The sequence below is a fragment of the Pinus tabuliformis genome, chromosome J, assembly GCF_031772625.1.
Source record: "Pinus tabuliformis cultivar Carrire ecotype Pingquan chromosome J, CPIR1, whole genome shotgun sequence".
In the NCBI taxonomy this organism is placed as follows: Eukaryota; Viridiplantae; Streptophyta; class Pinopsida; order Pinales; family Pinaceae; genus Pinus; species Pinus tabuliformis.
In genome coordinates, this window is record NC_142295.1 from 862,354,050 (window position 1) to 862,426,138 (window position 72,089).

Below are 72,089 nucleotides of genomic sequence, written 5' to 3' on the forward strand. Positions count from 1 at the left end.
TTGAGCAAAGTGCAGGATTTGTGGTTGGGTAGGTGGTGGAAGAAATAGGGTTGGAACATTGTTGAATCGGGGCCTCCACCCCTAGAGTGGGGTATTCCACTGATATTGTGGTTGAACATAAGGTTGAAATGATTGGCTGGCTAGCTGGGAATGATAATGAGATGCATAAGACCAAGGAGGGGGTGTAGAATAGGAAGGATGAGCAGGGGGTCCCCAAGAAGGTATAGTTGTGGTTTGGTTGGGGTTGTAATATGCATGGGATGACCCTTGCATACCCTGCTAGTATGGTCTAGGCCGAGGAGGTCTCCTTTGGTTGATGTAGTAAAGTTGCTCAGTGACTCCTTCAGCTCCTTGATATACAGCTTTGAGTCCAGGAAAAGAAGGGCACTTGTCTGTGGAGTGGTTTTCTTCACAGACTAAGCAAATCTTAATATAGTTCAATGGACATTCGTTCCTAGGATGCCTCCTGGTGCATCTAGGACAAAAGATGGCCAGGGCTCTTTCTACTTCCTTTTGCTTCCTTTTGATGTTCATGATGTCTAATTGCAAGGCAAGGGTTTGTAGCATATCACTTTTGAAATATTCCAACATATTTCCAATTTCACCCTTGATGGATGAGTTTGAGGATGATGTACTAGCCATAAGTTGACTACCCCTACCATTTTTCCTGGTTGCCCTAGAATCGTTGCTAAAGACAGTGTTAATATCCTTATAGGGTAATTGGTAGATATCTCATCCTGCTATCATATGTAAGGTATCCAGAAGATTCTCCCTTACTCCTCTAAGCAGGACCGCTTCAGTGACCTAGGGTCAAGTGTGCACCTGGCCCTTTTGTAACTGAGCTGGAATCTTTCTTCAGCGTTCTAAGAATTCATCCTGGCCTATGGTCATCCTGAAAATCTCTTCTTTAGTGTCCTTTGACCTACAGTAGTCCCCATATTTGTTGTTAAAAGTCTGTTGCATCTGAGCCCAATTTGTGATGTTATCTCCAAATAAACCCATGAACCAGCGCAATGTTGCATCCTTGAGGGTAGATGGAAACAATTTTAACTTTTGCTCATCATCTGTATAGTCATAGGTTCGGCATATAACAACAAACTCAAATAGGAAAGTTTCAAGGTCCTCTGTGGTCAGGCCATGATAATTAGCTAGAGCAGAGGAGCTTATATTCTTCATCTTAGTGTCCCCATTGGTCTCCCTGATGGGGAAGGCACCCTCAAATCTCTCTCTCTTTCTGTCATTTCGGTTTTCAGCCATTGGTTCAGTAGGAATGGGTTCTTCATCTTCTTCTTCCCCTGTAGGTTACTCAAATATGTAAGGTTTCTCACCTAAAGGGTCTTCCAATTCACCATCACTAGAGAAAAGAGAAGGTTGATTGTTGGATGCAATGGGGGTATTTGACAAGAATTTCCCTAAATTGTCCCTATTCCTACGAGGCATGAAAGGAAATGTCTTTGGATTGGTTTTTGTAAGATTTTTATTTATTTATTTATTTTTATTTATTTTTTTTAAAGCTGGAAAGTACTCTGCAAAAAGGAAATTGTTGATTGAATGACAAACCACTAACAAGAAAAACTACTTATTGAATTGAAATTCTACTTGCAGAATGAAATTGTTGATTTGAAAGAAGACTATTAACAGAAAAAGACTACTTGCTGAATTGAAATTCTACTTGCAGAATGGAAAGGAAAGCAGATAATGACAACTGAAAGAAAGGAAGAAACTAGATTACTTTTGCAGAAATAAACTAATGGAAGAAAATTGGAGACTAGAAATAGAAGAAAGCAGTAATCACATTCTACTTAGACACCTCCCCGACAACGGTGCCAAAAAGTGATGAGCCTAGGTATTGCAACAAGAATGTTGCAACTCCCAGGGCTACTAGCTTTACTTATCAACCCGGGGTTCATACAAACTTGGAGGTGACAGTGTTATATGCACAAGTAAAAGTGAAGGTCCTGCCTGTTGTCACTGCTCATCTGGCAAGAGACCCCAGGGGTTCCAAGCCAGACTTATATAGGGTCAGAAGAAGCTTAATTCTTTGATGGAAGAAGAGAAAATATCTTCTAAGAGAGAGCTACTCTATTGAAATAATGAAGAAAACAACATGTAATGATAACTCACACCATAACCTAATTAACCAATTAAACAGCTATGCTAAACAGAATTGCTAAATCAATCACTAACCTAATTTTGTTATCTAAGTTGCAAAAGTAAAGAGCATCAAACTATACTAAGGTGTAAGCAAAGAAACTTAAGATCAATCGGTTTTCAAGCGGAAGAGCAATCGGAGGTTGAAATCAGTGAAAGGAGGACGTAAGCAAGCATTAGTGCATAAGAACCGTTGGATCAGCCAACGAACAGAAGATGAACGGCGGAGATCTTATCGCGAAGGCTTAAGTGACTATATGGATGAACAAGGTGAACGCATAGGATGAACAACTGAGGTCTTATCGCAAAGGTTAAGTGGATAGATGGACGAAGCGGACGAATGAACAGGATGAACGGCGGAGATCTTATCGCAGAGATTAAGTCAAGAGATGGATGGACAGGATTAATCGAAGGATGGATGGTAGAGATCTTATCGCGGGAAAAAGAAACGTGTGGACATGATGGAGCGAGTTTTGAATGCGGTAAGTAGTTTCTCGCACACCCTCAAGGTTGTAAGCTGTATTTTGAAATTTCACGTGATTAGCCTAACTACGCAACATGTAGCATGAGAAAACCACTTTTCTCGCGTGCTCTCGGGCGGATAACAGTCGTGAAAGAATCCGCCCGAGATTGCGCGATAACCGTTAGATCAAGCTAGACAGATCAACGATGGAGATCGGCCAACTAGTTGGCCATCGGGTGACGCGATAGCCATCGGATCAAGCGAAGCAGATCGATGGTGGGGACTTAAAGCGCATAAAGTAAGTGGAAGACTTCACGCGAGGTGGCAGTTGGATAAAAAAATGAGTCGGACGGTGATTGAGAAGGATTGTTGTGGATCGGACAGTAATGAAACGATGCATGAAAAACATGCTAAAGGCGGTTTCAAATGAAAAATGACAGAAAAACCAGTGAGGTTCGAAAAGTAACTGCATCAAACTACAAACTCCATAGCTCATGTGAGAACCAGAAACCTGTGTTTTTGGGGTTGTTGAAAGGTCTCTTCCTCAAGTCATGGCCCCAGAGGGAGGAGATGAGGCCGAGACACCTGCGCACAACCTTATGGTGATATTTTTCCTTTAGCTACCCTGTGAACTGAAAGAAGGCACAAATGGAAGTAAACTTAAGCACAATAGATCTACTCTATGCTATTGTAATGAAAATGCATCTATTTAAGCATATGAATAGAACAGAAACCTATGCTACTTAAGCAAATGAACAATGAAAACCAGGAATCTATGTTAGCATACATGTATAGTAAAGAGAAGCTTTGGCTACTCAGGTTGGGCCCTAACCCAAGAGCTTCAGCCCTCTGAGTTAACTCAGAGCTGGCTCAAAAAAAAACTCATTCTCATTATCAAAACCATGGATTACATAACACATTGTCACCAGTCTTATAGCTCAGAAATAAAGTAGAGTTTTACAATAAGAATCTGAATCCCACTAAGGTCCTAAGCCTCTCTATTTATCCATCTCAAGTCTCCAACAACTTCCTTCCAATTAGGGAGGCCAGGCTCCCCACTCAAGATAAACTGGTTTCCGTCACTTTCACTTGCTCAGTTGTCTTCTAGTCTTCAAAGTGATGGCTGTTTGCACTCTGAGCTGATGGAGGAATATTCGAATGGAGGGGTAGTAAATGAGGAGGATTTACCTCCTATAATTACTCTCCCTTGTCCCGTTCGAGTTTTTACCAAGTTCTTTACCACAGTTCCTTGCTTTTACCCTTTATTCCTTTATTCCTGCATTTTTCCTTGCTTTTATCTTTATTCCTGCATTACATGCACATTAGACCACAAAGCAAAATATTCAACTCTAACTCATCTCATAAACAAAATATAATCAAAAGTACGCAATAAGTTGTGATAATAGTTGGTTTGACTAAGCTAGGAGATGAATTAAGGCCAATTAAGACCCATATAATTACCTAATGATGAGGCTCATCACACTGCCTTTACTAGTTTTCATCATTTTACATAGAAATTATTCCAAGCACATTGAGCGAATCCAACCATATTTTATCTTTGTTGTTGACTTTTGAGTGATACTAGACCCTTTCTCAATCCATTCCACCCATCAACCACCTTCCCTAAGCCTTCCATCACCTCCCATGTTTCTCTTGACTGTATCCTATAGGTTTACAAGGAATCTTGGAGGTTTCTAGTACATCCTGTAGGTTTTCTTGTAATGGCCTGTTTTGAGGTCGAATTGAGGGAAAACCTCTAGGAAGCCACCAAAGGTCACCCAAGGGTCTCCCACACCATCCAACCATCTCCTAACCCTTCCAACCATCTTCCAACATCATTAATTCACCTACCACATCACGAAAAGAAATTAGTTTGCATACTTGATTTTACATGAAAAGACAAAAATACAAAACCAAATTTATTTCAGTCTCTTTACTTACACATTAGTGATGTTTGATGTTGTTTACTTCCATGCTTAGATAGTAGCATTTGGTTCATGTTAATTTAGAATTATTGTAAAGCATAGTTTCTTGGCAGTTAATTAGGAAATGGTGTGATTTAGCATTGAATTTCGGTCTTTTTCATTATTGCAGTAGAGTAGCTCTCCCTTAGAGTAGACTTCCATTTCTTCCATCAAAAAACCAAACTTTTTCTGACTCCATAGAAGTTTGACTTGAAAACCCCAGTGGTCTCTCGCCCGCTGAACAGTGACAAAAGGCAGAACCATCACTTTTACTTGTGTATACAGCACTGTCACCTCCAAGTTTGTACGAACCCCAGGTTGATAAAGTAAAGCTGGTAGCCCAAGAGTTGCAGCATTCTTTCTGCAATATTGGCGCTCATCACTTTGATAGAGTATGAAGTTTTCCACTTTCTCCTCTCATATGTCTTGATGCTCCACTGTCAATGATCCATGCATTATCAACATCAAGGGTACCTATAAGTGTAGCCAAGAATCCTTCACTCTTGACTCTCCTAAATAGGTTGTAGATGATTCTTCCAATCCAGCTTCCTACAATTCTTATGATATTGAATCCCATCTTCATGTAAATTTCCATAGAGGGAGTAACCTTTACTTGCAAGCCAACAAAGTGATCTCCAACCTTCTTTGACCTTAGCTCTAATACCATGTTGAGAAATCAATGCTTATGCGAATTAGGGTTTGATTCCTCTTTCTCGATAATTACTTGTGAATTATGTTGCCTTCTTATTAATTTGTTTATCTTTCATCAAGAAATTACCAATTATATGTATATGAATATCACAATAACAAGAGGCAGAAGACGTAGGCGCTCAACCAGGGCAAAACCCCTATAAAGGGAAAACCCAGTCAAGAACTCTTCTTTAGTAGATTCAAATCAAGATTAGACACTTCCAGACTTCTTAGACTTAGACAAATACCTCCTCCAACCACCAAATCAGTACTCATGTACAGTGTCCTTCTCAAAGTCTCCAAGTACTAGCTTCATTACAGCAACTTCAACCCAGAATTTCATTTCGGCTCCTAACTTCAGGATTTTGAACCTGCAGTAGATACAGAATTTCGGTCCCGCAATTTGCCCAGAAACTACGCACGTGTGAGAGATAGGGCTAAAACTAGATTTAGGTCTTCCCAGCAAACTTCGTCCTCTTCCAGCTACTTCACACTCTTTTTTGCCTCTCTTTCTTGTAGATCGAACTTGTTGAGTGAATGTGAAAAATAGATCGAATTTCCTCTCCTTATATAGCCTTTCTGTTGGGTTGAATTTCCCTAATGTAGGACAACTTCACGGGGATAAGGTCGACTTGGTGTGGAGGTGAAAAATTACCTTTTTGACTCAAAAATAATTCTTTTTACATGATACAAAAGCCCAAGAAGGGTGACAATGACTCAACACAAAACCTAGGAGCCTACAATGGAGGCTTTGACCTAGAAAACTTTGACCCAAGCATGAAACCCATGCTTTAATAAGTCATTTTCTTCAATAATAAGTTTTATTTTGACAAGTACAATTATGAAGACTAGAGCTAGTTACATTCTTCAACACATTCACTATGGCCTCACCAAAGACCCTAGTTTGGTGATTTACAATATAGTTACATCATTTACAAGTGAAATCACTAGGACCTCACCAAAGACCTCTATTTGTTGTTTTACAATAGATTTAGTGTTTACAAGTACAATCACTAGGTTCAATTCCCTTCAAGGCCCTCTAGTGCATCTACACCTTATATGCTTACTTTCCTTTCGAAATATATGGCTTATGTCATAGAAATTAAGTGAGATGTTGAAGCATAAAATCTTAATTACAATCGACTTTCTAATATTGGATAAAAAATATATGTAAATGTATAAATTATTATCAAATTGATGATTACAATGACAAGAGGTTTGTATGGGCTTCAAGGTAACATTTCACATAAAATTGTCTCTATGTGATCCACCCTTTATAATTAGTACCTAACTTATGTAGTTTAATATATTATTAATTATGTATAACATTGTCGCTTTCTTTAATATGTTTCATCCTCAAAGCAATGATAAAATTACTATGATTATTGTTGTGGATAGAATACATAGAGTTTTCATATAATATTAATGTTATTAATCCCTCCTGCTCATTCGTGAATGTAAATATTCCGTAGGTGTTTCCATTGTATCTACTAATATATAATACCGATAGTGTTATGTGTTAGTGTCTCTTGAGTAGTCATTGTGTATCACTAAAATTTGGATCATTGTAACAAACGTCTTCCAACCCTTCTACACTCACAGTCTTGTAGACCTTTATGTAATTATTTATAGGATCCAAATCTATCCCAACAATGTGCCTCCTTTTATTCATAAAGCAAGAAAAATTTATAAAGTCTTATTATAAGCATGGAATCCACTTTCATTGTTTCACAAAGCTTCAATATAACCCTGCCCTCATATTCCAATATCCACTATAAGGTGTCAACTCTTGTACACAACTACTGGGTCACTTAATATTCTAACATCTATTTGTCGGGATTAGAGTAGCTAATGTGTACAATTTTCATATTAAATAAATACTTCCATAGAATAATTAGTGTCACCACAAAATTTAAGAATATATTTATAGCTTTGAGGATATATGCAAGGATCAAATAATTTGATTTCTTTAACTAGGCAATCATTATCTTTAGAAACTAACTTCAAGTGGACTAAACTCACATTCTCATTGTTGCGCACTTTCAACAAGGAGTTCAAGATCAACAACACGTGCAAGTCTTAAAATTGATCTAACTCAATTTGCATAAAATAGAGAAAGGTGTAATTTATCAGTTAAAATATCTTATTCTTCCTTTGGAACAGAAAATACCTATTGTTGGGGATGTATATGTCCCAAAAATATATCCCATATTCCGCTTCAAATTCTTACACCTGGTCTATAAAATGCTTCAAATGGGGAAGTTCGCAAAACATCTTGTTGTTGTCTTCATTGGTAATAATTATCAAAGAATCATCATGCTCACTATAAGACATTATGTACTAAATATTGGAATGATTATATAAATCTCCCCCTCTATCAGTAAAGCATTTTTAGTTGTGACTTATCATATCGTGTTGATCAATGAACCATGAGAAACACCATGCTATCAATGATACAAATTGTTGTGATGTCTTCTTGGTTTGCAATATGTTGGGTAACATATTCTTGCATGAAAGGAACAAGAAATCAATCTATTTGCATTGATCACAAATTACAGGTTTTAAATTGTGGCAATTATTGGATGTTTGAATCGTAAATGGCCTCTCATGAACTCTTGCATCTTGTGGTGCCTCCTTACCCAATTACATAGTTATAAGTTATGGAAATTATTGGATGTTTGAATCATAAATGACCTCTGACGAACTTTTGTATCTTGTGGTGCCTCCTTACCCATTTACATAGTTATATAACTAAATTGTCCAACCCCATCCAACCCCAAAAAATTTAAATCATATCGAAAATAGAAATTATTTATTAAAAACAAAAAACAAAAACAAAACCAAAAAATACATAAAATATTCAAATTTTGTAAAAAAAAAACATATATATTCATGTGCATATATAAATCCAAACATTTACACAAATATACAAAAAAAATCATTTATATAACAAGTGTGCATGTAAGCAAAATAACACCAAGTACAATACACCTCTAAACCAAAATACATTGACAAAGAAGCCCAAAAAATTTAAAAATATTTTGTTGAAACATCTCCAAATCCACCCAAGAAAATCAACCCAAAATCTCTTCAACTCATCCCTTCAACCAGCTCTCCAAAGTTTGCCAATAACTTTCTCAAAATGGCTCTACAAACAACTCTCCAAAACCATCCAAGAAATTCAACATAAGAATTCCTAGTAGCTCAAATGAATTGTGTCAAAGAAGAGGAGGGAAGGAAAGAGCTCTTTGAATAGCTTTAATAGGGCCCTAGGATTAGGTAATTTGCTTGCCCTTTAAGTAATTTATTTTAGTTTTATTTTTTTTAAGATTTGGTTCTCCCTAGCCTCATCATACAATATCGTGCAGAGCTAGTCAATTTAGTGCTTTAAGATTGATCCCAATATGGAACCAACCTTAACTAACTTGCAACGCCAAGCTAAATTGGTATGACATCGAAACCGATCAAATTAGTACAACATCGAAACCGGTCAATTCCTCCATCACCATTCCATTAGTTCAGGATTGGTTCCAATAACACTCTTTGAAAATTCATAGGAGGTTTAGTGATGGAGTCATGTGACTCAACAAGGATACTTTTGGTTTGATGGTTGAAAGGAGAGAGTTGATTGTGTGTGAATGCGTTGAAGGACCTTTAAAATGTACTACACACCCATGGTTTTTTACACAATCTAAGGGATTGAATCAATATTCTTTATGCCCTAGATTGAGTGATTATCAAAATCTTCACTAGCAAATTATAAAACATGTCATTTTCATCAATATCTATTTTATAATCTTCCTCGTTGACATGGAGATGGTCAATGTCATTGTCATTTTCATCAATTTCTAGAGTAGATTCCAATTGAATGTGTTCCTCATATTTGTACTTTACAAACATTTTATATATCACATTTATGTGCTTTTCAATTACTTTATCTATCGATTCCTAGACATTATCAATGAGTTTATTCTTTAACTCATCAAAAGTGGCCTTCATAGCTTCACAAGATATATTTATGATATATCCCAAAAATTGGTGATTGGTGTTGGAAAAGTAACTAGGTTCAGTGTTCATAATTATCATTTTACTTATATCATTATGTATTTCATGAAATAGCAAAAAGAAGAAAAAAGAATGTTTATTATTATTATTTTCTAGTCAAAGTATGTTATTCATGTTTCTAGGGTTTATTGAGTCAAAAGAAATTTGTCACGAGTCAAAGTCCCATTTGGACTTGTTCTATGAAAAAAAAAATTAATTATTTTTTAGTCAAAAGTGTCACCACGAGATCAAGTCGGCCCTCCTTGGGAACAAGGCGGCCTAGGCTCGAAAATCCACCTATTCGACCTCCTAGATATGTATATATAGAGGGAAACACAACCACTTTGGAGACTATTCATTCACTCATCATGTACATCGATCTTTGTAGCAAGACAAGAAGGAAAAAACCAACAAAGACAAAGGAAAGAGGAGGGTGACAAAGAGGAGAGAAGATGAAAAGCAAGAGCCAAAATTTTAGGAGATGATCAAATTTCAAATATTTGATCAAAGTTGACTTTGATGACTTTGACTTGGTGGAGAAGCTTTGAAGGAGGGTTGACTTGGGTCTGTGTGGTAGTCTTTGTTTTAATCTTGGGTTTTGGATATCTCACTTTGATTTGATTCTATAAGAAGAGGAATTTTATGTGTTTTCCCCCTTGTGGGATTTTGGCCCTAGCTTGGAGAGCCTAATTTCTTGTGTTATTTTGTTTCTTTGTGATCTTCATGTATATTTTGATAATTGTTTGATGAAGAAGAACATAACATAATAATAAAAGCCCAAGAAACTCTCACAAGTAGTTATCATGGAAGAGAAATCAACCCTAATATGTCTACATCTTGGTTTTTCAACATGGTTTTAGAGCTAAGGTTAAGAGGAGGCAGCGTGAAGATCACTTTTGTTGGCTCATTTGAAGACAGTTCTATAGCAATTTACAACTACTACTTTTGAGGATACTTTTTGCATCAGTTATCTCTATCAAAGGAAGAAGATCTAAAGTTCACCATCTTCGCAGCAGTGATCACTTCATAACATCCTTGAAAGCCAAATCAATATTCTTGAGAATCTCTCTCTCTCTTTACAAGTAAGTTATCTGTGCTCTCTATCCTAATTTAAATCTATAATCCAAAGTATCTATCCTAGTAGTTTGAAAGGCCGAATAATAAAGGAGCATGAAATGAAGCTAAGGAACAAGCATTCTGATATACATGACATTCGAGTCCTCTATAGATCAGAATATTCTCTGTGATTTATGAAAGAAGATGAAGAATTCCCAATGGGGTTTGAATCCTCCCAACCTGATGACATTCATTTGTATAAAATAAGTTTATGAAGTTTATCTTTGTGGCAAGTACCATGCAAAATTTTCTCTCTGATTTATGAAGGAAGATGAAGAATTCCCAATGGGGTTTGAATCCTACCAACCTGATGACATTCATTTGTATAAAAGTTATGAAGTTTATCTTTGTGACAAGTACCATGCAAAATTATATGAAAATTGCACAGTACCTCTATAATGAAAATTGCAAGAATACCTTTGTGATGCGAATTAAAGGAAGACACTTAATATCCCTGTGATTTGAGCTCATCTGTACAAAGAGGATCGAAATCCTCAAGGATTTGGAAGGAGACCTGAACTCTCCATTCTGAGATGACATTGGAATTTTATATGGCACTCTAATACACGAAATTATGAGCAGTCCAAGTTCTAAAGAGACAAGTCCAAATTTGAGGCACATATAAGATATTATGAGTTAATCACTATGAGATTCAAAAACACATTTATTGATAGGTTGATCCATGTTTTAGTGACATCAAGAAGAGTTTACAAGCAGCATATATAAAAGACAAAGAGTTGAGATTCTAAACCATCTCTTAGGCAATTAATAACTTCAAAAGTATAGTAGTCATATGAAGAAGTCTACAATGATACAAATATCTTATGATGAGAGCCTTAAGGAAGCTACAGAACCATGAGAGTTTACCCAAGGCTTCTACAACGCCATAATCTTTTGCTAGGGATTTGAAATGATGAAGAATGCAAATTTTGAGGCGTTAAGAAATGTTTATAAAGTGCATACATGTGACAGTGTTTGTAAGAATTTGAAGATATGCAAAGCATATTGTGGCATATATCTATGACAAGGTTCTACATCTTAGGAACAAAGGACAGAAGGCATTGTAAAGTGAAAGAAATCAAAACAATATGGAGTAAAATACCAAACTCTGTGGAATCTCAGAAGATTGAAACACTGAGGTATAAATAAATGGACCAAACTCATCAATAGAAGTCGAGAACTATGTAAAAGAGTTGTGACAAGTCATGGAAAGTGTTCCGATGAGAAGCAACTAACAATGATTAGTGATGTTATGATAATGATCTCATGAAAATTAGTAATGCATCATAAAAAGGGTTTGTGTAGAAATCATTAGCATTTGAAGTCTTTGCATATGAGAACTAGGAATGAAATGAATTCTATATAGAAAGCTTGCTAATGATAATTCTAGGGTTTGCAATTTGTAAGTTGAAAGGTCTTGAAGACTTTTGGCATTTAGGGTTTGTGAACCCTAGCATAGTTTAATCAAGAAGAATACTAAGAGAAAAACCCTATCTAATCATATCCTTTATTAGAGGTAGATCTAACCCTTGATGTTTAATGTGAGAACAAGGTTGGTGAACAGGTCCTAGATTAAGAGGGAGCTAATCCTTCTCAAAAGATAAGTAATTTATATCTCCTTGTTTATTATCTTTGTGCCTTGTCCTTTTTGTTCTTTCATGGTCTTCTAATAAAGGTTGCAAGTCAAGGCAAGTTCTATCTAAAGCTTGACTAGCAAATAAAAGATTTGAAAGAATGTGGCATAGCATGAAGAATATGAAGGAAGGAGTAGTTTGATGTATGCATCACAGAAACAAGAAAATGGCAAGAAGTTCACTTACCTCAAATGGATAGAGGGAGTTGTAAAGATCTTGATGGACACAATAGTAATTTAAGCTTGGCAGAAAACCCAGACAAGCATGTGACCAAAAGAAATGATGATTGATCTAGGGCAATGTCCTTAAGTAAGAAGTTAGAGTATTGATGTTTTTGTACCAGCAACTGATGACAATTGAGATAGCTTGTTTGATGATATTGTACTGGCAGTTGTTTGATTCGATTTGGGAGCGCATGGGTTGAGTGGACAACATTGATGATGGCTTGGAAGAGCATGAGGGCAGAACTTTGTTATGTAAGGAAGAAGGCATGTGCCAGATGAACTATGCTATGATAGATGAATCGTTTAATGACAAAGTTGCATGAATATTGTCAAGATCTAGGAAGGTCGAAGTTCGATATGGTATGATGTTGTTGGGAGCCGAGAAGCCCTACAAGCTACTACTAAGATATCCACAGAAGAACAAGTAGTTGATGAATGAGACAAGCTAAAGCTTTTGATTATGTCTCCCTGGTTGAGGAGTGTTAATTTTTGGTATGTTCTATGTTGAGAGAAAATTCACTTCAATTTTCCATATTAGCTCGATATCAATTCCAGATTAGCAATCACATTTAGCATGATAGTAAAATGCAGATAGAACATAAACATAAACATCATAAAACAAGCCAAGACAAGAGGACACAAGATGTGGCGTCAACTAGGGACAAACCCCAATGTGGGGAAACCCTTTATCAATTCTTCTTATATTTTTCAATAGTTCAGCATAGAGAGAGATAGTACATATACATCAGAAGTCAACACTTTGACTTGACAAGATACGAGCAGAGATCTTCACCATGAAGATGACACAATAGTTCTGATGACAAGGATTGCAGATCTGAACTCAAGTGAAGGCACACTTATCAGATCTCATTCTTCAACTGATTCTCCAAGGTGATTCCATCACCATGCTACATCCATCATCACTATGTTGCACTCATCATCACTATGTTGCACTTCACTGTGTTGCACTCATCATCACTATGTTTCACTTATCATTGTGCTGCACTCATCATCACTATGTTGCACTTCATTGTGTTGCACTCATCATCAATATGCTACACTTCATTGTGCTTCACTCATCATCACTATGTTGCACCATTCATGATGTCACCTACATGCTGCATACTGCAACATTATTTCTTCTCATTGCACTAAGATTGATGGACAATGAGATAAGGACAGTGACTTTACAAACCATGAAGGAGCAACACACACACGCATATATATACCGAGCCCTGTTGTGATATCACTGATATACATATTAATATTGCAAGGAGGCAAATCCATATACTGTGAGATAAGGCTTTATACACAGAAATGTTGAGATTGATATCACAGAAATTGTGACTATGTCAAGAATGAATCTAACCTAGAATTCATATTAATACAGTGCCTCTTTTCTGCTCCATTCATCCGAGGACTATCTTGACTATGACTTTAATTTACAGCTATGTCGAGAATGATACAAGCACAGAACTCCTTGCGTCCTTTTGTCATGTGTTCCTTAGATCTGAGATCACCATGAGACTAACCTGGGTACCCATCGAAGGTAGCAGTCAAACCCTGAATAGAAACCTCTCTATGGTGCGGATCTAGGTCTTCCTTTTACTGTGTTTGAGGGTCTCTTGAGATAGCGAGTAGACCTCTCCTTGGGACAGCGAATTGAGGACCCTTTGAACATCGTATAAGGGCCAACTATATGACTGCGATTACGACTTCTTGTTAAAATTGGCAACCAGGGCAAAACTTCATGTGGGTCATCTTATTCATGGCTGATAATATTTTTATAAGATTCCTCTCGTCGATAGGTGTAGGATTGATATAAAGATCATTTGATTCCGATAAGTATTCATGGAGATATGAATTTATTTTGATTATGGAATTATTATCAAGCCGACCTACAACTCATGTAGGCTCAGAAGCCCAACAGTCGCATCTATTCACCCATCAACGTTGTGTATAAATATAAGAGGACTTTTCCTCATTTGGACTCACTCATCTCATCACATCTCTCTCTCTATGCGCAGATATGAGTCTCTTCTCTACTGCGCTGAAATGGGTCTCTCTCTCTCACACATGTGAAGCCGGAAGCTGTTGAATTTGACGCTGCAACTGCAAAAGTAAAGATTGACTTGCGTGGCCTAGAAGATCTCCTCTTTGGAACTGCGCTATAGGTTCATCTGAACCTCCTTTGAAATCCACAACTTTTGGTGGTGGAATGAAGTCAATCCGACGAACGGTTTGCAAGATATCGACTGCCCTAGTTTGAAGCCGGAAATTGCTAAAACTGAAGCTGCAACTGCAGAAGTAAATATTGACTTGCGTGGCCTAGAATATCTCCTCTTTGGAACTTTGCTATAGGTTCATCTGAACCTCCTTTGAAAGCCGCAACTTTTGGTGGTGGAATGAAGTCAATCCGACGAACGGTTTGCAAGATATCGACTGCCCTAGTTTGAAGCCGGAAACTGCTGAAACTGAAGCTACAACTGCAGAAGTAAAGATTGACTTGCATGGCCTAGAAGATCTCCTCATCTGAACTGCGCTGTAGGTTCATCTGAACCTCCTCTGGAAGCCGAAACTTTTGGTGGTGGAATGAAGTCAATCCGACTGTCGGTTTGTGAGATATGGTCTGCCCTAGTTTGATAATGAAGCCGCTAATGTTGATGCCACTGATCTAGGGTTTGCTACTGCTGATATGAATCAGATTTATTGTACTATTTCTCTCTGCTGAATTATTGAAGATAAAAGAAGATTTGATCAAAGGGTTTCCCCACACATTGTGGGGTTTGTCCCTGGCTAGCCGCCACATCTTGTGCTCTTGCCTTGGCTTGTTTTCTGTCGATCGTTTAATGTTCTATCTGCACTTTACTTTACGTACATGTGATTGCTAATCGGTGGAATATAATAAGAAAAAGAAGTAAACTGTTATAAGCATAGAACATACCATAACTTAACACTTGTACTGACAGCAGTTAGGGCACATAAAAACCCTCCTAAAACTGCGGCCTAGTCTCTTCAAAGATGGTGAATAGAAGACTGTGTCTAGGGCTAGGACAATGGCCAAATTTCAGTGGCTAAGACACTTCCTTACTACAGCTAGGGTAAGGATAGATCCTCCATTTAGGATTGTGTATGGAAACCTTTCTAGAACATGGAAGCCTTTCTGAACATGGAATAGGTCTCTTCTAGACCAATGTTTAGGCTCCTCCTTGCTGCGTTGTGGAAGCCTCCTCCATGACAGCATTAAAGATCTAGGGTGTTTCCTCTAGGGCAGTGTCCTCTTTAGATCTCTCCTCCCACCAAAACCCAAAGACAAGTGGAGATAGATCACAAGAGATGAGTATTCAAATGACTAGAAGGCCACCTCTATTTATACTAAAACGTTGAGGACAAGTGGGGGCAATTTGGTTGCTGGCCGACCTTGACGAATTGTCGCATAACACAAATAAATTCATATCTCCATGAATACATGTCAGAATCAGATGATATTTAGATCAATCTTACACCTCTCGATGAGAGGAATCCAAGAAAAATATCAACTGCCATGAATAAGTAGACCCACATGGAGTTTGGCACTAGTTACCAATTTTAACACTCCCTCTCAACTAAGGAGAACTCCATCTGCTAATCCATCTGCCAGACTGTACTATCTCTGCCATCAGTGCCCTCCACTGCTCTGCTTGGGTATGTTGAACTATGAAGAAGAAGAAGTGATCGAAAATGTATCATACCATTCTCAACTGACCCGAAGTCGGTCCCATATAAAGGAGAGTGTCTCATACCACTCTTACTGATCCAAAATCAGTTCCAAATAAAGAAAGTGTATCATACCACTCTTATTGATCCAAAATCAGTTCCAAAAGAGAGTGAGTTATATCACTCTTACTGACCCAAAGTCAGTTCCAATTGATCTCAGATCAATATCATCTAGCATAGGGAGTACGGTAGTTACACCGTGTGTCCATCGGTACTACTATGGTCCCTATCCTCATTTCCCTACTCATTGGCCAGATGAGAGGTACTTCCCATGAGTCCCACACTGCGTGGATCTTCAGCAGGAGAAGGATGAACCACTCATCCTGCCTACATGTCGCCACAGGGTGTCCCAAAGGAAGGCTGAACCACTCACCTTGTACACAACAAATCACTAGGGGAAAGCTGAACCACTCACACTATGATTGTATCTCGGCAGGAGAAGGATGAACCACTCATCCTGCCTACATAGCAGACCACTAGGGAAAGGTTGAACCAGTCACCCTATGGTTGCTCATCACTCCAAGAAGTACCCCCAAGCCCCTCGAAGCTCCCAGAGCTCAATGTCCATATTATACTAGACCTTCAGGAGAGAGTCTCTCCACGACTCCTAGTTGTTCTCGAAAAGTCAAGAATTTGACCTTTCCCAGGGGCTTCATCTGAATATCGACGACCTGCACATCAGTGCCAGAGTGTTGGAGCCTTCTTGCTCCCTGTCGTACTATATCCCAAATAAAGTGGTACCTGATGTCTATATGCTTAGAGCGATCATAGAAAACGGGATTCATCAACAATCGAATGTCACATTGGTTGTCACAGAAGATCATGGTGGTATCCAACACGTGTCCAAACAGCTCACTGAAGAGCTTCCTCAACCAGGAAGCTTCACACAAGGTCATACTTATTGCTATGTATTTGGCCTCAGCGGTGCTCAAAGAAACCGACTTCTGCTTCCTGCTCATTCAGGATATGAAAGCAAAACCCAAAAAGAACTAGCACCCAGAAGTACTCTTGCGATCCTCTACATTGTCTGCCTAATCAGCATTACAATAATCATGCAGCTTCACATTTCCCGTAGTGTATCTCAATCCATGAGAGATTGTGCCCTGAAGATATCTCAAATGATTCTTAGCACCAATCTAGTGAGGCTCAACCATATATGAGCTCAACATGCTAACTACAAAACATATATCCAGACAGGAGTTCACCAAGAACATCAATGCTAGTATGAGTTTATGAAACTCAGAGGCATTTCCCAAATCAAGTCCGGCATCACTACCGCGTAACTTCTTAAAGTTAGAATTCATCGAGGTAGTCACGGGCTTGCAGTTCACCATTCCAAATCCGGAATCCAACTCCCTCTTACTTTTGTAAATAAGAGGATTTGTACCTGCCAGAAAGAGATCATCCACCTAAGGTACTAGTATGAGAGGTCTATCATCCACAACCTTAAAGAAATGGTTTGGATCGGCTTCACTCCTAGTGAATCTCAACTTCATCAGATAGTTGTCAATCCTCTCAGACCAAACACAGGGTGCTTGTTTTAAATCATAGAGAGATTTCCTTCACCTACATACATAAGATTCCCGATCATCAATCTCAAACCCCTCGGGTTGCTCCACATCTAAGGTCTTGCTATTACACAAGGGGAATGGTCCCCTTTGTAAGATTTCCTTTGGTACATCTCGGGAATGCACCTTCATACTCTTCATGAATTCAGGCATCCCTGTCACCATTTGTCTCACATTGGGTAGGGCCCCACAATGAACAGACCTCCGGTGCTATAGAATATGTGTCAACTGACATGGTCCCCAATGGACTTCCTACAACTTGATACCAATTTCCAACCCTTAACTCAAAAGCGTCTTTTAAAAATCCCTCATCCACACACGTAGCTTTCCATTGATGAATTCCACCTTGAAACCTTTGTCTTCCATTGTCGAAATGGACACCAAGTTCTTCTTGGGAGTACATAAAGAACTTCTTGTAAATGAATTGTGTTACCCTCATTCAATTGAGGGGTAACATTCCCTACACTCTTTCCAAGATAGGTGGCATTGACTCCAAGTATAATCTCCATGATTGTTTCCTTCTCTATCAAATTAGAGAGAGCTTCCTTCTATCCGATGAAGTGCCTTGAAGCACTACTATCAATAAGCCAGATTACCAAAGAGTCTCGAGGAGAGGTAGTGGAGAGGGCCAATATAAGATAATACTCCTTTAGCTTATCAGAAGCAACATTTGATTTTTCTTACCTGGAGTTCCTTGATTTCTTTGAAGAGTCGGTCATTTCCTTGATGACCTACATTCCTCTGATCATTGAAGATGCCCCTAGAATAATTGTTATCATCATCAAGGGATGTGTCCCTTCTATTTGGACACTTCCTCACATAATGGCCAAACTTATTGCAAGCAAGACATCTGCCTTTCCTTCCATTCTAAGATTCGAACTTCTTATTGAAGTGACCTGTAGGTAGGCCACCAGATGCTTCCACTACGCCACTTTGATCATTTTCTTTGCTTCGACTTCACCCTTGGTGAATTTGAAGTGGGATGAGGAACCCATTGATCCTTTTGACTTTGTCCAATTGTCTTTGGTGATTGCTCTTTCACTCTTGCTTGGGCTTTGTCTTCGCCTCACCTCTGATACCATGTTAATTTTAGGTATGTTCTATGCTAAGAGCAAATTTACTTTAATTTTCCATATTAGCTCAATATCAATTCCAAATTAGCAATCACATTTAGCATGATAATAAAATGCAAATAGAACATGAACATAAACATCATAAAACAAGCCAAGAAAAGAGGACATAAGATGTGGCGCCAGCCAGGGACAAACCACAATGTGGGGAAATCCTTGATCAATTCTTCTTATATTCTTCAATAGTTCAGCAGAGAGAGAGATAGTGCATATACATCAAAATTTAACACTTTGACTTGACAAGATACGAGCAGGGATCTTCACCATGAAGATGACACAATATTTTTGGTGACAAGGACTACAGATCTGAACTCAAGTGAAGGCACACTTATCAGATCTCATTCTTCAACTGATTCTCTAAGGTGATTCCATCACCATGCCACATTCATCATCACTATGTTGCACTCATCATCACTATGTTGCACTTCATTGTGTTGCATTCATCATCACTAGGGTGCACTCATCATCACTATGTTGCACTTCACTATGTTGCACTCATCATCACTATGTTGCACCATTCATGTTGTCACCTACATGTTGCATACTGCAATATTGTTTCTTCTCATTGCACTGAGATTGATGGCCAATGAGATAAGGACAATGACTTTACAAACCATGAAGGAGAACAGATACACACACGCACACACACACATATATATATACCGAGACCTGTTGTGATATCATTGATATACATATTAATATTGCAAGGAGGCAGATCCATACACTGTGAGATAAGGCTTTATACACAGAAATGTTGAGATTGATATCACAGAAATTGTGACTATGTCAAGAATGAATCTAACCTAGAATTCATATTAATACAATATCTCTCTTTTCTGCTCCATTCATCCGAGGACTATCTTGACTACGACTTTAATTTACAGGTATGTCGAGAATGATACAAGCACAGAACTCCTTACACCCTTCTGTCATGCGTTCCTTAGATTTGAGATCACCATGAGACTAACCTAGGTACCCATCCGAAGTAGCAGTCAAACCCTGAATAGAAACTTCTATGTGGTGCAGATCTGGGTCTTCCTTTTGTTGTGTTTGAGGGTCTCTTGAGACAGCAAGTAGACCTCTCCTTGGGACAGCAGATTGAGGACCCTTTGAACAGCGTATAAGGGCCAACTCTATGACTACGGTTAGGGATTGTACTGACAGCAGTTAGGGCACATAAAAACCCTCCTAAAACTGCGGGCAGACTCTTCAAAGATGGCAGATAAAAGACTGCGTCTAGGGCCAGGGCAGCGGCCAAATTTCAATGCCTAAGACACTTACTACGGCTAGGGTAAGGATAGATCCAGACTGTGTATGGAAGCCTTTCTATAACAGTGGATAGGTCTCTTCTAGACCAGTGTTTAGGCTCCTCCTTGCTGCATTGTGGAAGCCTCCTTCATAATAGCGTTAAAGATCTAGGGCATTTCTTCTAAGGCAACGTCCTCTTTAGATCTCTCCTCCCACCAAAACCCAAAGACAAGTGGAGAGAGATCACAAGAGATGAGTATTCAAATGACTAGAAGGCCACCTCTATTTATACTAAAACATTGAGGACAAGTGGGGGCAATTTGGTTGATGGCCCACCTTGACGAATTGTCCCATAACACAAATAAATTCATCTCCATGAATACATGTCAGAATCGAATGATCTTTAGATCAATCCTACACCTCTCGACAAGAGGAATCTAAGAAAAATATCAGTTGCCATGAATAAGTAGACCCACATGGAGTTTGGCCTTAGTTACTAATTTTAACAAGGAGTAAAGATCTCCTACTTGGTTGAGAGAGAGTGATGGTGGACACTGTATTCTCCATGTATCATGCATTAGACCAGAACTAATAGTCGTAAGTCTAGTGAAGGCACTGGTAAGGAGAATGGAGGATTGGATAAACATCTGGGACCGATACTCCTTGAGGATTGGGGATCCAAGATAGGAGTAGTCTCGAGGACCGATACTCTTTGAGAATAGGGCAGGGTATCCAAGATACGAGTAGTCATGAGGAGGACCGATATTCTTTAAGGATTGGGAATCCAAGATAAGAATAGCCCTGTAAGGACATACTTGGTGAAGCTCTAGATAGGGTATATGCCTTGAGAAGCAGTGGTGGTCATGTCCAAATGTATGCCTCCTAACATTGTACTCTAATCTAGTGGAGAGTTAAAGCTTGTCAGTCAAGGCCTTGCTATTTTGTAATTGCCAATGCTAGTTATGATGATGATGCTTGATGATGCTTATCAATCCAAACTCTTCTCATGATAATATTTCAATTTGAGTATCCTTGTATCTTGTTGTGTAATCATGAATACCCCCTAGTTAAGAGGGAGTGTTGGGAAAAGTAACTAGATTCGGTCTTCATAATTCTCATTGTACTTATATCATTACGTATTTCATGAAAAAGCAAAAAGAAAAAACGGATTTTTTTATTATTATTATTTTCTAGTCAAAGCATGTTCTTCATCCTTCTAGAGTTTATTGAGCCAAAAGAAATTTGTCAGAGTCAAAGTCCCACTTCAACTTGTATGAAAAAGAAAAAGTATTTAATTTAAAAGAGTCAAAAGTGTCAAAGTCCCATTTGGACTCGTATGAAAAAGAAAAAGTACTCAAGTCAAAAGAGTCAAAAGTGTCACCACAAGATCAAGTTGGCCTCCTTGGGAACAAGTCAGTTTGGGCTCCAAAAGCCACCTATTTGACCTCCTAGATGTGTATATATAGAGGGAAACTCGACCACTTTGGAGACTATTCATTCACTCATCATATACATCGATCTTTGTACCAAGACAAGAAGGAAAAACCAACGAAGAAAAAGGAAAGAGGAGGACGAAGGAGAGAGAAGATGAAGAATTTTCTGCCCTAGTTTTGGGAAATTTTCTAAGATATTGCAAGTCCAAAATTTCAGGGGCCGAGATTTCAGGGACCAAAAAAGCAAGAGCCAAAATTTCAAGAGATGATTAGATTTCAGATGTTTGACTTGACTTTGATGACTTTGACATGGTGGAGAAGCTTTGAAGGAGCATTGACTTGGGTTCATATGGCAATATTTGTCTTGGTCTTGGGTCTTGGATATCTCACTTTGATTTGATAAGAAAAAAAACAAATTATATGAGTTTTCCCCCTTGTGGGGTTTCGACCCTAGCTTGGAGAGCCTAATTTTCTTGTGTTCTTTTCTTTCTTTGTAATCTTCATGTATATTTTGATAATTGTTTAATGAAGAAGAACATAACATAATAATAAAAAGCCAACAAACTTTCACAAGTAATTATCATGAAAGAGAAATCAACCCTAATATGCCTACATCTTGGTTTTTCAACAATTGAACTACAACCACTGAACCTAAACTCCACAAATGTCTCTAATTTTTTTGTAAGCTTGGTAACACTACATCATCATGTCCAACTTTTCACCCCGATCGGAGAGGATACCAAAAGATTTGAACCCAAGACTTTTGGTTTAGTGTGACTTCATTTCCACGACCATTACCAATTAAGCTACCCCAAGCAGAGTCCACAAATATCTCTATTAAAACATTTACTAATACAATCAAAAGCTCAAATATAATTGACTTTCCAATATTGGAAAAAATCATATATATATATATATGAAAAGATAAGCCCCAAGAGTTAGCTCAATCGGTCAAATCAAGTGCCTCGCCAGTGGGAGGTCACAGGGTCGAATCCCGAAAGCTCTTGGGGTTAGGTCAGTAAATAGGCCAAGGGGTGTTGATGCCTTCGGGTGCGTCCACTCAGTGTTGAACAACCCTGGATGTAGCGGCTACCCATTGACCCGAGTATCCGTGAACCAGAAGTGAAAAAAAAAATAATATATATATATATATATATATGAAAAGATGATATATATATGTATATATATGAATGATAGATATAATGAGAAAAGCTCAAATATAATTAACTTTCCAATATTGGAAAAGAAGATTATATATATAGATATAAATATATATAAAAAGATGATAGATATAATAAGAAACCTTAAGCCTCAAGGTGACCTTTTACGTGAAACCTTTGACCTTTCACGTAAAGCTATCTCTATGTGATCTACCTCCTAATAATTAATATATCTAAGATTAATTTAATATATATCATTAAAAATGTTATTTTATACGCACAACATAGGAAGCCTAAGCACTCAAGAAAATTCCAATGTTGGAAAAGATTTAATGTATATAGGTGTGCGCGCACGATGATTACAATAATGAGAGCTCTCAACATTGAAGGATTAACTCCCTGTGATGTTTAAGGAATATATTGTACTGAGAGGTCTCAACATTGAAGGATTAATCCCTGTGATGTTTAAGGAACATATTGTACTATGTTAATGAAGTGGACCAACCATAGAAATTTATATAAGAATGAAAAATGAAAAGATAAAAGAGAAGTTCGGAATGAAAATTACTTAAGAGATTTATGGAAAGATTTAAAAGATCTACAGAGATACTATTAGAGATAGTTACACGTGGTTGAACTAAATATCCATTTATAGCTGTTATGGTCACCTATTATTAAATGAAGAGACCAATTGTATAATAGGAACAAACACAAGAATGATTTGATTTAATAAAATTTTCCCTTCCAAATATTTCTCATATTTCTCAAGTATGAACTTCGTGTGTTACTTGCTTCATATATGATCGTGTATATTTGTTGCTAGTTATTAAAACCGGCATATATTTATAAACTTCAAAAATTGCCCTTTCACATAAAGCTATATCTCTATGTGATGCACATTTTAATACTTCACACCTGAATTATATAGTTTGATATAATATTATTAATAATATATTTTATAACACATGCTAAAGACCCCGGTTTGGTTTTTGTGTGGATAGTACTTAATTATTGGAAGTACAGATAAAGCAACGTCATTCAAAAGTTTTGAAGTACGTAAATTTATTTGCCAACACATTAGATAATATGACATATTTTACATACGTTGGTAGCGTGACCAAATAAAATAGTTAATACGTAGTGCTAACAGTAGCTGACAAAAACCCTTCATTCAGTTCTATCCTTTTCAAAATACAATTTCCTTAAAGTTAAACTACCAGACAACTTCTCCGTATTTCCTCCTTAGTATCTTGTTGGAGAATGGACTTAAGGATAATCAGATGGAAATCATGCTATCCTTTTTCTACCTTTGCATGAAAAGCAATTACAACACTCATTTTGTGGTCTGTTTCTCTGCAAAGTAAATTTACCTTTCACAATGCCAAAATTGGAATAATTCTTGTATTCAGAGTAGAGGACATCCTTTTAACTTTCTCTGGGAGAGACTTACTGCTGCAAATTCTTTCAAGGGATGCTGATATGCTGATCAATACTTCTCTTCCTTGTTCATCTGGACCCTCCTCTGAAAACTTTGCACTAAAACCATTTAGAACATTGTGTACCATGTGCAGCATTAGTTCAACCATGTCTTCATCATTCAGTAAAGTTGGCTCATTCAACAAATCCTGTGACAAGAACCATAACTAGAATGAAAAAAGAGAATATTGTGATGTGGTAAGGTTTCCAAAACAAGCACTTTGTAAACAAACTCTAAATACAAACCTGCAATAAACTGAAACCAAAACCTTCTTGGTGCAATTATCATTTTCGCTACTTTTAACGAGCATGAATTACAAGGAAATGATTAAATGATTTTAAAATTAAGCCATATTTCATCCAAAAGAACATTACTCATATACCATGGTATCCATTTGCATTGCTTGAAAATATCTTTTACTGTATGTTGATTTTGTAGTTTTGGAGAGTGTTTTGCATATGCTAGTTACAATTTATGGTACAAGTTAGTAACTAGCATTCCAACTAAAGCAACTAATCATTGGATGTAGAGATATATGAACATGTTTTGTAAATTTTTAACGACTTTCTTTCATTATAGGAAGTGGTGTTGAAATATGTAACTAGGTTCGGTCTTCATAATGACATGTGTAATCATGATTTTATGTAATTGATGTAAAGAAGAAAAATAAAATTATTTTGTAATGCTTGAGTCATGGGTTTCATGATCAAGGAATTTTATTTTATAGATGAAGCTCCCATTGTGAGCTATTAGGTTTGGTCATCAAGTCATAAAGTCTAGTAAGTCAATGTCATGTATTGAAGGCCCATTTGGGCATGTTACATATTGTAAAAAGAGAATTTATTTGTGTCATAAACCCTCCAAGACCTTGTCACAAGTACCTCTTCAAGTCAGCCTTCCAAAAGAGCTAGAGACCATTCTAGAAGAACATGTCGGCCTATGTCATGAATCAGATCACTATATATAGAAGGACACCATTCGATCAACCATCTGAAATAGAGAAGGAAGTGCAAGAAACACTAGAGAAGAAGCTCATCATCAAGCGAAGAAAGGAGGAAAAGGAACTGAGTTAGTTTTGATCTGTTTTGGGCAACATATCTTTCACACGTGCGAGGAGAATTGTTGTCATCTGCTTCAGAAGGAGGCGAAGTTGTCACAGTCTACTTAGAAGACCGAATTAAGGGATAAAACAAGTCAAGGATACAAGCCAAATTGAAGTAGAAGAAGTCTCCATTCAAGCGAAGGGAACAAGGGTATAAAAATTGGTAGTGATCCCTCCCACGTGCTGCAACTAGGGTTTCTTAAGAGCGAAGTTGTCACAGTCTACTTAGAAGACCGAATTAAGGGATAAAACAAGTCAAGGATACAAGCCAAATTGAAGTAGAAGAAATCTCCATTCAAGCGAAGGGAACAAGGGTATAAAAATTGGTAGTGATCCCTCCCACGTGCTGCAACTAGGGTTTCTTAAGAGCGATTGTCACAATCTACTTAGAAGACCGAATTAAGGGATAAAACAAGTCAAGGATACAAGCCGAATTGAAGTAGAAGTCTCCATTCAAGCAAAGGGAACAAGGGTATAAAAATTGGTAGTGATCCCTCCCACGTGCTGCAACTAGTGTTTCTTAAGAGGCCAAGAGTTGCAGGTCTGAGCTCATAGGCCGAAATCTGAAGGATAGTTGAGATCATAGATGAAGCAAGCAGTTTGACCATCACTGACTCAATGAAGAAGAACTTGCTCAAAGAAACCTTGTGACTTGGTCTTGGAGGGGTCGGTAAGTCAAGCGTCTTGATCTTCGAATTCGTCATTTGAAGATTCTATAAGAAGAATTTGTTTAGGCTTTCTTCTTGTATTGGAGAGGTTTTGGCCCTGGCTGATCGCCTATATCTTGTGTTCCTTGTCTCATTGTTGTTTATATTTTGATAGTTATTTGATGAAGAAAACACTATAATAATCAAAGCTGAAGAAGAACCTAATCAAAAAAAATGTAAAAAGCATTCACAAGCAGTTATCATTGTAAGAGAAATCACCTCTTGTCACTGCCCTAGATTTCTCAACAAGTGGCACATCATAGGGAAATGTAATGTATATTTAACAGAAAAAAAATTTGGGGCTAACATTCACAATTGGGCTAATTTCCATTTTTTTTTCAAAAAAGAGATTTTCGAAAACTGATTCACCCAAATTTTGTAAGATAAAATTATTTTACCTTAAAAATCATCAAAATTTTATATAGATTTTAAAACCATTAAAAGTTTGAATGTATTCACAAAAGTAACACCAAACATTATATAGTGTGCATATTAGGGGCTACTAAGATTCGCCGACATTTCTAAACTTATAAGATACATTTCCATCCTTAAATTTTTCCTTGATATTTACGAGGTAAGCATCTATACTAGGTGCAAATGAAACAAGTATGAAACAGGTTTTGACCATTAAGAAGGACATTCACAATTGGGCTAATTTCCATGTTTTTTTCAAAAAAGAGATTTTCTAAAACTGATTCGCCCAAATTTTATAAGATAAAATTATTTTACCTTAAAAATCGTCAAAATTTTATATAGACTTTAAAACCATTAAAAGTTTGAATATATTCACAAAAGTAGCACCAAACATTATATAGTATGCATATTAGGGGCTACTAAGATTCACCAACATTTCTAAACTTATAAGATACATTTCCATCCTTAAATTTTTCCTTGATATTTACAAGGTAAGCATCTATACTAGGTGCAAATGAAACAAGTATTGACCATTAAGAAGGATCCTTTAGAAAAACATAAGTGCAAAATCAAAGCAAATATGCCTCAAAATTATGGCATGTTATCTAGAATGACAGTGGAATTCACATGCAAAATTCATATATACATGTATATACATTGTTCCTTAAATGTTTACCAACTCAGAAGGTTATGCATAATTACCTGTATTAGTGTTGAAGCAGCTGATAAATCATGCTCCAAAGCTTTTGAGCCAACAACCTCATTCAGAATTTCAAAAGATTGCATGAACTGCAGTGCATTGTCCAATGAAGAAATTTCTCCAAGTTTCTCTTCATACAAAGGATGCATTCTGTTGATATTTAAAGACTGGTGGAGATTGAAAAGCTTCCTCAAGATGTCCCCCATAAGCCTCACTACCAAGGACCAACTTTCACAGGTCAGTAACAATCTTGATAGGTACCTGTCAATCAAACAAGAAATTTAAGAGCAATTCAAAAAATTATTTCTTGACTAATAAGCATGACAAGACTCGCAAAATCCAAAGAGATGCCATAAAAGAAGACCAAAAAGTAATTTACTCTGCTGGAGTGTGCAAACGTGGACTACTAGGCTTCAAAGCATTCCAAAACTCTCCCTCTGTAGAAGGCCACATAAATTTTCTAGTTTCCAAATCGGATAAGAAGCTTAACATAAGACAACTCAAATCTTCAGGCAACTCAGAAATGTGTGCAATCATCAAATCAGTAACTGCAGCTTTTAATCTACCAAGAGCGCTAAGGTCTTCATCTTCATCTGTTTTTTCTGAAACATATTGATGAAGGAACCCTTTTCTTAATCCTGTTCGCTTATCACTCTTTTCATTTGCGTTTGTTGGTTCAGCTTTCCCTTTTGTCATTTCTTCATTTTTGTCATATCCCTTCTTCTCAGCTTGTTTCACTTTGTCAGGGTCCAATCCTATCTTTGCAGGCATTGCTTTAGCCCAGAAAGGCTTAGACATTGGAGATGTTTCAAGCAAGTAATGTAACATCATCAAAACTGGGACCACAGGTCGGGTTTTCTCCAGTACCAAATTTCTCACTTTATTTGTACCTCTATGCCCTGCTGTTAATAAGGCATGCACTCGCATCAAATTCCCTACAATCAAATTTTCTGTCAGTTCTTTTCCTTCACCTTCACTCCCCAGATTTTCAGACCCCAAACTCTGAGACTGTGACTTAGACCACCTTATCAGAGGTACCAAGATAGGTTTGAGAAGGTAAGTCTCTGAAAGCTCTGGCTCTCGAACAATCATGGTGCCAGCCAGCAATAAAGAAGTATGATGAATGTTTCTGAGAATCTGCTGAGCAGTTTCACCATCTCCTGGCTGTCCTTTTCCAAAATTTTGGTAAGGTAGAAATGAAAGAAGCTGTGGACAGACTGCCCGATAATATTCTTCTGCAGTAGCAACATACTTCGGTACCTTGGCCAAGTGTGCCGCCACATTATCATATACTTGTACATCACCCTGAAATGTAGGATGTACAACATTACTAAGGTCTAGTAATCAACACAAAATGATAGATAAAGTGATTATCTGATGTGTACTCACAATTGAAAGTAGAAAATTTGAATTGAAATTTACAATAACGTCCTCAAATCTCCAAAATAGGTCATGGACTAGAAAATAGAACAAGCATATATATTCCAACGAAGAGTACAGTACAGAAAACCCCCATACAAAGGGAAAAAGAAAAGGAGAGAGTACTAAAAGACATAAAACATACACGAGAGTTAGACCAAAAAAGGTGACCCTGCAAAGTAAAGTAACATAGCCTGAGAATAAGGTGCAGCGGCCTTCAGGTGATGAGGGAATCAGCATCACTCATCATCCATATCAATAGGAAAATGTCAAACATCAAGGGTTTGCCAAATAATGTCTTCTAGTAAGTGGCCTAGACTCTAGAGTTCAGGCCCTAGGAGGTAACCCTAGGCAGCATCAAAACACCTACGTTGGTGGTCAACGACATGGCTAAAGAAGCAGTCCTAACAGCCAAGGCCAAATAACTCTAGTAATAGGGCAGAAGTTGGTAGTGCATGACTAGGAAAGGACCCTATAATGATGATATTTCTGAGTGGACCTGATCCTCCTAAGCACTCGGAACGGTATTGTACAAAACCTAGTTGGTTCAGCCCAGAGAACAATGTCGAACAGTCCTAAAGTTGTCCATCTAAAGATAGGCATGGCATTTTACCCCCGCCTCAAACTAGGTGAAAGGAGGCCATTTATGTAGTTGTTCTAAAAGAGCTTTAACGTAAATGTTCTGTGAGTAAAGGCCTCTCTACGATACAAGACAAACCACTACTAGTGAAGTGATCTCAAGAAGGTTAATGAGAACTTGCTCCAGTACCTATAGAGACAAAAAGCCTCCCTCCAATCTCAAATAAATTAGAAACCTAATAAATTGCAAAGAGAAAAGTTGCAAATATGTCTTGCCTTAGCGACATCGTGGTCTAGCTCTACTCTCAATTAGTGCAAGCACACCCAACACTAGCCAAGAGGAAAACAAAGACTGTGTAACAAATGGAACTGAAGGTAGCTTAGCTGAAAAATGAGCCCATCAAAGGAAATGCTCTAAGAAAAAGGCTTGTTACCGCTCAATTTAGTAGAGGTCCTAGCAGGGATTCCAAAGGGACTACAACTAAACCAAGTGGCAACAACGGTACAAGGACCAACTGTCACCTCAGTTGATATCCCCTACCCTTTACGGACTTTCACAGAGGGGAGAAGTCCCAATGTAAGGGAAATCACTATGACTGATAAGACAATGATAGGATAGATAGTGATTTCAAGAGCCCATTCACAGGAGAGACTCAAATGATAGGGTTTAGCTGCTCTAGAAGCAAGGTATCAGGCTCTCCAAGAAAGGCTCAAAGGAGGCTTAGACCTAGGCATTAGAGATATTGCTTGATAAGGGATGCCCTAGACCTAAGATTCCCAAGAGAAGATGATCTTCTAAGCTGACACTGTAAGATAAGGAATAATAAAGGTATGGGACCACAAAGAAGCCCAAGAGGACCCAAGCAAGACCTAGGGTTTCGAGTGAAACTTCAAACAAAAGATCTAGACCAAGCCCTCAAGAAGAGGATCAATGAAATTGAATTTCAATTGAGTTCTAGTGCAATGACCCTTGAAGAAACCACTAACCAAGCAAACATGGGACAAGAACGATGTCGGAGCTAGGGCTTGAGATATTTCCAAATCTAGCCATGGAAAATTCTTCAAAACTTGTGAGGGCCTAGGGAAAACCCCAACACAGTTGTAGTCCAACTAGCTCTCAGAATGGATGGCTCCAATAAATTTCGCTTGATGCCCTAGGTGACCTCTAGTGTTAGGGCTTGGAGAAAGGAAAAAGAGGTAAAAAGAGAGAATCTTTAAGGTGATCACCAAGGATTAAAGCAGTGCCTTGCCTATTGGGAGAGATGGAGTCAATGTGCTTTCAGTTTTGGAGTTCGTTTACCCAACCAAGGAGTCCTAATGGCGACTTCGCATAGCCCTAAGAGGCAGCTACTAGGTCACCAAGGAATTTACACTTCTATTTGCCAAATTTAATGACTTTTCAAGGTAATTATAGAGATAATTTACCCCTAGGAACATTCATTCACCATACCCAAAACATGTAACATATGAAATACCTGACGAATCAAAATTTTCACAATTTTTCATTCAATTAGGGCACATTTCAGATTTCATGAGCAAAAATTCCATACATTAGTCATGTGTACAAGAGAGAAAAACAAGCATGAAAGAGCACTTACAAGTATAGTGAATATATCCAATCATCAAATAGAGACAAAAGCGAAGCTCCAAGATCAAGAAAAGACTATCAAAACATCAAAATGCATCAATGATTCTCCAATTCGTCCATCAATAGGTAGTGCGAAATTCTTAAGAAGAGATAGATACCAATCCAAGTGATGATGAGGAATGAAATGATCCTCTCATCAATATATATGATCCTCTATGGGATTCGATTTGCCTAATTAGGCCTAATGATGCCCCTAAAGTAAAATAATGTGCAAAATAACAATGCTTTTGGTGACAAGCACACCAAATAGCTCCATAATATGAAAATAAGTCTCCCAAGAGGGCCAAAATGGTAATACAATAGCTAGGAGGGCCATTGAAAGGCCTAGTGAAGTCCCCCATGTGCCAAAATGAGTGGCAGGGATCCAAAAATAGTGATGAAGGGGATGGCCCCTTGATCTCCAAGCAAATCACCTATGGTGCCCCCAAGTGGCTATGGGGGCACAAAAACATCCTCATGGGTATCCAACTGAATCGAACAAGTGTGTATCCCATCTACAAGTGTTGGAAGGATGACGCAAACCCTCCCTATGTCTCCCATGGTAAGACACAACCCCATTTGGGCCTTGGACCAACTGCCAAGTTTGTGGTCAACTGGTCAAGGTGGTCCAGGTGCATCATCGTCATCAAATAAGTGGGACACAAGTGCGCAATGGATGGTGCTGAAGGATCCCATGGCATGGCTATCTGTTGCCTGCTATAGTGGAGGCCCATGGCTCTCAACGCACACCTTACAAATGCCAATATGACCCTCTGGAGGGCTTGGATCTCGTATAGGGAGACCAAACCCCAAGATGAAGACCCACCTGCAATCCTGTATAAGATCCGATGTGTCCCCTCGCATTCCAGTGTAACTAATCACTAGTGCAATTTGAGCAAATGAGCTTACAAATCATGGAACCAGGTGGGCACTATATAATGGCATGCCCTTCCATAATGAGCTTTGGAGTGTAGAGGTGTCTCCAAGTTCAAGGAGGTTAATCAAGGACCCTATTAGGTGGTTTCAACCTCTAAGGGAATGAGAGTTCCATGGTACATCCATCATGTGGCAGGCGGCATGTGATATAATGATGGAACAGAGTGGGGCACCAGGGAAGGCTCCAAGCCACATGCCATGGTACAAGGGTAGCTATGATGAAGGAAACCCACACTTGAGTGTATAGATGCAAGAGGGAGAAATCGTGGTACATGAGTTATCCCAGCCTTTGTTTTTCTACCCTTCATATGCATTTTGCCATTCTATTGATTTTTCTTTTATAACTGTAGGGGGCTTCAAGGGATGAGAGCATGATGTGAATGATATAGCAATTTATATTGTTAGTTTTTGTAGCATCAAATGTGTTCTAGCCACGAAATTTGGTGGAGAGGCTAGAATACATGAGATTTCCAAAACCCAGAAATCGTTTCTCGAAATTCCGCCTAAAAGCATCTCAATTAAATTATTAATTTTTTTTACATATTTCTTAAGTCTAAACTTAGAGAATATGGTTAATTAATCAATGTTAATTGAGATAAGGTGAGAATGATCTAGAAACTCACACAGATCAATCCAGAGATGATCCTAGCCATCGATTAGTTCTAATATTGGTCATTGGCACTCCAACAGTGGATTATAAGAGGAGGTTGACATGATGATGGAGAAGATACTTGAGCAATTTGATTTCTTGGCAGATCAATTTCCAGAGTAGCACCAGTCAATTGTCGGAGAGAGCCAGAGATAGAAGCAGTGAGTGAGGGGCGGGGACAATGATCCAAAGGAAAGTTTTTCAAGATCTAGAGAGGCAGCAACAAGAGGGTCGAGTTATCCCAGTGATGCAGCGCAGAGCTCTACGCAGAAGCTTCAGCAAGGCAGTTCGATTTGCTGGAGAGAAAATCGATCTCAATTCCAGAGGTCGGGCAGAGGTTCCAAAAGACTGTAGAGACAATTTCCTCAATCGCTGGAGGCTAAACGACTTCATCAGAGGCTGGTTGGAGGCTTGACGTCGAGCAGACTGTGCAGTGCAGCGCAGAGGCTGATTCAGAGGATCAAAGGGCCAAGTTTTCTGAAAGAAAGTCGTGACAGGGATTGCCTGTGGAGGAAGGGTAAATTCCCTTCAATAATTTTGCCCAAGTTTTTTTGTTGTGGATTGCCAGTTTCAAGCATCCAGATTGTACTCAAATTATTCATTGTTGCATAATAATAAAACCCTCATCTGTTGCACCAGTTTTCCCAAGTTGGGTTTTTCCAGGGAATTTTGTCCAAAAATAATGGTGTTATTTTTATGTGTACTAGTAATTTCTCAGTTCCAGCGCATTATTTTTCCACAGTATTTTATTTGTGAAAGTTGCAGTGTGTTTATTTTGATATTTGTTGTAGCAGATAAATTGTTATATTAATTAACAATTAGGAGAAATAATACCAGTTGCTGCAATAAGATTCCAGTTTGGAATTTTCACATGGTATCAAAGCGTAGTTGTTAAATTTAGGTATGTTCTATGCTAGAGCAATTTATTTCAATTTTCACAATTAGCTCAATATCTTTTCCAGATTAGCAATCACATCAGCATTAAAGTAAACTGCATATAGAAATAAATATAAATCGTAAAAGACAAGCGAAGACAAGAGGACACAAGATGTGGCGCTAGCTAGGGACAAACCCCAATGTGGGGAAACCCTTGATCAATTCTTCTTATATGTTCTTCAATAGTTCAGCAGAGAGAGAGATAGTACATATACATCAGAAATCAAAATATTGACTTATCTAAATAAGCACAGAGATCTTCTCTACGAAGATAGCATATGAGGTAGTTGATCTGAGCTGAGTAGAAGGCATACTGCTTCCATTGATCCAAGGTGACTCCATCACCATGTTGCTCCTTACTGTGCTGCACGTCACTGTGCTGCACTCAATCATCATGCTGGACCTCATTACCACGCTGCACACATCATACTGTTGCATCATCAAGTTGTACCTTATCATCATACTGCACCCACCAGTGTTGCCTCATACTGAACCTCACTGTGCCCATCATGCTACATCTCATTGTAGCATTTATTTATCAATGTTGCACTACACTTCATCACGATGCCCATCATTATCTATTTGCTGCATTAACAGCAAATAGGGCGGCCTTCATTATGTCAAGAATCAGTCCTATCTAACGGTCATCAAATCCTTGGCTATGGTGTCATGGCCTGCAGCCTGACACACAGTTTTCCTGTAGCTTCTAGGCAGCACAAATATGATCCTTGATCCTCCAATGATACCTCAACGGATCTGATCCTAAGCTCCCTTAATTCTACCCTCCTAAATAGCCTCAATGTCTTCCTGAAATAGCTTCAGAGCAGCCCTATTTCTCCACTCTGAATACTCCTTCTAGCTGTTGTTGTCACGTTGTTTCTTTAGGGCAGATTCAGGCCTAATGTATGGACTTGTCACCCTCAAACAGTAGTTGTACCTTCCAGCAAACCCTCCTTGTCTCGGCCTCCTCCAATCAGTCATATTGTCCTCTAAACAGACCCCTCAAATAGCCCTCAAATGTCCACGATGTCCAGTCCTTTCCTTGCTACAGCTAGGGCTTCCTTTTGTACAGCGAAATAGGGTCTTTAGACTATGGATGGATAACCTTGGATTAGGTCTCTCTAGACTGTGAATAGGGCTTTCTTTAGGCAGCGGATTAGGGCAAGTTTGGGCAGCGTATAGGAGTTTCTTTAGGTTGCGTATATAAGCTCCTCTAAACTTGGATAGATCTCCCTTCAATGATCTGTCTTTTGCTGCGGCTAGGAGCCTCTTTTGACTGCAGTTAGAGCATCCCTTTTTGCTGCGTCCAAGGGTTGTCTCAAACCCTTTCAAAATAGCGTATAGGATTAGGGCATGGCTACGTTCAGCTAGGGCATGATAACACCTGCAGCTAGGGCATGATAGGACTGCATTAGTGTTAGTTGTTAGGCCTCCTTCACCGTGCTAGATCTCCCTTCTTGGACTGCGGCTAGACCACCTTCTACGGCTAGGGCATCATCCTCTAGGACTGCGTTTTTCCCTTAGAGATTCTTCTTTCCACTAAAACCCAAAACAAGTGGAGAAGAAGAAATCTCAAGAGAGTTGTGTGTTCAAATGACTTGCAAGGCACTTGTATTTATACCAAAACGTGGAGCACAAGTGGGGGCAGTTTAGTTGCTGGCCGACCTTGACGAATTGTCCCATAACACAAATAAATTCATATCTCCATGAATACTTATCGGAATCGGATGATCTTTAGATCAATCCTACACCTCTCGATGAGAGGGATCCAAGAAAAATATCAACTGCCATTAATAAGATGACCCACATGGAGTTTAGCCCTAGTTGCCAATTTTAACACTCCCTCTTAACTAGGGAGAACTCCATCCGCTGATCCATATGTCCGACTGTACTATCTTTGCCATCAGTGCCCTGCACTGCTTTGCTCTGCTGAACCATGAAGAAGAAGAATTGATCGAGAATGTCTCATACCATTCTCTACTGACCCGAAGTCAGTTTTATTGATCCCAGATCAATATCACAAGAGAGTGTCTCAAACCACTCATACTGATCTCAAATCAGTTTCATTGATCCCAGATCAATGGAGGTCATCCTAGCATAGGGAGTACAGTAGATACAACGATGCGTCCATCGATAGTACTACTATGGTCCCTAACCCCATTTCCCTGCTCATTGATCAGATGAGATGTACTTACCATGAGTCCCAAACTGCATGGGTAGGATTCTCCTGTCCATAGGAGAACGAATCATCCTGTCCATTGGTCGCCACAGGAGAACTAATCATCCTCGCCCACAGGAGAACTAATCATCCTAGCTCACAGTCGCCACGAGAGAACTAATCATCCCAGCCCACAGGAGAACTAATCATCATGTTCCATAGTTGCCACGGGAGAACTAAACATCCCGGCCCACAAGAAAACTAATCATCTTGTTCCATAGTCGCCACGAGGTATCACAGGGAAAGGTTGAACCTATCACCCTGTACATAGCGCACCACCAAGGGAGGGTGAGTCGCGTTGTGGTCGTATGTCGCTCCAGTAAGTACCCCAAGCACCCCAAAGCTCCCGGGGCTCAATGCATGCAACATGTAGGACCCTTATATGAAGGTCTCTCAACGACTCCAAGTCGTTCTAGAAAATCACAGATTTGACCTTTCCCCAGGGCTTTGACAAAGTGTCTGCGACCTGTACATCAGTCTCAATGCGATGGAGCCTCCTCGTTCATCGACTTACCATATCCCAGATAAGGTAGTATCTGATGTCTATCTGCTAGAGCAATCATCGAATACGAGATTCCTCAATAGTCGAATCCCACCTGGTTGTCACAAAGGATCACAGCGGTATTCATCATGTGTACAAACAGCTCACTGATGAGCTTCCACAACCAGGCAGCTTCACACGAGATCATACTCGTAGCTATGTATTCGGTCTCGGCGGTGCTTATAGCAACCGACTTCTATTTCCTGCTCATCCATGATATCGAAGCAAAATCCAGAGAGAACCAACACTGAGAAGTGCTCTAGCGATCCTCCACACTGCATGCTTAGTCAGCATTCGAATAATCATGCAGCGTCATATTTCCGGCAGTGTATCTCAATCCATGAGAGATTGTGCCGTGAAGATAGCTCAGAAGATTCTTGGCACCAATCTAGTGAGGCTCAACCAAATATGAGCTCACCATGCTAACTGCAAAGCATATATACGAATGAAGTTCACCAAGAACATCAATGCATATGAGTTTATGAAACTCAGAGGCATTTCCCAAATCTGGTTCGACATCACCACCATATAACTTCTGAAAGTTAAGATCCTCGAGGTAGTCACGAGCTTGCAGTTTACCATTCCATATCTGGAATCCAACTCCCTCTTACTTCTGCAAGTGAGAGGGTCTGCACCTGTCTGAAATAGGTCGTTTCTCAGAAGGTGCCAGTATGAGAGGTCTATCATCCACAACCTTCAAACAATGGTTTGGATCGGCTTCACTTTTAGTGAATCTCAGCTTCATCAGACAACTATCAATCCTCTCATATTAGGCCTAGGGTGTTTTACTTCAAGCCATAGAGGGCTTTCTTCCACCTGTATACATGAGATTCCCAATCATGAATCTCAAACCCCTCAGGTTGTTCCAAACTTGTGGACCTGCTACATGAGGGGAATGGTCCCCTTGTAAGATTTTCCTTCAGTACATCTCAGACATGTACCTTCATGCTCTTCTTGAATTCAGGTATCCGAGTCACCATCTGACTCACATCAATTAGGGCCTCATAAAGTAGATCTTAGGCGTTATAGATGAGATATGTCATGATCCCCAATGGACCATCCTGCAACTTGACACAAACTGCCAACCCTGAACCCATCAGTAAAAGCATCTTTGAATATTTCATTTTCAAACACGTACCTTTCCATCGATGAATGCCACCCTGTAACCTTTGACTTCCATTGCCGAAATGGACACCAAGTTCTTCTTGTGATCAAGTATATAAAAGAGATTTTGTAAATGAATCAAGTTACCCTCATTCAATTGAGGCCCGAGGGGTAACATTCCCTAGACCCTTTCATTCTCGACTAACTGCTAGGACTGTGCAATGCGCAATTCCCACAGTCAACCAACGACCTCTGTCAACCAAAATTGCGCAATACTTCCCATCATGAGCGTGGCTTGCTGCTTGATCTTGTCTTGAAGTTGTTTTGCTTTTTCGCTGACATTTGCTTGCCATGAGTGCCCTCTCTGTTCCACAAGTACAACAATTGTTGAGCATCTCTCTAGCAGTTACAATTAACATGGCATACAAGAGAACTGCCGAGAGCAATACTAGGGAAGCAATTGAGCAAATATCAATTGACCTACCAGTTTATGCAAATACTCAAATATTCATTGAGAAGGGTACAACACTGACATGGCAGCAAATCAAAGATAATTTTGCAAAGGACTTCCAAGCAGCCTTAGAGGATCGGCAGGTTTATCATAGCATCTAACGGTCAGGGTTATACAAGGTTGCAGGCAGGGACCCCGCCTTCCCATGTGTGGACATCATCAGCTGGATTGTCTCACACACAGATGAACAAACTATGACATTGAGCAGCGCCAGCGGGATAGAGCTTGCCACCTTCAAGGCAGAGAACTTTCAGCAAATGTACCACTTGTTCGAACCGGTGAAGCGCATGGACTCACTTTTCTATGCCACCCATAGCTATGTGAACACTAAAGACATCTTCAAGCGCTGGGTGAAAAAGCCGTCAAAATTTAGACAAGCACCCACTCATGCTTACAAGACAAAGTCCCTCAAGAAGGCCTACCAGTTCTTGATCATCTTTGCCTGCAGAATATATGGTCAAGAGAACACAAAAACCTTTCCTAAAGGGTGGGTAGTCTTACTGGACTAGTTGGTGAATGATGGGAGGCCATTCAACTGGTCAGATCTGTTGGCTCATTAGTTGAAGTTCCATGTGGCTAAGGCTCGAAATCCACCCAAGAATGAGCAAGCAAGGTTTTACATGTCTGCATACTTACTGGATGCATTCTATGCCCAGCAGCAATTCCTTAGCATGCGTTGGACATGGACACCAAAAGAGACTGTCGTCAACATCTATTGCAAGTTTCTTTCCAACTACAACTATCGAGGAGTGATGGCAAGGCTAATTGACCATTTTATCATCTCGTTGTACAAGATTATCTTTGAGAAGGATCCACCTTGCATGTCCCGAGAAGCAATGGAGGCGATAGTAAACATTGCAGATTGGTATGCCTCACCAGGTGGCACCTTCATCAGAGTGTTTGGCAGAGAGAAGCCTCCGCATGTTCTACCAAGGTATGCCACTGACAAATTAATCATGCAAGAGGTTTCATATCACCTCGCTACAGGGTTATCAGCAGGACTGCATAAGAAGAAGAAAGCGCCAAGGCCTGCTCTTCCTTTGCGGATTGGGTTATATGAGATTAAGAGCTTGAAAGATGCAGATGTCGAGGCTAAGGACCTAGTGAAATTCGAGTTTAGCACCAAAGACTTTAATCCATATGATCCTCATAGTATTTGCAAAGACCACTCTGCGAGTGTATTTTCCATGGATCCACAAGACATTTCACTGGCCAGAGGAGTACCCTTAGAGGTACTGCCATAATGCCTCCAGACTCAATGAGTTGGTCAACTTAGCAGGAACTTGGAAAGTTGCTCTACAGAAAGCAACAGCTCCAGAAGCAATAGCAATAAGCAACAATCTAGTGAAGGACAAGGGAAAGAGGAACATTGCTGAGAACCCAGAGGCAGAGCAAAGGTGCAAGATGAGGGCAAATCCTATCTTAGAGAAGGCAGCTTTGGCAGCGGAAGCAAAGAGGAAGCAGGTGAAGAAGAGAGCAGAGCAAAGGAAGAGAGAAAAGCAGAGGCTGCAATAAGCAAAACTAAAGCTGCAAGAGACGGAGAAGAAGTTGAAGGAAGAACGAGAGTTGAGGAGGAGAGAAAGAGAAGAGAAGCAGAAGCAGAAAGAAGAACAAAGGCAAGGCGCGGTGACAGAGCACATAGCGTTGATACATATTGATGAGTCAGAACAGCCAGCAGCTGAGGAAGAGGGTGAACAGATGCAGGATCGGGAGCTTGCTCAACAATTGAGCAACTGATTGAAGTAACAGACATGGTGTTGGAACAGGAGCCGCAGAATGAAGACATTGACCTAATGCTGAGAGCACCACAGGTCGTCTCTCAGTCTCCGCCACCTCCAGTGTCAGAACCAACCCTGAGCAAGCAAGGAGATGTTGTTCTCCTTGATGATGATTTGGTCATGTATGTGTACAATCTATCATTTGATGAGTTGCAAAAGAAGATTGTACAGGCGTGAAGGAAGCACTTTTTGGGGAAGTCAAAGTTGTAGAAGAAACTGCTGGGGAAATTGAAGTTGTAGAAGAAACTACTGAGGAAGGGAGCCAAAGTTGCAAGAAGTTGTTGGGGAAGTCAAAGTTGTTGGGGAAGTCAAAGTTGTTGGAAAGTCAAATTTGCTACTAGGTCGAAGTTGCTAGAGGTTGCTAGGTCAAAGTTGCTGGAGAAGTTGTTGGGGTCGAAGTTGTTAAAAAAAGTTGTTGGAAGCTGTGAAAGTTGCCTTAGTCTTGGAGGGGCCTTTGACAAGCGTTTTATGTCTTGGAATTTGTCATTGAAGTTCTATAAGAGAAGAATTCTTGTGGGTTTTCCTCTCAATAGGAGAGGTTTTGGCGCTGGCTTACAGCCTACATTTAGTGTCCTCTTGTCTCGTTGATCCTTTCTTTGGTAGTTGTTTGATGATAGAAAACACAATAATAATCAGGTTGAAGAAGAAGCTAATCAAGTTAAGTAAAAAGACATCACAAGCAGTTATCAAAGTAAGAGAAATCATCTAATTAAGCTTCCCCAAGATTTCTCAACATGGTATCAGAGCTAAGGTGACAAGACAAGAAGAGGTAGCTTGAAGAAGATCATCCACTTGAAAGAAGGATACATAAGGGTCGAGCAACTACGGAGCATCTAGATGCACCATCCATCACATCATAAGGGTCACATCATCACAACACTTGAAAGAAGAAAAAGGCGTCAAAAACCCTACCTCCATTGAAAGGACTCTACATTTTGGGAAGCCTCCACATTCTACAATGTCATCCAAGGAAGGAAGAAAAAGCGTTGCCATCATCATCAAAGAAATCAAGGTGGCCTTCTTCACATTGAAGCAAAGATCACATCTCAACCATCCTTGAAGAAGATCATCAAGGAAGCAACATCATCAAGAAGGCATCAAGTTGAAGATATCATCATCTAGGAGCATCTTCACTTGACAAGTAAGTATCTTTATATTTATGTTTGAATCTACTATCAACATGACTTCATTCTACAAGGAGAGCAACAAATTGGTTGGGTCATCAAACTTCCTTGCATGGAAAAAGAGGATAGATTTGATCCTCATAGAGAATGAAGTTATTGAATATGTTAAGGGTTCAATCTCCAAACCATCTCAAGAGCAAGCTCAAGCATTATTGAAGTATATGAAAGGGGAAATAAAGGCTCAAAGAATCCTCATAGAATCAATCAAGGATTCTCTCATCCCTTATGTAGCAAAGTTGGATAAATCAAAAGATATCTATGAAAAGTTGGTAGAATTGTTTTCCGTAAGCACTGCAAGAGAAGTCATATCATTGAGAACCAAACTATACAAAATGAAAGTATCAAAGGAAGAAGGGGTAGCCTCATACCTTATGATGGTATCACAAATAAGAGATCAATTACAAGAACTAGGAGAAATAATGTTTGATAAAGAGATGACCATCATTGTGCTCAATGCATTACCTGATGAATGGGGCAACTTTGTATCGAGTATTTATGGAAAGAAGGAAGCCAAGCCATTCAATGAACTTTGGTCATTATGTAAGATTGAAGAAACTAGGTTAAAAGCAAAGAGCGATGTTGGATCAAATAAACAAGTTCAAGCATACGCTGCCATGGCCAAGAAAAAAGGAAAGTTTGGAAAGTTTGATCCTCGGAAAAAGTAGAAGATCGATATGTCAAAGATACAATGTTATGAGCATAATGAATATAGGCACTTTAAAAGGAATTGTCCTAAACTCAAGAAGGACAACAAGAAGAGAAAGGAAAGAAATGAAGCCCGTGTTACTGAAGAAGTGGAAGAATCATAAAAGAAGAAATCAAAGGAGGAAGTGAAAGATCTATACTATGATTGAGATAATCTCCTTCACTTAGTTCTTTTCAATTATAGAATATGATAGAAAGCATTACAAGTATGATAGGATGCATTATAGCAAGATAGAGATGACATCATTATAAAAGCATGGAATGATCGTTGAAGTAGAAAGTCTACATGGTTATAGCAGACATCATGATAGAAATGGCATCTCCATTGGAAGATTATAGGGACAACCAAAGTAGCAATATATATGGTTGGAGAAAAGTCACCTAGCAAGATAGAGGATAAAGAAATCATCATACATCATCATCATTAGGAAGGAGCATTTGCAAAATGAGGATCATCAAGATCCTCCATTAGAATCTTCATTAGAAGGTTCACCTCCACTAACAAGAAGCAAGTGCCTTGAAAATAGTCCACATTCCACCTTGTGTGAAATCCATTAGTACGGTATGATGACCAAGATGTGCAGCATGTCAAGTTGGTTGAAATACTTTCATCTTCAAGCAAGGGAAAGTCTAGATGACCAAAAAAAAGAGGAAGAGGTATGTATATATTTGATAGATAAAGTCATGTCATCATATAGTTGCAGAAAGAATGATTAAATGCTCTGTCTCATAAGCATGATTGAAGAAGAAGAAACTCTTCCATTAGAATGATGCATGAAGGCATGTAGACAATGTACCTTTAACTCTTCTACATATTGATAAGATGAAATCGACATAATATGACCTCATATGGAATATGAGGTGGTTGACAATCATGGTTCCTATGTTGAAAGAACCATGTAAAGAAGATCCTGAGGAAAGCAATATGTGAAGAAAGGAAGAAGAGTTCGTGAAAGATGCAACTATAGTCACGTAAGATAAGATAAGTGATCAACATCCGATAACTAGAAGAATTAGCTATGACATCTCCATGGAAGAAAAAGGTATGAAGACCCTGATATGTATACTGCAAAAGAAAAATATTGGTAATGAATGTCTTGGAGATGGATTCATACATGTGCAGGATGTTGATGTTGCAAGAAGTTGATGTCATGACGAAAGGCCATCATAAAAAGGTAACTTTGATTTGATGTTCATTTTGATTTTTGAAAACATCTGGTTGGGTTAAAACAAGGCTACCGAAAGAGGGTTGTAGAAGTCACCTACAACTAGTACTTGTGAGATTAGATGGAAGATCCTAAAATAAACATGACTTGGAAGAGGTAGTTATACGAAGGAAAGTCAGATGTGGACTAGAAGATCACTTTTTGATGAAGAAAATGATGACATGACTATTGGTTCAACCCTATGGTGTTGATAAATTTAGGGCATCAATGGTTAATTGATTTCTTTGCTTTTGATAACAGCTTGTGATAGTCTTTTGAATCTTAATTATAATCTTCTCTTTTCTTGTACTTATTATTGTGTTATTTTCATCAAGACAATTACCATATCATGAACAAATAGAGAGACAAGAGACACAGTATGTAGGCTTGTTAGCCAGGGCCAAAACCTCTCACCTTTTGACCATGACAGTAACCCTTGACACTGGAGTCCTCCCAAGACCAAGTCACTAGCCTCTTTCTGACACTGCTTCTTCTTCTTCCTCTTTTCGACTTCCTTGAGAAATTTGGTCTTCTTCTTCTCGACTTCCTTGAGAATCTAGGTCTCCTTGAGGTCTCAAGAGAGAGACCTAATACACTACTACTCAACTCCTTCTAGCGAGATCTTTTACCCAAACAAGATCACTCTAACGTGGCTGCAAGTTCCTCGACCTTCTTCTGGCACCTTTGTATCTTCTGGCTTCGCACGTGGGAGGATATATTACCCAAAACAGTCCTCTACAAACTTTGCTTCCTTTTCTTCTTGCTTCGCTGAGATAGAGACTTCTTGGAGTATGTTTTTCGCACTTCCTTTTAGACTTGCTTGACTGAAAATGATATATTTTCAAGTGAGGTCGAGTACTTGTATATATACATGTTTGCCCATGTCCTTTAGGCCGACATGATCTCAAGAATAGGCCGACTTTACCTTGGAGAGAAGTTGACTTCATCTTCTTGATTCTTCCTTCGTTGTAGGCTGATTTCATGAGGGCTAGTGACAAGGTCTTGGAGGATGACTTTACATAGACAAGTGTGACTCTTTACAATGTGTAACATGTCTTCATTACATGACAATGACTCTTTATACTTTTATGACTACATGACAAAATTCCTAAGGGCTCTCAAAGGGAGCCTATACTAAAAATAAAATCTCTTGCAATAATTTTATTTTTCTTCTTTACATCTCTTACATAAAATCATAATTACATGTCATTATGAAGACCAAACCTAGTTACACTTTACAACACTCCCTCTTAACTAGGGAGGTATTCATAATGGTACTTGGTTATTCTCAATCTGAAGAATTTCTCATAAGAAGAATCGAATTGGTAACCCATTTGTTTAACATCATATCAACCAGCATTGTCACATAGTAAGGCCTTGACTAACAGCTCTATCTCTCCACGAGATCCAAGCATAATGTTGGCGAGACCTAATGATTTATAGACACTCTCATCATCATTGTCTCTCTCGGAACATACCCCACCCGGGTTCTCAGGGTGTGTTCCATGAGGATTATTCTTATCTTGGGCTCCCCAACCCTCAAAGAATATTGGTCCTCCACAACTCCTCTTATTTTAGATTCCCTATCACATCATCAAAGAGTATCAGATGCCAAATGATTACCCAATCCTCTATTCTGTCTTCCCAAGTGAAGACAAGAATAATGTGTCTATCTCTCCCTCTCAATTAGGGACCTACAGCAACTCCTCAACTGCTAGAAGAATTCCTTCCTTCAATGTCATGTATTTTTCTTAGTCCAAGGAGCCTTCTTGCTTTGGGAATTTCTTCATAGGGCACAAGACCATCTATCACTTTCATCCATGAGTTAGTCAAGTCATCATCCTTCTCATCAAAAAGTGAACTATTGGTCTACATCTGGTATTGCTTAATGTTATGCTACCTTCATCATGCTTTCCTTTCCGAAAGGGTCTTTTATATTTCTTTTTTTTTACAATAACGGGTAGTTTTTATTTATGATTCGGCAAAACAGCTGCCAAGGGCTTTAACAGGGCTTCTCTGTAATTCATTGTTACAGATTTGCGATTGATTGCTTGAAAGTGCTCTTATCAACAGATTTCTGTTGTTCCTTTTCTGATGTTCTTTTTCTGCTATTCCTTTTCTGTTGTATTTTCTGCTGTTCCTTTTTTGTTGTTCCTTTTCTGCTGTATTTTCTGTTGTTCCTTTTCTGTTTTATTTTCTGTTGTGCCTTTTTTGTTGTTCCTTTTTCCCAATGGAACAGCTCTTGCGTTTCTTTGTTGTTCCTTTTCCAACGGATTGACTCTTGGATTTTCCTATTGTTCCTTTTCCAAAAAGAACAGCCCTTGCGTTTTTGTTGTTCCCCTTTGTTAACTGATCACAGGCGCAGCGCATCAACCTTGATGAAGATCCGCTGCTTTTGCTTTCCGAGACGAAGATCTACTTCCTAGTTTGTAGAGAGGAGACCCAACGCGGGGAGAGCCAAATCATCCCAAGAATCACTGCGATTTCTTTTGGATCTGGTGGAGCATTATAATGAGATCAAGAAACCCAAGAGCCGAAACTGGTCTTAAGGAGGCCCTCGAGAACACCCCAGCACCTACCCAGACGCAGCAGTGAATTCCAGCGACGAGCAAAGATCAAAATGCCAAGGTTGCATTCTAAACTTCCCTTGTGAGTGAGTTCGCAAATCCTAACAGTGGCCAGCACAGAATGGTTTGGTCCCGAGGTCTGGAGAATCTGAATCAGCGAAATGCTCAAAGGAACAGAGGTCCAGACATCTCCAAAATTAAGGAATGCTGCAGTCCAAATCCACATCAAAAACTAACATAGATCTCCTACTCCTGAGAGAGCCTAGGTTGGCTGCCAAGTCCACCTGTGAGTTTAACTTCCTCAGAACATGATAGAAGGAGATTTTGTGGAACTTAGGCAACATAAGTCTGATTTTTTTGAGGATAGGGGCTAACTGCACCTGAGAAGGGATCTTTTGAGAGTTCATAGCCTGTATAATTAGTCTGGAGTCTCCAAAGAGTGAGATGGAGAGGAGGTTCCTCTTGAGAGCCAGATTTAGACCTTGCCATAGAGCAAGAGCCTCTGCTCTATTGTTTGTTTCATGCCCCAAACCCCAAGCAAAGCGCAGCTCAATTGAGCCACCTGGGCTTAAGATAACTCCACCGCCACCCGCCTTTCCTGGGTTGCCTTTAGAGGCCCCATCGAAGAAAAGGCAATGACCATCCAGAGCAGATCTCCATTTGATGAATTCTTGTTCTTCCAAACGAATTCCCCAGTGAGAGGTGGCTTTCGCAGGAGGAATGGGTATGTTCTGGTTATTTGGGACAAGCTCTTTGAACCATTGATCTTCCTTGCTGTCCAAAATCGTGCCATTTCTTATGGTGGGGTTGGTTTCTAAGGCCTCCCCCAACAGAGCTTTGATCTTAGTGATAATTCTGATCGGGTTACAACTCTCCTCCCTAAAAATTCTGTTATTCCTCTCCAGCCACAGTTTCCAGCATGTGAATTTGGGGATCCACATCCAGGCAGTCTTGAGAAGGCTTTTTTTGGAGAGACAAAACGGGGATAATTTGGCCCAGTTTCTTAGCAGGTCCTGAGTATTTCCTGGAAGCTCTATTTTGTATGATCCTGACATCAGGACACCCCTCCAGACTTCTTGAGCAAAGGGGCACAATAAGAACAGGTGGTTAGCTGTTTCTTCATCCGAAACACAAAGAGGGCACCTGGAGGGACCTTCCATTCCACGCTTCCTCAGGTTATCTCTAGTGAGGATACTTTTATGCGCCAGAGTCCAGCAAAAGAAGTCAATTTTGGGGAGGGCAGGGAAAGACCAAATAAATTTCCATTGAGTTGGCTCTGGGGGGACGCTAGGGACAGCCACCATACTTTTGTAACCTTCTACTACTAAGTAAGAGCCTGAGAGAGAACCCCACCCTCTTTTGTCCTTAGAGGAGGCCTTTAAGGGAGATTTTCCTTGGAGCAAGTCCAACAATAAATTGGCTTCACCATCCAGCCAATGGGGGACCTCCCCCAAATTCCAACCATCCCATAGACTATCAGCATCATTTGTCCAATTGGAGATGTCCCAAAGGGTTTCCAGATTGCTGGCCTGAAGCCAAACTCTGATATTTTCCAGTTCTGCCATCTGATTCAAGGGCTGATCTCCAAGAATCAAATCATCCCAAATTTTTATTTGTTTCCCATTACCTGGGATCCGATAAAGCTTATGACTGAAATGTTTCAAAGCTATGAGACAGAGTTTGAAAATTGGAGATCCTTTGGAAATTCTTGGGGACTGGTCCAAGCACCTCAAATGTTGTTCATGAAAATATTTTTTCCATAGAACTCTCTTGCTCCAACTGGGATTCCCAGAAACAATGTTCCAAAGGAGCTTGGAGCCCAGAGCAAGATTTTGGGCTGCCATATCCCACATTTGGAGGCCTCCTTCCAAGAAAGGCTTCTTAATAGTGTCCCAATTTACTAAATGGAGCCTTCTTTCATTATTTTTCCCTCCCTCCCACAGAAATCTTCTCAGGAGACCATCCACTTTGCTAATAAAGGTTTTAGGGGCTAAAAGGATGGAGTTATGATAAACCGGGAGACTTATGAGAACAGATTTCATAAGGATTACCTTCCCAGCGTTATTCAACCATGAGGATCCCCAAGCTTGTATTCTGAGTTTTAGCTTGTCTAGCAGAGGCATCCAGTGAGCAACCTTAGGATTTGATTTGAAGATTGGGATCCCAAGATACTTAAATGACTCCCAGGTCAGGGTTCTTTCAGTCAAATCCTTGATCGAGCAATTCCAGCCATAGATCGTGCTTTTTAGATAGTTAATCTTGCTGCCCGAAACCTCCTTATAAATGTCCAGCTTAAGGTCTTTTATATTTCAACGTAATTATCTAGGAAGATTTCCATATTTCTTCCCTTTGGTAGTCTTGCATAAGCCCATCCAGATACTAGTTCATAAATAAGTAATGAACACTTAAATCATAATTACCTTTGTGAAGGTTTTTCACCATGACATCTTCTTGTAGGCATTAGCATCCTGCATACATGTTGACACATCTCCAAAATAACGTCAAGGGTCTCCATATTTTCCAGACTTCCATCAGAGTCTTCATATTTTTCTCTAAGAGATCTAAATTGGCAACGTCTCTAAAGTCTCTAAGGAAGGGGAATGGGTCATCAAGTCCACGCTAATCTGGAGTCCGAGGAAACGTTACTCCCAATATGTCTCTTGGTGACCCTAGCTAATGGGAGCACCAAGGAGAAGTAAGTAAATCACCAAACAATATAAACAAGATATGGTTAAGGAGGAGACTGGATAATGAGGGCATGATGTCTACGGGCCTCCTACATGTAAAGGGTTAGACATCTATGGTCTAAATATCGAAAGAAACCGAAGAAGGTCTGGATCCCCCTAAACAAGCAATGAAATCTCCCAAAAATCTTATAATAAATAGGGTAATGGAATATGAAAAGCTCCTCAGTCCCAATCTCTCAGAGATGGCACAATTGGCAAATCTTGTTTGATTAGCGAATCTGTTGGTCAGTGTCAATCCACAATCTATGATAGTTAACTCTGAATTGTTCCAAGAGGATCCAAAGGGCATAAATCCAATGGTGAAGAATGTAATGGGGTTGAATAATGAGTTGATTCCTCATCACCATGAAGTGTTCAACATAGAAAGCCATATGGGGTAAGCTAGCAATTAAGTGTGTATAAAACGATCTCCATAAAGAAATTAGGGGGAAATTTGATCTGGACTTCGGCCACCATCTCTCCATTTCAATTTGCAGTGGTTTCTAATTGAGGTTTGGACCATCAAATGCCATGAGGTTTCCAAATTTGGAGTTAGGACAATAGACATTTCCCTATATTTGGGATCAGATAACAATGAAGCAGTATTAATGGGTGATTTCTTAATGTTGGAGCAGCATTAGTCAGCGATGGCATATCAACAAGCTCATGAGTCAATATATAAGTGCTAATCTTTCCTTGATGTCCTCCTTTATGGGGAATTTGGAGACTGTAAGTAAGGCATTGCCCTAAAATTTTGGGATCAGATTACATTGGATGTGTCTATGTAGGTGATGGCATATCAACAAACTCATAATACATAAGCGCTAATATTTTCTTGATGTCATCCTTTATGGATGTTTGTTCAGACAGTTAGATTGTATATATTCTCAAAATTACTGAGACTTGTTAGTATCTTCTAATTGTTTACCACCCCCCCCCCCCCTTCCTTGATGTTTGTTCATAAAGTTAGATTCTATAAGCCTCAAATTACTAAGACTTATTACTCTCTCTCTCTCTCTCCCTCTCTTCCTTGATGTCATCCTTGATGTTTGTTCATAAAGTTAGATACTATAAGCCTCAAATTACTAAGACTTATTACACTCTCTCTCTCTCTCTCTCTCTCTCTATATATATATATATATATATATATATACATATATGCACATATAATTACCCAATTGACAGCAGCAATTACACACATATCATTGTTGTTGTCATTTAGGTATAGCTTGAATGGTTATGAAGAAAAGTTGTTATCCTGCCCACCTGGGTTCAAATACCACTTTGCTCTTAATGAGCCGATTATTGATGAGCTAAGAATGATCTATTTATGAGTTGTTTACCTGGCAGTGTGTCCTGACGAATCTGGGGTTTACCCTTCATACCGTCCTTGACATGAAGTAAAGTGGCCAAGAGGTTTCGCTGGATATATGTTACCTGGAAAAAAAATGCATGTATATAATTGTTGTTGTAATCATGTATTGCCAGCATAAATTGTCAATCCAGACCCAGCCATTTTAATTTTGTATTAAAAATAATCTAGAGAAAGAGAGCTGGAGGAAATTTAATCTTGACTTTGACCACCATCTGTCCATTTCAGTTTGCAGTGGTTTCTAATTGTGGTATGGACCGTCAAATAAAATTTATAATGGATTATTTTATACCGCTCAGCCCTGTGAGCATGGCTCAGTGTCTCTTGGTTTGGTTGGCTTGTAATTATTCAAGTTTCAAATAAAGTTTTGATATCAGCTTTGTGTATGTGTAATTTAAGACCCAGATGGTTCGCGAAAGGATTTTGGGTTATCTGCCCTTGGCAGTAGTTAATCCTCAACTCCTTGCCTTTCTAAATATTAAACTCCCGCTACAAGGAAATGTTTACCATTTGGAGACTAGACAGACCCTTAACAAGCTACTTATAGACTGATCATTAGACTATGCATAAGCCAGCTAAATATAAAATAAAACCATGTTTAAAAGTAACTACGGCCGCAGACTATGTAACATTATACGACAAGAGACATTTTGACCCCTTTCGGAAAGTATGTAGACATTCTGACACGTTCCAGAAAATATCATCGGTTACTTGACAATCACTTGAAAAATTATAACCAAATGCCTAAGTAAATTGAAAGGGCTTTTTAAAAATGTGCTTCTCCAACGCCCATAATATGGACTTTAACATGAAAGTTGCATCCCTCTAGAAACAGCCCATAACACATTTTCACGGTATCGATACCTTCGGATACCTTTATAGATTTCAGTTTAGGTGAGTTTTTTGTCTCTGAATTTTTTGAGACCTTACGCTTCGCAGGCACCTGATCTCACCCTTGAGCGAGGATTAAATTTATATTTTATTATGGTGAAATCTTCCTTAAAATAAATACAATTTTCTCTGTGATTTGTTTAAACGTTTTTGTCGTGGGTGAATTTTTCAGAGCAAGTCAATTTTATCCGATAATATTGTTTAAAACCCTTAATGGTAAATGCCTTTATAATTATTATTAGTCGTCGGTGAACTTTTCAATGTAACTGTGTGAGAGTTTTTTTAGTTCAACTAGTGAGAACTTCACCCATAACCAGAAATCCAAGCAGTTACAGACCAAAAATCACTCACAAGAATGTCAAATTGTGAAAGCCTACATTGGAATATAATTATTAATAGTCCATCTGTAAAATTACCTTATTGATAACAATTTTTTATCTACAATGGCCAAAATGTGTTCCAGCCTCAATTTTAAGTACCCATGTAACCCAATTTATTTACCATTGTATCATAATTGCCCTATAGAATACTAAGGGTTGAGTATGATTAGCATACCTTAACCCCTCCACCTACTAATCTCTGTATCACGGCCGGCACTCCGCCATCTGTCATGACAAGCCTGGAAAGAAGCTTCCCCGCTTCCAAATTCAGCCATGGCGGAGGTGAAGAAGGGGAAGGACACTCCTTCTGCCCTAGCAAAGTCAACAAAGCTTCAACCATATCTCCAACCACAAAAATTCCCATCGCCTGCTCAAGTTTACCCGCGGCAATATTCCTCCTCCGCTTCTCCAGAGCAACCGCTTCGGCTTCACACACTGCCCCTACTTCCAAAGACGGGCCATATGCCACTTGAAGAAGCCCTGCTATTATATCGACTAAATAATAATTCCGCACCACCAAGGCTACGCAGAAGCCTTTCTCCTTCTCCATATCCATATCCATCGCGAAAGAAAAGAGGAGGTTGCAGGAAGTTAGCAGGATGCCTTCAGAGGAAGACTGAGGAGGTGGAATGAGATTGGAAACAGACAACCCGTGAGAAATAATTCTTGCTTCTTCTTCTTCCTTCTTCTGGCGGGGAAGGCCTACGCCCGGGCTGAGATAGGGCGATATACCCCACCGGACGATAAGCTCCACTATGGCTCTCACCACTGCCCAGTCTCTTAAATTTAATGCTTCCATGGCACTAGAATTGGCGTGGAAGGCTGAAGCCAATGTGTAGGAGAGACCCAGATCTCGGGCCACATCAGTCTGCCCAGAAGAAGATAGCCTAGATAACAGACTTCGGGCTTGTTTCAGTGCATCCTTACTATTCAATTTGCTCTTACTCTGCTCCATGGGATCTTGCTCCACTCTGCTGCAGGGAAAGTTGCTTCTAACGTTATTTAAATACCTACCGACACCGTTATTTAAACCCCCGCGGTTAAAATTCAAGTTGATGGTCTGCTCATGCGAAGTCTAGCTTCGAACTTCTTCCGCCTGGGCTCTATCGAAATGGTTAATTCTGCGTATGAGGCTCTCTTTAAATGGTTAGAATCGTTGGGAGCATTTTCCACAATTATTCATTTTTATCTAAGGTTACGGAGTTATGGAGCATTTCTCACAATTATTATTTAAGATTACGTCAAGTCAAACATCAAATGGGTATATGAGACTTATTGTTTGTGGCATAGTTACCAAGTTCGAATTCGAATTCGAATTCGATTCGGTACGAAAATAATTCGACTATATAAAATTTAATATGGAAAAAATTTGGAAGTATCCATCTTACCACTACTAAAAAGAGCCTTTTAAATAATTTTTAAAAAATCAAAAATAAAAATCTTATTATTCAAAAACTCATGCTCCTCAAAAATTGTTTTCAATCACATTAGGGAAGTTGCAAATAAAATTAGAAATTAAGATTAGTAGAAAGAATTCATCCTCATTGAAAGTGAATGAGATGGAATTGGAAACCCTTTCTCCAGGAACAAGAAAGAAATAACATGTCTCAAACCATTAGAGTTTTTTTTGTTAGTCAATCAATAAATAATTGTTAATGGGATCCTAAAAACTAATAATAAAGAATAGATCAAAAATGGTCTCTCTAAAAAAAATCTAAAAACTATATAAATTATTTCCCCAACAAAAATCTCAATAAAAAAAAAATTAGATTTTAACAAATCTTATTACAACTAAATAATTAACTATTATTATTCATTGTACTTCTCTACACAATAATGCTATATTAACCATATATATTAAAATTTTAAAAATAAGAAAAAATATTTAAAAATCGCTACTTTAATTTATCAAATAATTTCCACAAAACTTTTAAATATTTCACTCTCCAATTAAAATTTAAATACCAAACTAGTTCATTTTTACATTATCTTTTCCAATTTTTTTTTTCATTTAAATATTCCTTCTCATATTTTTTTATTTCACTTCACATTGATTGAGGTTGATTTATTTCCTAAACTCCTTTTCCGTATTGTCTAGCGCCATACATTGGTTACGGGTCGAAATTATGTTTACACAATGGGATATCCTTAAATGCCTACTTTAAAAGAATAATCAAAGGGAACAACAACGTTTGTTATCACAATTTTCATTTCCTCTGGTCAATTAAACACAGGTGTGAAAGAAAATTTCACCGACCATTCGGACATGCAATTTTCAAATCGTCGGATTTTCAATTTTCCGATGATTTCTATGACTGGTCGCGATGGAGGATTATAAATCTTCTGAGGGGAAGGCTCGCATAGACCCTCCTATCATCAAGATCCCAACCAGGAAAATCTCGCACACAAACAAAACAGGCTCTGGATCTCAATCTGGTCGTGTTGGAGGATAAATGTTCATGAAAATTACCCAGTTGTCGTTCGTACCGAATTGAATTTTAGCGAATTATTGACCGAATCGAACCGAACTGAACCGCCGAATTTCCGAATTCTTCAGCCCAATTCGGCCGAATTTGGTAACTATGGTTTGTGGGATAAGGAACCATTTTTATGTGATTCAATTGCTCGGGGTATATATACTCTATCTCTAGGCATATATACTCTACCTTTTGGTTTTGAACATGTGACCTTTTAGGAGGAACAAAGATTAAAAAGTATTTTTATCATCTTTCCAAGTGAAGAGTTCTTCTTAAATGATAATAGCTTTGTTCAATATGGTAATGTTTGTTATGAATATAATCTATATGGTTAAGAAGTTGCTCTCTAAAGTATGTTGATGGCCTGCAATGAACCCCTATTTTTTTGTTCCTTTTTTAGCATGATGATAAGTTTTTAATTGCTAAGTGACATGAGGACCTTTAAGGACGTGATTGTTGACGACTACTTAGTACTCTAACCTCAAAAGGAACGAGTGTCATAGGGTGGGAGCCTATCAGTGACTTGAGCCTTGACTAAGGTGAATCGAGTAGCAAAACCTTAGGAAGCAAGCTTCTAAATGGTTGGATGGCCAAAAAAATAGTAAAGCCCAGCTACAAAGTCACCTTCTCCAATGTTGGTAATTGCATTCAATACATGCTTGACCACTCAATCATTGGCAAATTCATGGGAATCTAGCCATCCAAAGAAGCCCTCAAATGATAGGTCAATATTAGCTAGAAAACAAAAGGGTGCAATGACCTTAAACTATGGTCCAAAGGCCATTTCACGACGATGTTCATCTATGTGGAAGATAAAAAATGAAACTTTTAAGAAGGCCCCTATTTCTTTCAAAACAGTTGGTCTTCATCTCAGATATTGGACAAAGTACTTTAACCTTGAGAAATAAACCTTCTTGGAGGCACATGTTTGGATTCGCTTATGCTCCTCGCCCCAAGAAATCCTTGAAGGGATTGGCAACACTCTCGACTCCTTTATAAAAGGTATCAAATATCACTAAACAATGGTGTTATGCCTCTCATGATTGGATCTTTGTGTACATGAATGTTATAGGTGCCCTATTGGAATCCATATCTATATGGTATGAAACTTGGAATGGATTTGGACCATAGACTATGAACACATCCCTCTCTGATCCAAAAAGTGTCATGAGAGTGGTCATTTATTCTATAATTATCCTCTAAATAGTCCAAGAAACAAAGACAAAGCCAAATAAGCTATTGATAATGAGAGTTTCACCAAGGTGCATGACAATAGGAAATTAGCAAAGAGGCATATCAATCCGAGACCCTCTAACCCCAAACCTACCACCAAGAATAGATTTGAGGCACTAGCCAATGAAGATAAAGATCGTCAACTCCATGGGGAGATACCAAGTGACCCCAAGTCAACTCCCAAACCCAATTACCCTAATCGAAGTTGATCCAAAACACCAAAAAATAGATTCAAAATTCATTCTCCTAGACCGTGATGTTCCCTTGAGAAAATATTTGGTTGGGAAACTATGTAAAGGCACCAATAATGATTTTTTTTATACATTTTAGTTTAAGTTGGTCTATGTTAAATGAATGGTAGAACAATGTCTTTTTAGGTATTTAATCAAAAGGCAAGCTTCCAACTAAGGCATGTGACAAATTGATTTAATCTAAGGTGGAAGGAAGAAAACAAGGAAATCTAACAGATACTATAACATTAACTGAGTGTTTTAAACCCTGTTATTGAAGAAAGCACAGAGGAAGAACATAACAAGAACTTCAATTGTATAAAATATCGACAATAATCTAATCAGTGATTCATATGTGTGATAAAAACAAATTGATCCTATCATAAATCTTCATGTACAACATAACCATGCCAGAAGTTAGGGAAATCAAATATCAATTTATCCTCTTAGGGATATTTCACATAACTTTAAATAATTGCACAGATGAAACAAAGCGTAAACTCACACAGAAAATTGTTACAAAGTGATACATTGCCAATAGTTGAAAGATGAATCTTTTGATTAAATGTGTGGGAAATATTGTCCTCAAATACAAAATATGCTTTAACTCTCATAATTTGTACCATTTCTTAAGCTCTTCTTTAGTTTTTATACAAAAATAAAACTATAACAAATTATTGTTGCAAAAAGAAACTTTATAGGAACAAACAACAAACTCATAAAAATAGAAATAAATTACAAAAGTCCAATAACATCTATTTACTTGTCCTCTTTCCAGCTGCAATTCGTTAATGGGATCAAGAAGATCTAGGGGCAAATTTAGCCAACCAGTCCTAATATGACCTGTCTAGATAGTTGTGTGACATCATCTTTTTGTATGCTATACCCAAATTTGTGAACTTCTTATACATGGGAGTAGTTGGAAATATGACTTTTACTTTACACTGAATGTAACAATCATCCATCAGTTTATCCACTACTATTGGTCCCTTCAACATTCCACTCATATTTGAAAATTTAGTGAATTCTTCCTTGGTTCTCAATAAAGTTTCCCTGTATGCATCTAGAGACATCATACTTCCATTTTGATCCCAACAGGAAGGTAAGCCCATTTCCTTCAAAACATTGGATCTAATATTAATGAATCAACTTATTTCTTAACAATTTTGCATTTATCTCAAGTTTGTTGTACGAAGATCCTCTTGGCTAGCACTTTATTAACCTCCATTTTCACATATGTCCTGTCATCTACACCTGAAGTTATCGATTGTTCTCGATTTTTGTTGTTTAGAAACTTCATTATTCTATTGGCAATTTAAGGTTTGTCTCCTTGTCCCTCTGAATCTTGTTAATAACTCGTTCAGTCTGATAAACCATATATGAATATTCTCTTGTGATCATAAATGATCCCCACATCTTTGATATATTGGTTACTATATCATCCCATAGAATTTTCCTTGCTTCAAACAAAGATTGTGTTCCCACGGGCTAATCTTTCAACTAATCTATTTATTTATATAATCCCGCATTTAAATCTTGATCAATGTTAATGGTTGGATTCTTCTCACCTATTTCCCCCTTGAAGTCATTTATTTCATAATTTTTCAAAGTGATTATTTGCTTGAGATTTTTTATTTCAATATCTTTAATACTCAATGCTGAAATGGTTTTTGTAAGCTTCTCTAAAGGGTCAACTTCTATTGTTTATGGTGTTGAAGTTGTGAAGGCATTGTCATGCAAACATGTTCTAACTTTTCCTTAATGAAAATTTCAATATGTTGTGCATAATTCTCAAACTACTTATTATGTTCAATTAATTAAAGATAATAATTGTTCTTTTTCTTTCTATGCAACTTCTAACTTAGAATTCAAAACATGCTTAGTTGTTGGCATCTTGAGTTTTCAAGTATTTGGATGTCAGCGTCCCTGGATTTTATGAAAACTTGTACAACAATGCAATCGTTTGGATATACTCCCAGTCTAACTATAATCTACTCCAGTTCTTCAATCTTCATTTGTCTAGTTATGGTTGCGATATTCTCATGCTTTAACTAATTTGTAACCTTTTTTAGTGTTGATTCTAACTTGGAGACATTTAAGGTAGTATATGTTAGACTTTTGAAAACTATTTCTCCAGTCTTCCTATGCAAATCAATCTAATCCACGAGATGAATTTTATTCAAATCAATGGAAAACTTTGTTGCCTTGTAATCCTCTACAAATTTGACAATTTGGGCCTTTGAATCTAGTACTTCCATATTAGGTTGTCCTTTTTCATAATCCAAGGCAGAAAGTAACTTGGTTTGTTATGATCTTGAACCTTGCTTATCTAATTTTGTATATGAATCATGTTTCATCTTGAGTTTTCTGTTTTTTATTCCCATAAAGTGAGAGTACATATTTTCTTGCTTTCCTCTTGAAGGAGAAGCACCAGAAGATGGTGGTTCTTAAATCACGATGGTTGTTGGTAGAAGCTCACATTGGAATGCAGGCTCACTTGAAGTAGATTCCTCTGTATTTGTAATTGTAACTAAATCCTCCTCCTCCTCATCAACTCCTTGTCTCTTTTGTGATTTTTGTTCTTCATCTTCAATACCGAATATTGAACAAGACTATTGTATCTCCTCAAATTCTCTCTTGAGTTCCTTCTCTTTTGGTTGTGGTGTTTCCAAAATAGTTGGTTGTAAAGTTTGACCTATTTCCAGACTAATTGGTTCAGTATATATTGGATCTTTCTCCCAAACCTCTTAGTTTGCAAATCACTTTATTTTTGGTTTAGGAACATGTTTTATGGGGTTGATCCATGCTTCACCCTTTTTTTCCAGTATGATATTGTGAGGATCACATTGCTAGACTTTTCCTTGAGGAGAAATCATATGTTTTAACATTTCCTCAACATCTTGTAATGGTGTCTTTGTGTTAACTAAGAAAGGTCTAACCTCCATCTTCAATTTGAAGAAGGTTGGGTGATCTTTTTTTTGTGTGAATAAGATAGAATATATTACTGAAAAAAGAGAGTAATTACATGGGTTGGGTTGTGTGGGTAAGAGAGCCCGACACAAAGACCAACAAAATTGTTTGTTCTAGCTTTTGATTTTCTCCTTCTACAATGCGACTTTGCCAAAATTGGGTTCTGAATACTATGGTAGTTACAGTGGTGAATATCCAGGAACCATTCAAGAACCCTTTTTACAACAGACTCAAAAAGAAGACTTAAGGACTTAGTTGCTACTAAACAAACAAAGTCGAGGTTCTTTATTTTCGAGACTGCGAGGTCTACTGCAGTCAGAGAACTATGGGGGAGAAGAGACAAAAGAGAACTAGCATAATTCATTCTGGATTGGTAGTGACAGGGTCGTCATCTAGACTGATGGGAGTTTCCTGAGTACTCCCCTCCTGCGGTGCAGTAGCGTTCAGTCGACTTGAGGAGGCTCCAACGATTTCTTTCTTAATACTTGGCGACCCGTCAGTGACCAAGTGGACTTTCGCCGTGGATTTCTTCCTAATGATGGTATACTACGGAGAGTCCCTAGTAATGAAGCGACAATGGTGGACCGCCTCAACAAAGATCACAAACTTTTCAGTGAGACTGTCTATTTTGGTTTCGAGTGCCTTAGAACTCTCCTCCTACTCTTGCAAGGTGAGACCCATGATAGTTTTCATCTGCCACCAGGTTTCTATGGTGCAGGCATAAAGGTTCTCGCGCACTCTGGTGAGAGCTGGGTCGGGGATCCATGCAAAGTCTGCATCAATATCCTCCGAAGAGACTGCTCTGCGAAGAGCACTGGCTTGAGCTTCAAGGTTGGCGATACGCTCTTGGGTTTCTGAGTTGACGGCTGGAGGAAAGTTCAGAGTTGCACGCCTCGCAGAGGTCTCAGCATGAGTGATGGGGGCGAACCCAGAGAATGCCAGCGGGAGACAGTTCTACCGCGCCCGTGCCCTTGACTGGAGGTCGGGCTGGAGCAACGCTTCAGGGCCATGAGGAAGACAAAGGGACAGGAGAGCCAGAACAACCAGAGAACAGAGGAAATACAAAGGGGCCAAAGAGCAGAGGGAATGATGGGAAGGAGAGGGGTAAGGGGGGAATAAATAGAGGCAGGAAAACCTTGGGGGACATGGAGCAAAGGGGAGGGGAGGTAAGGGGAAGTGTGTGAAGTACAGGGGTTGGGAGGTGGAGAAGGAGCCTTACAGAGTTGATGTGACTGGATGGCGGCAACCTCGCAGGAGAGAGTGGTTGTGGCAGGAATGTCCAACACATCTGTCGATCTCAGGATGGGTCTAGACGTATGCACCTCAGAACCATCCTTCTCCCAGTACTTAGAATCATCCTTGTTGTGATGCAGGGTACGCGAACAATTATTATTTGGTATTCTGGTTGTCCTTGTCATTAATGGTCGTGCAGTGCTGACGGAGATCGCTACCTTTCAAATCATGCCATGACTTGGATTTTAGCCAAAGGGTCCTTGTTATCCCCTCATTGGCTAACCTGTCCGCGAGCTTGTTGTTGTTTCTTCTGATGGCCTGGAAGTGTAGACCTTCCATGCTGTCTATTTTGTGTTTGATTCTCTGCATAATTTTGTTTAGGCGCCAGTTATCCGAGACTTTGGCCACCTTGATACCCTGCTGGAGCTTTTTACAGATCTGAGTGGCCAGAGTGGAGTCCCCTTCAACGATCAGAGGGTTGAGCTTTAGTCTTTTCGCGATGGTGATGCCATGTTCCAGAGCATGTAGTTTAGTGGCGTTGTTAGTTGCTGAACCAATGTTACCCTCGTAGACCCATAATATTTCACCTTTTGCATTCCTGAAGACACCTCCAAAACCAGCCAGGCCTGGGTTACCTTTAGCCGCTCCATCATAGTTAAGCTTAGTGGTGCCCAGCTCTGGCGGCCTCCATGTGTCCTTCTGTTTATCATTCCTGGATGAGGAAGAGACATCGGGGACGCTAGTTTGGAGGAGGTCCAGCATAGACATAATTCTCGCATCAGAGTTGCTGGGAGGGCCATTGGTATTATGAACGGGGGAGGAATCCACTATCTCCCGAATGACACTCTTGATCTTAGATAATGTGATTTCCTCCAAAGTTGAGATGCCTCAGAAAATTTTGGCATTACGTTCCTTCCATAAAGCCCAGCAGACCAAACCTAGGATTATGTTCCATGCTCTATTAACCAAAGGATGGGAGGAGAAGGAAGGTCGCCAGTTCGATATGGTGATGAGTATGGAGGAGGGATCTCGATCCGAATTGTTGAAGACCAAGAAAACCTAATCCCAAAGTTTGGACACGTAGAGCCATTCGTTCAGGAGATGGTTTGAAGTTTCTTCCTCTTGTTGATATGGTGATGAGTATGGAGGAGGGATCTCAATCCGAACTGTTGAAGACCAAGAAAAACCAATCCCAAAGTTTGGACGCGTAGAGCCATTCGTTCAGGAGATGGTTTGAAGTTTCTTCCTCTTGTTGACAGAGTTGGCATTTGGAGGGACCAATAAATTTGTTTTTCCTTAGATTATCCCAGGTTAGAATCTTCCTATGCAGGACAAGCCATAGGAAAATAGAAATTTTTGGCCAATGTTTTCTGTCCCAGATAGATCTCCATTTAGGGTCTGGTTGAATTTGATCATGCTCTGCTATATATCTGTAGGCTTCTTTTAAATTGAAGTGACCAGCAATGTTTTTGCCCCATCAGATTTTGTCCTCTGAGGTGTCATGAAGGATTTGTCTTTTTTGAAGTTTAGTTGAGAGAACAGACCAAACCTGAAGATTGATGTGGGGAGCCCAGTCCTCTTGATCCAACCATTCTCTCCAGTTGTCCCCAACTGCGCTTGGTTTCCAATAATGGCAGACTCTGGTCCTGCCTCTGTTTTGCATTTCGGTCTTGATTTGTTGATATTGATCTTGATTGAGTTCAGACCTTTGTTTCTAGGCATCATCCCAGAAGAATGCCTTGTCTCCATTTCCAATCTACTAGAGACTATGTTTTTGTATGATAGCCCTATTCTCCCACGCTTGGTTCCAGATAACCAAATCTTTGATGCTAACATTAAGCCTTATGATTTGCTCTTGCGAGAGGGTAGGAGTGTACTTAGATTTCCATAAGGTTCCCTAAGGGGACTTGTGGTTTGCAATCCATCTCCATAGAGTTTTGGTTCCCAGAGCCTTCCCTAGGACGTCAGTATCCCTGAGTCCAAGGCCACCGTCTTTTTTAGGCCTACATATTTTTTCCCAGGCAACAAGAGCCCATTTCTGCTTTTTCTATGCTCCTCTCCATAAGAAGTTCCTTTTCATGTTTATGATCTTGTTGGAGATCAATTTTGGGGCAGCCAGAGTCGAGTATAGGTAGAGCAGGAACGCCTGTAAAACATATTTTACAAGGACAAGGCTGCCAACCAAATTGAGTGATCTGAAGGTTCAATTGGCTAACCTTTTCTCTAGTTTGTTGACAGAGCTTCCCAAGTAGCTCAGGCCAGTGGTCTGTCTGTCAAGGTCACCCCTAGATAATTGGAGGGGAGAGAGCTAATGGGGAAGTCGAGGAGTCTAGAAATGTTCCTACGGATAGGCAGAGGGGTGTTAAAGAAGAACATCGTAGATTTCTATAAATTGATGGAGGTGCCAGAGATCGCATAAAAGTCGGACAAAATGGTCTTGAAAGAGGAAGCTTCTCTGACAGTCGGGAGCCCCATGAGCAGGGTGTCATCCATAAATTTTTGGTGCGTGGAGGGTGGAGCAGAGGCATGAGTCTGGAGACTATATAACTTGTTGGCTTGCAAGGTAGCAGATATAGAGTGGCTAAGCCCTTCAGCCATGATGACAAAGAGAAAGGGAGAGATAGGGTCCCCCTGCCTAATACCCCTGGAGGGATGGAAGGGTGGTGAGGGGGAGCCATTCAAGAGGATGGAGAAGAATGCACTAGACACCATTGCCATGATCCATTTGATACTCTCTTTGTGGAACCCAAAAGCAGCCAGAACTTGTCTCATATACTCCCAACTTATCTTGTCGAAGGCTTTAGACATGTCTAATTGAATCATCATGTCTGGTTTCTTTTGCACGTTGAGAGAGTGGATAAGTTCGTGAGAGAGGATGATGTTATCCATAATTTGCCTGCCTTCCATGTATCCTGATTGATGATGAGAGATAAGGAGAGGCAAGATAGATTTCAGACGATTGGCTAGGACTTTGGAGATAATTTTATAAATGACATTGCAGAGGGCAATGGGCCGAAACTTGTTCGGGGAGTCAGCTGAGTTGCCCTTGGGAATCAGAGTGAGGAACGTGGAGTTGAGGGCTTTTAGGATAGACTTTTGAATGCGGGATTCTTCAACAAGGGCATGGACCTCATTTTTAAGGATAGGCCAACATGCTTTATAGAAGTCTATGGTAAAACCATCCGGACTAGGGGCTTTACCGTTGGGCATCCCCATGACAACATCCTCCACTTCCTGGAGGGAGAATTTTCTTAAGATCATTTTATTATGCTCTTTTATAGGATCTTGGGCATGTGTTTGATGATTTTTTTTATCTCTTGATCCTGGTCATTCCTTGGCTCCTTAAGAAGAGAGTTGAAGTAATGAGTGAGCTCTGCTTCCATCTCCTCTAGAGAGTGAATGATATGCCCATCTCGATTCTTCATAGTGAGAATTCTGTTGTTTCTTTTGTGTTGTATCATAGATTTTTGGAAAAACGCAATATCCTTTCCCCACATTTCATCTAGTTGATTCTGGATTTTTGTTGTCATAACATCTCTTCCCAAGTTTGTTGTAGTTTTTGTTCCTCTTGCTTGTTGTTGTCTGTGAACCCTTCTTCAATGATGTGTTGTTGGAGAAGCTCCTCTTTGACATATTTTAGTTTTTGTTGGAAGGTGTATATTTGTTGTCGGATCTGGTGGGAGGGTTGGTCCACCATTGCTTCATTTTGTCTAGGAATTTTGGGTGATCCAACCAGAAAGCCTCGAATCTAAAAGGCTTGTTTTTTGGACCATTAGAGATCTGTATCTTAAGAGAGATGGGCCAGTGATCCGAGCCTACTTGCGGGAGGATATGAGCCTCTATTTCCCAAGAGGTTAGATAATTTTCTTCTGATAGGAGGAAACTGTCTAGCCAAGAGGCAATTTGTCCTTCCCCTCCTCTTTAGTTGTTCCAAGAAAAATGCCACTGTTGGTGGGGATTTCGATGAGATTAAGGCTTTCTATGGTTGAAAGGAAAGCCTCTGAGTCCTTATCTAGCTTCCAGATGCCTCCCCTCTTCTTTGCCAGATTAGTAATCATGTTGAAATCACCTGCTATGATTTTGAAAGGGAAATGTATGGGATCAAGCAGGTTGGAGATGCATTGAAGCATCTTGATTTGATCTATCACCTTGTGAGGGGAATAAACATTGGTTATGCAGATATTATCCTTGGTACCAATGATTCTCGGGACAACGATAATGGAATGATGAGTTTCCAAAGAGGAGATGATGCCGAACTTCAAGTTTTTCCATAATGTCACAATCCCTCCCGTAGAACCTATAACCGAATTGGCTAAGAAGTTGTAAGGATTGAAGTAGGTGTTTTAAAGGAGAGAAGGGTGAACGAACTCAAGTTTGGTTTCTTGAATTAGAAGGATATCAGGATTGTCAGACAGGATTCTATTTTTCAAGGTTCGTTTATTCCCAAGATTATTTAGTCCTCTTATATTCCAATAAATGCAATTCATAAGTAAGGAGAGGGGTTTAGGGCCAGAGCTTTTACCTTTCATTCATTGATGAGCTTGGCACCCAGTTCTTGGAGGAGCTGATTGGTGGTCTTTCAACCTCTTTTTCAACTTGGAACTTTGAGGTTGAATCCTCCTACCAGAATGTTTGTTAAGATGCCTTTTGATACGTTTCTTTCCTGTGAGGGGTGGAGTGCCTTGAGTTTTAGATCTTCTTGGAGGAGGTAAGCTCCTTCAATTTTTTGTGGTTGGTGTTATGGTATAGCCTTTATTCCATTTAACTTCCATTCCTTTGCGATCGTTGCAAGGTCTACCCCCTCCATTGTTTCTCTTATGGCACTCTCCTCGGGTGTTTCCTTGATTGCTATTTGTTCCATTTCAATGTCCTCCTGTGAGTGCTCGTTTTCTTTGTTACTGTTATCTGCATCCCTATCATCTAGTTCTCTGTCTGCTTGGATCTGCTCCTCTTCTCCTGCTTCATCTCTTGTTAGATAGTTTGGATCTGATTGTTCCTATGTGATGCTCAAGGCATCGAAAGGGTTCCGACTTGCCCCATTATGTTGATGCTTTTTGGGGATAGTCTTTTTCTTGTTGTTCTTGTTCCTGGAGTTGACTTGGATGTATCCTTCACTGTCTTTTTTTTTTTTGCTTACATGATCAGAGATTTGAGGGGCTTTGTTTAGAGGAAAGTCTCTTAAGAGGTGATCGTGCTCATGGCACTTCCTGCACTTGAAGGGGATGTGTTCATAGCCTATATTTTGTAACCAGAACTCATCGCTGAAAATTAATTTTATTGCGTCTGGAAGAGTTCCTTAGACATCTATGTACACACATATTTTGGCATAGGAAACGTAATGTCCATTTCTAGTTCCTTTAGACATTTTAATATACTCCACCAGCTGGTCTCATATGCCTTTTAAAACCAAAGGAGCCCAGTAATCAGTTGGTAAGGAATAGAAGTGCACCCAGACTGGAACTCTTGTGAAGTCCTCCTTTTTTGGTGTGAAATTGTCCTTCCAGAATCTCATGTATAAGCCTGCCGAGTTAAAGAAATAAGGACCTCTTTCAAAAAATTCTCTGTCTTCTAGGAGGTCAAAGATTATTGTGAAGAATCCTTTTGAGCCCAGATGGAGTCTTATCTTCCCTTTAGGTGTCAATTTGCTTTGTATCCACCAGTTCAGGGCTTTTTCGGTCGACCAAATGGCCATAAATTTGCACATGGCTACATGTTCTTGCATGTATTCTCTGTAGACCACAACTCCTGAGTCTTGGATTTCCAATTTCAGGATTTTCTTGGCTATGGGGTTGCAGTTTTTGTTCCCTGTTCTTGATGTTGCTCTTGATTCCTTGTTGTGTTTGGGTCTATGGAGGAGGGTTTAGATGAGGCCATTCCATTTTTTGAGAGTGTTTCTTTATTTTGCCCTTTCTCTGTTTCTCTGAGGTTGTTCCTTTTGCTGAGTGTGGTCAGTTTCTCTATTTTCAAAGTTTCCTCTAGGGGGACGAAAGGCGGAGTTGGAGACCAACTTTGTGAAGAAAGATTCTTGGTCTAGAGGCCGACCCGTAACCATGTCTTTGAATGAGAGGGCTCCAAGGTGTGAGTTCGGCTCCGCCATGGGGGCTAGAGCGCAGCTTGGCTGGGTCCAGGCATGCCAGAGGGGGCTGTGAAAAGAGTTGATGGGTTAGTCTAGGTTACAGAACAGTCAGAGCATTAAAGTTTTATCTCAGTGCTATATGTTGACAATATTTGTTAAGGATTAGAGTTAGCCCAGGGCCAAGATGGGAGTTCATTAGCCCGAGATAGTCTCATGGCCCCCAACAGAGATACATGTTCTGGAACCCGTGTCGAAGGTTGGGTGATTTTTTGGCACAAAATGAATGCGATTTGAATTGGGGATTTGTCTGATAAATTTCAATTCAAAAATGTTAGGTGCCTATGCTACTAGTGTAACCGCTTATTGTTATTACTACAACCCCCCCATTATATTGTTGTGCCCATGTAGTCCCCATATTTTTATTATTGTGCATTTACATTATTATTGTTATGTCTACTCTGATTATATTATGACCCCTTAGACTCCTATATATAGAAAGGAGGTCTTGTCATTTGTATCATCCAAGAATTGTTCATTTGTTTAATGTAAAGAAGGTTTCCCCCTCGAAGAGGTTGAATTTTAAGGCATTGATCTATCTTTTCTATCTTTTTGTGAGCTGGTTTCTTAACATTTGGTATCAGAGCTTTGGATTCTAGGGTTTCGCTGATCCAAACAGGTCATCGTGGCATTTTTGCTATAACTCTTTTTCTGCAATGTTTCAGAAGCTAAAAAAAAAACTCATTTGAGAGGAAATTGCGCTAAACCTCGGGTTCGAATTTTAGATCTTGTTTCGCTATATTTTCGGATATATGATATGATGAAGTTAGGGTTTTTGTAGACTCTCAAATTACATTTTAAATAGGTGACCTTGGGAAAATCGTCATAACTTTCTCTCTAAGCATCAAATTGGAATTTCGTAAGAAGTTGCATAAAGAGGACGAAATTTAGTTTTTTACGTATATTTTTTAGATCCGAAGGTCAAAACAGTGACACGTGGAACTTCATACAAGTTCGCTCTTCTGAAAAGGTATATAATCAGGTCATCTAGGGAGATTGTGCATAACTCTTTCTTGGAGAATCCAATTTCGATCAGACTGGTGGCATTGGAAAGAGGACGCAGAGGGCTACTGTAGGTCGCGATTTCAGAACTTAAAGATCCTAAAGTACAGAGTTACATTCGTTTTAAGATCGAGCTCCTAAAATCAAGAAAAAGCGAGATGAGGAAGTTTGATGGCAAGGATCTGGTAAATTGGATACTACAGATGGAGAAATATTTTGATCAACATGGTGTATCATTGTTACAAAAGGTATGTATTGCATCTTCGTATTTAGAACCGGATCAATTTTTATGGTATAAAGGGCTTTGTTCTTGTCAACCACTTGTTACGTGGTTAATCTTCACGGAGGAAATGATAGCACATTATGAAGATATAAAGAGAAGCACCTTCTTTAGCCAATTGATAAATCTTAAACAAAAGGGTTCAATGGCAAAGCACATTGAGGACTTCCAAAAATTGAATATAAGGGTAAATGATATTCCAGAGAAGAAAATGGTTGATGTCTTCATAGGGACTTTAAAGAATAACATTCAACACGAGGTTCGTCTTTGGGAACCTGCTGTGGTAAAACACAACCCAACCCCCCTCCTCCCCCCCAATTATTGATGTGTTCACTTCAAATAATGGGGACCCTTTCTATAAAAAATTTGGCTAAACACTTTTTAGGATTTTTATTTAATTGATTATCCTACGTTTTTGTTAATTTTTCATTTTCTTTGGATTCTTGTTTTGATTGCTTTGTTAGAGCCATTTTTTTATAAGCTTCCCAGTGACATTTGTTTCGCCTCATTTGGTCAACTGGTTTGAAAATAGTACTCATTTGAAGTCTCATCATTTATCTAGCCTGGGTTAAAAATTCATAAAATGTACAATATTGCATGTTGTAAATAAATTAGTTCAATAATGCATTTATTTTAAATATTAACCCCTAATGAATTTTTACTAACATTTTTTACTTTTATTTTTATTTTTTATTTTTTTTACTTATACAACCAAATCATTAAGCAACGAAATTTTGGAAATTTATTCAAATTTTCTAAATTGATTACTAATCTCGAAAATCCAGAATTTGTAAGTGACTGTAGTTTAATTTTCATTTCTTATTAACATGGTTGTAGTTTATGAACCCCGATACCTCCATTCTCACGATTGTCGATTTCCCTGTCATAAAAAGTCGAAAGGCAATAGGCATGAATATCATTAAATGAAAAATTAATAAAAGGAAGATCGCTTCAGAGATTTTACATGTAACAATTACAAAGACCTCGAAAATGCATTCAAAAGGCTTGGAAGTTTTATTATAAGCTTTATGATTTGGGTTTCAAATATCACTCATAAGTATGAGTGAAATAATTATGGTGAGGGTAGTTGTAATTAAATATTAATAATTTTAAATAATTAATTTTAAATTAATTAATATATAAAATATATAATTAATTTAATTAAATTATAATTAGTTATTGATTAGATTAAATTTGTTTGTAAATATTTAATTATATTAGTTAATTGGATTAATAGATAGGAGGTTAAATAATTAGTTTACTTTATAATTAACAATTAAAGTAGAATTAATTATTAGATAATTAGAACTGAAATTTAGGATTAAATAAAAATTTAATAAAAATTTTGATTTTTAGCCTAGCAACAGAATTTCCAGATTTATGTCAGATTTGATCCATAAACTTTGGAGGCTCATAGATTGAGTTATACTTGGCCAAATCAGGCCCAGGACGGCGCATTGGAAAGATAAAATCAATGAGAACATTTCTGAGGAGGTTTCACTAACAGATTTAGTCATTTATTGGATCAAAAATCAGGCAGAAGATCAAGCTCCGAATTTCTAAAACAAAATCAATTTTCTGAGTTATTTTTTGCATTTTCATTTGTCCAAGCCTCTTCTAATTGCATATCCATTCGTCAATAATATCTTTGGCCAATTAAACCATTCCAGACATTAATAGAGAGCTTAAATTTTATTTTCAATTATTTATTTAAATAAAATTTGATTGGATTTGATTTAATTGCCAGAAATGATATTTTGATTTTATTGATTGCATCTTAATTTATTTTGATTTCTTTTTGCAGGAAAACAGTGGAAGAAATATGGAGAAAATGATCTCAATCAATGATAATGCTCCAAAAATTGAAGATTAGAGTTTTTGAGCAAATGAAATTGGATTTGACAGATTTACCTTCAACAAACTTTCCTCTCAAGAATTCCTTTGCAAATAGTATAAATAATAGATTGCAGAATGTAATAAAGGGGTTGCTCTCCTCTGCAATTTTGGACTTTTAAAAGCACTTCTGTAATAGGAATTTAGAGTTGTAGGAGAGAGGAGAGAAAATCTCAGATCTGGGGATTATTGAGGATTTTTCCTTTGTATCTTGAATTATGCATGATGGGCAAAGTTTGCACTATTGTGACTTTAGTTTTGAAGGTAGAAGTTCAAGCAATGTAAAGAGCTATTAGAGACCAGGGACAGAGAAATGGATGCAATAAATTTGTATTTTTAATACTATTGTTTCAAATATCATTATGATAAAAGGAATGTGTCATTTTATTCATGTTTGTGCACTTTTGTCAATATGGGTAATTTGTCTCAATATTATTATTATTATTATTTTATTTTATTTATTTTTATTTTTATTTTTTCAGCGTAAAGACTAATTCTATTAAAAAAGAGAAAAAATATGTACAAAGAGGTTAAGACCTCAGAGGGGGGCTGAAGTCGGCCCTCAACCAGAGATTCTGATATCCACAGATCCTTTTGACCACCCTACCAGGATTGGGAGACCTTGAAACATGATTTATAAGTCCCTGACAGACAAGAAAGTAAACCAGAGCTGTGTTTAACACTACAGTACTATCGCCGACTATGGCTTTGCTGATAAACATTTTGTCATAACAACCATATACAAAATTAGAACAAAAAAAAGGCTTGTTGAGCCATGACTTGTTACAGTTTATAAGACTATAATGGCTTGCACAGATACAAAAACAAGAACTGAAGCAAGAACAGAGTTGACCGTATCCAGAGACGCATAATAGAAAAAGAAACAGATCAGAAGCAAGAATGCCATCAGTAGGCATTGAACCAAATTCATTAAACATGTTTAGGAGAGTCGAGAGCATCCTTTTCCACCTGGCTAGGAGAGCCAATCCACGTGACGACCGCATTATCCGCATCTCCCGTGACACCACCATCTGGAGGAATCGCCAAATTCAAAATGCTGCCGGGAGGATGTTCCGACTCACCTGCAAGCACATTGCGCTGAGTAGATTCTGTCGGAGGCTGAGGAGCTTCAGGCACATTGCCTTCTTCCTGCATGTTGTCACCGTTGCACACGATCCCAGCCACCTCCCCCTGAAGAACACTATCATCCTGAGACTGAGAGTGGTGGTGTGGGTCGAGCTGCTGGGCTTATCCTCCTCCTCAGCAAAGATTACAGTGATACTGGCTGACAGAACGAGCTTATTGAGCCTGCTATGGAATTTGAAGCGGGTTGTTTGAAAGGAGTTGTGCGGGAGAGGCCTGGCATGACCAGAAGGCGGAGAGGACGGGGAGGCAGAAGCTAGAGGGACAATGTTCTGGGGAGCAGATTGAGAGGCATGGCCTCGATTGTCAGTGATGCCTCCACGGCGAGAAACTCCACGACGACGAACCATTTCCAAATTAACAGAGAGACCAGGGAAGGGAATTTGGCAGGACCAAATGGGAAAGGGTCGAGCGCAGGCGGACCAGGCCAGACTTAGAAACCAGATGAGCTTCCAAGCAGCCTGAACGAAGTAGGGGTGCGGGAAGAATAGCGGATGGAAGTAGAAGGAGCCGAGGAGGGCAATTGCATGAACCAGAGACCAGGCCATGGATAAATCACCTCGCACAGTCTCTCGAGCCGAGCGCGCATTCAATACCAAATGCGTGACCATAATTTTGTACCCTGGCGAATTCATATCGAATGTTGTGGGTTTGTGGGATCCGTGTCCGCGAGCCAAGTGCAGGGACAGCTGCCGGCGGGGAGTAAATCCTCATAAATGATCTGCAGTGACACCCGCATCCGGGTGTGTCTCAATATTGTTATTATGTATCTCTGTTCTTCTGAATTAATTTCTGATTTCTGAGTAACTATTTACTCAGAAATCTGTCTTATAAAACTGATTTATTAAATGGTAATGTGTTGTGAACTATTTCCACATATTATTATTTAATTATTGGATTTATTGATTTGATAATCAATGTCATTTATGTGAACTACTTTGTGAGTGTTGTTGGTTTATTATTTCAGTTAAGAGGTCTCAATAGGATGTGTTTTGGTATCCATAATGTTAGTTAATTGAACTACTTCATTAACTTGATATTTATTATAAACAAAACATATTTAAAATCTCAGTACTTTAAATATCTTGCTTTTGGTTGGGTTAGATCTATATCTGTCTAATTAAGATAGGATTAAGATTAATTTCTTTTGCTCGCAGTATAGAATAAGTTTGCATTTAGAGTAATTTCTACATTCTTTTAAGTCTTTTTCTCAAACAGGCAAAATTTTAGTTATGGCTTGGCTGAACCTAAATCAGCTTAAGGGTCATTCTCTTGCTTGATTAGCAAGAAGAAGTGATCTGATATCCCTATCTATTGGTAGTTAAAGATATATCATAGACCAATAGCGATAGGAAGAAGGTAACTAGACCTAGTTAAACCAGTCGGAGCCACTACACCAAACGGAAAAGGAGCTGCTTTAAAGTTCGGACCGGGTGGTTATCCCTAATTTTTGTTGCAGCGATTTTCGAGGCATCAAAATTTTTGGCGCTAGAAGGAGGGCATGAGACTTTTTGTCTATTGGAGTCTTTTCAATTTTAACATTTTATTTAAATCACGATGGCTCCTTTTAAACTTCCAATTTGGAGTTGTATCCATGGACGTGCATCTTCCAATACTCCACCCGAAGTGGTAAGACTCTTGTCTCAAGTAAAATTTAGTGGTAAGAGAAATTCTTCTGCTTTTAATCACGTCCTTCAATTTATTCAAAATGTTTCAAATTATGATTTTCAAGGAATTGATGAAGGCATTTTATGTAGAATTTTTACTCTTACATTTGCTGCAAAAGCCAACAACTGGTGTAGAACTCTTCCAGTTGCCTCAATTCGTAGCTGGGATCAATTTTTTACAATTTTCATTTGTAAATTGGACGGTTATGATTATGAATAGGTATGTAATGAAATTGAATATTTGCGAAGATTTGAAAATGAGTCTGTTAGAGATTTTAATATTCGATTTCATTTGAATTGTTTAAGATTTAAAGTCGAAGATAAACCTACAGAAAAAAAAATCACTAGATTGGTTTGAATATATTTTCTCTCTTCTTCCCATTCCCAATCTATATGAAATTAGTTCAAACTTTGTTCCATCCCCTTATAATATAAATAAGAATTTCAATATGGATGTCCAAATAAATTGTGATGAAGTGATTTCACAAAGCTTGGAAAATATTTCTATTCAAATGCAAGAAGACAACAACAGCAATTTCGGAGAAAGCGCTGCCTTGAAATCTGAAAGCTACTTTGAGGTAAATTCAGAAAATCAGATTGCAAATCATCAAGTACAAGCAGCAATCAAAGTAAATAATAACTTGCAAACTGCTGTACAAATTTCTGAATTTTTCCATGATGAGCAAACGCCGAAATCAGAGCAGCAAAGCAATCTTTTTCAAAAAGGCATGAGTACGCAAATGAATGATCTGCAATCTGAAATTTACAATGAGCATAATGCACAACACTTCTCGAACAGAGACAATTTTAAATGCATTGTTTCAGGTTCACATTTTTCCCTTTATCCTGATATTTTTAATGATGATAATTCTTTCCCTCTTAGTATTAATGATATTTCAGAAAATACAGAGGCTGATCTAAATGAAATACCAATTAATTTTTATCAAGATAGAAAAACAATTATTGATCATTCTTTTGCCAATAATAAACATGAAATTTTTATTTCTCATTGTTTTGATTTATTGGATGAAATTGAAGGGAATTTCAGAAAATATTGTGAAGTTATTTATGATAATTACTCTGACATTGAGGATGTTGATTTCTATTCTTCTCAAGAGAATCCTCATAATAAAATTCAAATAGCATCTGAGAATGAGGAACATTTCAATTTAGAAATTATCCCAACCAATCCTCATTTTAGAGCAACGAATTATCTTCATGATTTCACTATTCGAGAAAACATTCCAATTTATGATTCATATCATGATCAAACTCTCATTCCTATTCATAATCATAACTCCCTTTCTAATTCACAAGTTGGAATTTGAAATTACTCAGATTCCATAATTCTAGCCAATCCTTGTGAAAAAGAAATCATTTCAAAACGATTCCAATTGTGCTGTAACAATAGTAATTACATTTTATTTTTGTTTCCTCACTTCTTTTGTTTAAAATCAGATTTTATTTCTAATTTTATTTTTCAGATTTTTGATACTTTACGCTGGCATATTGAGCATTT

At 38.7% G+C, this 72,089-nt stretch overlaps 1 protein-coding gene across 1 annotated transcript; it reads right to left on the reverse strand.

Moving 5' to 3' along the window:
- Window positions 1–23,795: 23,795 nt before the first annotated feature.
- Window positions 23,796–51,403, reverse strand: LOC149229409 (uncharacterized). Its single transcript, XM_089378629.1, has 4 exons — window positions 50,485–51,403; window positions 27,361–28,286; window positions 26,984–27,242; window positions 23,796–24,206 (listed from the first exon to the last, which is right to left on the reverse strand). Exons 1-4 carry the CDS (start codon window positions 51,262–51,264, stop codon window positions 23,955–23,957), a joined length of 2,217 nt encoding a protein of 738 aa, XP_089234755.1. The 5' UTR covers window positions 51,265–51,403; the 3' UTR covers window positions 23,796–23,954.
- Window positions 51,404–72,089: the final 20,686 nt, after the last annotated feature.

Coding starts and splice junctions, on each gene's coding strand:
- LOC149229409 (XM_089378629.1), bottom strand. CDS start 51,264: ATGGAGCAGAGTAAGAGCAAATTGAATAGTAAGGATGCACTGAAACAA. Junction 28,287..50,484: donor TAGTAGGTGGAGGGGTTAAG/GTATGCTAATCA, acceptor CCTACATTTCAG/GGTGATGTACAAGTATATGA. Junction 24,207..26,983: donor CTGCTTCAACACTAATACAG/GTAATTATGCAT, acceptor TTCTTGTCACAG/GATTTGTTGAATGAGCCAAC.